Source organism: Manihot esculenta, chromosome 16, assembly GCF_001659605.2.
Source record: "Manihot esculenta cultivar AM560-2 chromosome 16, M.esculenta_v8, whole genome shotgun sequence".
In the NCBI taxonomy this organism is placed as follows: domain Eukaryota; kingdom Viridiplantae; phylum Streptophyta; class Magnoliopsida; order Malpighiales; family Euphorbiaceae; genus Manihot; species Manihot esculenta.
In genome coordinates, this window is record NC_035176.2 from 28,012,623 (window position 1) to 28,084,142 (window position 71,520).

Below are 71,520 nucleotides of genomic sequence, written 5' to 3' on the forward strand. Positions count from 1 at the left end.
AAAAACACTAGGGTTCACAAAAACTTACACATCAGAACATTCAAAAGTGAGCATACCTGGCACCACCATGTTCGATGTGTCTGCCTCTTGCTGAGCTTGGGTGAAGATCCGAGCTGGAGCTGACGGACCTTCTCCACGGGAACCTGAAGAATGAGGGACTGACCCTCTTCCTCTGCCTCGATCACTAACCTGAACTATGGCTGGAGCTACTGGCTGAGCTAATCTACCTGAAACTGCTTGCTGGGACAGAGCCAACCTGGGCGCAGTGGGACACTCACGTGCTATGTGTCCTTCCTGTCCACACCTAAAACAAGCTGTCGTTCCAACCCGACAGGCTCCTTTGTGCGGCCTTCCGCACCTCAAGCACCTTGAACTGCCCGAGCCAGAGCTTGAACCACCAAAACCCAAACTAGCCTTCAGATTCTGCCAAAACTTCTTCTGCGACTTCCTGAGACCTCTCTTCCATTTCTTACCTCTCGTGGCAGCTGTACTCAGAGTGGAGGGATCAATCCCTCCTGAACCTGAAATCCTAGAATCCTGAGTCTGAGCATCCTCCTGAGAATCTCCCATACCTTCTTCAGGTACTCTGACTCCCATACTGACATCCCTCCTCTGAACATCTGACTCTACTTCCCTCATACTAGCTGACATCCTTCTTGGAGCCATCGCTTCTCTGCTTGCATCAAAAGACCTTCCAGGGTCCCTTGATGTTTCCCATCTGCTAACTCCCCAAGACTGCGCTCTTGGCAGAGCAGGGGGAAAGGTGTCCATACCTTCCCTCTCAGATGGAACTCCAGTCGATTCCACAGATCGACGAGCACCTCGCATTCTGGCTCCTCTGAAGAACAACACACAAGCATACAATCCATCATTAGCATCATACGGTCCATGTGGAAACACATGAACCTACATCATACATACATAGCATTTATGCACATGCATGAAATCATGGCATATCACATCATCATAGCAAGACAGGACTCAACATCCTATCCTAGTGGACATGATTGTACTCTTGATCTTTCTTATTGTGCTTGCCCTTCTATGACCTCTAAGCCAACCTCTTTCCGATGTGCAAGACACCGTACTCTCGAGGCCCAAAGCTTTGATACCATTCTGTAACAGCCCGGAAACCGATACCCCTCTGTAACGGCCCGAACCGCCACCGGCGCTAGGATCCAGATCGGCTTAAGGCCGCCGGGACCCGTAGCAAGCCAAACATACATACTATTACCTGGTCAAATCCCATACATGATTAAAAACTTTAACATGAAACCTGAAATCTGAACATACACCAAGCTTGATTCGTAAGTTGCAACATAACTGTGAACATAAACTTTCCCATGCTAGAGTCATCATCAAATGCTCTAGCTGGGTCATCATTACATACATCAAGCCTGGTTCTCAACTCAACATAAAAACATTTCATAATCATGCGTCAACAGGGATTAACCAGTCTATAGGGCCAAGCACACTCTAATCCATAAACATTAACTCTACTATCAGCTACATACATTATCTCAAATTACATTACATCATCTTATATTACATGTCCACTTCTAAAACTACTAAACTACTACAAAACATAAACTATTACATACATAACTTAACTTAGCCTTGACTTTACCCTGCTGCCTCTGAACTCTGACTCAACCTGCAACACTGGGGTTAGGGGAAAGGGATGAGCTAAAAAGCCCAGTGAGTAGAAACAGAGAAAACAGTTCATTAATTACATGCTTTCATGAAATGCGTCATAACACAAGTAAATCACATAACTTGTCCGTCTCGGGGCTCATGCAATATTTATTCCCCACGGACCCTGGTTTCTGAGAGTCTGTCTTTTTGCATGCATCTTTCCTCTCAGAGGATGGACATGACATCAAAAATCCCTCTGTCGGTGCCCGGCTCCCCCATAGGAGCTCACAAAGGCCTGTAACATACATGACATGGTGTCTGATCCACAGAGAGCTCACATGGACTTTCCTACATGTACTTGTCCGGCTCTCAAAGGACTAAGACAAGACTCGTGACAGATATGGGCTATTGAAGTCGCCTCGGTCCACCCTTCCTCTATCAACATCAAATAATGCAATGCGTCATATTCGTGAAACTAGTGCAATCAACCTACTACATATAATCATGATGCATGAACATGCTTTAGGCATTAGATTTTGTGCATAAAAGATTAAGTTTAGTTCTACTCACATCCTGGCAGACGCTGACTGACTCTGCAACTGCTAGCATTACTGGCCTCCTCGGTCCCTCGGGTCCGATCCTACACAGGTGGACTCGAATGAGGTGCCAAACACATTCTAACAACTCATAAACAACTCCCCAAAAACCCCTCTAAACATCACTTAATCATGCATGGAAAACACCCAAGAAACGGCTGGACAGGGCACTTTCGGCGGCACCTTCGGCGGCCGAAAGTCCCTTCCAGAGACGAAACTCGGGTAGGTTCGGCGGCAGGTTCGGCGGCCGAAACCCTAGGACAGAAACGAAAGTCCCTCCTTCGGGGGCACATTCGGCAGCCTAAAGACTGCCTCCCATGCAGGTTCGGCGGCCGAAACTCCTTTCGGCGGCCGAACCTGGTCCCCTCTGGACGACAGGTCCGATTCTGCCAAGCCAAAAAACCAAACTCAACATACCCAAATCCTTACATACTCTCTCCCAACATGCATACTCACTCCCACAAGCATAAAGGAGCATAAACTAACATAAACTCCTCAACACAAACATCACATAACATACACTGGGTATAAAACCCACATAAACCTAAACATGCCATTCTACCCATTCAAAACTCCAATAAACTTACTTAAAACTCATTAAAACATAAAAGGAAGCATAGATCTACACTTACCTCTTGAAGATCGAGGGTTGCGTGATCTCTAACTCGGAGGTATGGAGAATCCAAGCTCCAAAAGCTCCAAGCTCCCAAAACTCCTTTTAAGCTTTAAATCTTCAAACACAAAGGTAGAAATCATGAAAAACTTGAGAGATGGGTAGAGAAAACACGAAAACGACCAAAGGAAGGCATAAACTCACCTGAGCTCGAGAATGGGGAGAAAACTCACCCATTTCCGATCTGAGGGCCTTTTATAGGTGGCCTGGTCGAAGACCTTCGGCAGCCTAACGTGCCCCCTAAACTCATGCATGTTCGGCGGCCGAACTTGACTTTCGGCGGCCGAACCTTGGCTCGTTTAAACAAGACTTTCGGAGGCCAAAGGCGCTCCCGAAGCCTTCCCATGTTCGGCGGCCGAACTCCACTTTCGGCGGCCGAACCTGGCAATTGCCTCCTTGGTCTTTTCCCTTCAAAACTCAATTCTCTTTCCTTTTAAAACCATGAAATCATGTGAAAACATTTTAGAAAACACATTTTACCCCTTCTAGAGAGATCCAACACCTTAGATTCCGCCGGAAGGCAGGAATCCCGATGCCGGATTCTAGCCGGGTATTACAGAGGTCTGCCACCAAGATCTCTAAGAGTATTCTGAGGCACAGGAATATTTGTCTCTGGAAGAGATACGTCTTTACCGAAAACAAAACCTTCTTTAACATCAGCATTGCAAAGAGCTCTTATGCAATTAGACATGAGCATTTTTGTTTCAGCTGGGGCCTGAGAAAGGGGGGTTTATTAGAATAATTATCACAGTAATCATAAAGCTATAACAGAAAATTTAAGAACAAAACGAAAAGAAAAAGAATACTGTTTATTCATTTCTTCACATGAGTACATGGATTTTTCAACTCACATGTCCATCTTTTAGAATAAATTATAACCAGGAGAAAACAGTAACTATTATTTCAAACAGAAGGGGGGAGGAGGAGGGGGAGGTGTAGTGGCAATTATAGTTAAAGAAATTGCATAATTTGGCAGTAACACCCAACAGCAAGAAACAGGATCTCAATGAGAAAACAATAGGTGGATTATTATGGATGCTGTGTCGAATGAGATGGCAAACTAGAGATGCATGCAAATGCCAATATCTCCAACTGATTATGGATGGGAAAAAGAATCTAATTGATCATTAGGAACATACCCAGTCATGACAAGCAACAAGAAAATGATCCACACCTCCAGTTCTGTTCCAGAAAGGATATTTTCCCACGATAATGTCCAAGTAATTCTTTAAATATTGCATGAGATTCTTATGATTATGTGAATTGGGCACATATAATTGCATCTCTAAGTTTCGAGAACTAAATGGTAAGTAGAACAGGTGGGCTTTTCTTGGTTTTTTTGTGACGAACTTTTTGCTAGCTTCCATCAACTTCATGAACCATCCCTCTGAAGCATATATACCCTTGAGTACAGGCTGGTGCACTATGGGCCTTTCTCCTTCCTTGTAAATATATACTTTCAGCATATCTTCCATTAATTCATAGCTCCTGAAAATAATGGTATGCAAATGAAATATGTAACCCTTTTTCACTTCAATGACTTGCTTAAGCTACACCAAGTATTGTGTTTGTGTAGAAGATGCAACTTGCAAGCCTCCTAATGATTGTTGAGTATAAAAGATACAAGACACTTCTACATTGTGCACCATAAAGAGTAAATTCACACCAAGCTTACCTTTTGAACATAGAGATATTCCAATAAAGTGGAGCATAAAGTATTGGATCATTTTTTACAATGGGTGCATTCTCAATCTGTGATTTTGCACGTAGTAGCTCTTGGTCAACTGCTGAAACCCATCGTGGTCTCTACAAATAAATTGGAAAAGAGAGAAAATTTTAAGCAACTATGGTATAGAAGTTTATCCTCAGAAACAACTCAGAGCAGAAGTTTTGTTAAACTTACCACACCAGGAGAAGACCAACTCCGAAGCAGTAAGCTATTCATCTCAGAAACTGAAATCACCCCTGAGGTTGGCAATTCAGGCTTTTTCTTCACCTTAGGAATGGTGGCCGTGGAAGATTTGTCATCCGATATTGTAATATTATTTTTCAGTTTGCTTGATTTTCCATGATTGTCCATATTGGGTGCTGCATCTTTATCGACAGCAGATGTGTTAGGATTAGACTCCACATTCCTTGGGAATGCTATATTGGGTGTTGAATCTACTGGTGGTGAGAGTGGTACAATGGATAATAGATACATTACCAGAATTTGAGGTTCCAGTATTTTCTAATGAGGAACTGGAATTTTCTTCAGAAAAACTCTGTTCGATTACTCCTGGTCTTGGCGAATCGTTGATTGTATCCGTTATAGAATGTACATTTGGCTGTTCAAATGAAGACTCTCTATTATGCTTGTCTACCCCAGAAGAGCTGTTGAAGTCTGTACTAGCTTCTGATAAATGGTCATTTATGTCTGAAATTGAGGAGTTTTCCAGTGAGTAACTGATACTTTCTCTGGAAAATGTTTGTTGAGTTTCTTCTGGCACATATATATTTACTGAATTGTTAACAGGATCGACAGCAGGGTGTACATTTGGTTGAAACACCTGTTGAAGTGAGGAGTCTCTATCACGGCTGTCTGTTCTGGATTTATTGTTTGAGACTGCACTAGTTTCTGATACAAGGCCATTATTTACATCAGCATCTTTTTCTTGGTCATAATTTTCAGATCTCCCATAAGCATGATCAGCATCAGTATAGTTCAAACCATTTAATCGACTCATGTTACTGACTGTCTCAGATTTTGATAAGGCACTATCAGTTGAGAAGTTACCATTTTCTTCTATTTGATCTGTATGAACTGAAGATATGAGTGAAAAAATATTGCCAGATGGTAGCTCAAAATGTTGGAATGTTATTATAACAAGAAACATCATTCCCACAAGCCATAGCAATCTCTGTGTTTCCATTGGACACCAAAGCCGAAATTTTTGACCCATTGGAAAACTGCTCTAGTTTAAGCTGTTCCACTTCTATCGTAATTATCATCCCTGCACATTTAGAAAGTTCTACAAGGTTAACGTTTCATTATTCAACAGACAACATAGCATAAACTCTTCTATTTAGCAAGTGAAAGTAGCATGAAGTTCCCTCAGGTTCACCAAAAGCAGAGGCTCAATACGAAAGTCCATGAAAATTATGACAAGAAAAGATATCATGAATAAAGGATGTGGATACCAATGTTTAGAAAACATGGCAATTTTTCACAGAAGAAGCCCTTCCCCCAATTGCCTGCAACTAAACATAATTTATAGTGATGAAATCAAAACCAAAGAAAAACAACAGAGTCCAGTGGGACAATAAGGGTGGGGGGGAAAGAGGGGATTTTAGCTTACAACTTTTAGCAATTAATGAACAATCATGAAGTTATCCCCACAATAGCTAAAACCTTCAATCACAATCATTATTACTAGTAAAAGTTGCATCGCAATCAACATAACAAAACAAAATCTTCTAAGTTAAACCATCAACTACTAAAAAGACCCCATCATGCAACAAATTAACAAGCAGCAAACCCTACACAAATTTTACTACCCAAACAAGGAAATTCAAGCAAACAACGCTGCAAAAGAAAACATTCTTTCCTTCCAAAAGGGGCAAAAACACAAATCACAAAAACAAGACAAGACCAGAAACATACACTCAATCAAAACACTCTTAATTGGCAAAATTGAAAAAGAAAATTCTAGGAGAGTAAATTACCAAATCAGAGAGAAGGAGGACGGTCGTTGATGCTGTGATTGAGCGGTAAGAGAGTGATAATGGAGGACAATACAGAAAAACTAGTTGGCTTGGATCAGAAGTCAGATTAATGAACAAGCATTAGGTAAAAAACAGCCAGTTGTAGATTCAGATTCCATGCTTTCATCAGCCACCAAAACAGAGTGGTATTTGGTTTCTTTCATTTTTTTCCCCTCAAAAGAAAACAACGGCAGAAACAGTAGACAGTAATAAAAATAGATAAACTGAAAAAGAAGTTTACGTGCGTCTGTTACAGTTCAAATGGTCAAAGCCTGTCGCTTTTATTTTTCTTCATCTCTAGCTGTAAGGCTTCTTTCTCTCTTTTTCTTTCTTTCTTCTTCTTTTGTGTTTTTTTTTGAAGTTGTTGGTAAAAATAGAAAAGTAGCCATTCGATTTTGGACAAGCTTGGGCGCCTCTCCGGTCTTCTCCCAATTTTATCATTACACCACACTGTTGACTTTCTGCACTGCTCCACGCGCAGCCAGCCAGCGTCTTGCAACGAGTCATAGATAATTTACGATATAGTCTTTAAACTTTTATAAAGTCTATAATTTAATCCCTATAGATAATAAAGTCTATAACAACATATATAATTTACTATAATTTAGTATAAAATAAATTTTTATTTTTAAAGAAAAAATATTCTTAATTTTTAAAAGCTAAACATTAAATTTCAATAATGAATTTATTGTGCTTATTTAATTTAGCATATTTTAAAGTTGTTATCCCAATATTATAAATTTCAATTTAAGATAAATTCAGCTCAAAAGTTAAAATTATTTGAGATAAAATTTTTAATTTATTGATTTAAATAACAATTAAGAAGTTCACTTCTTAATTTTATACTAAATTTCTTGATATTAGTTTTCATTTAAAATTTTAAAAATTGAATTTCTTCACTTTTAACTTAAATTAAAGTTTTCAAAATAATTTAAATAAAAAGTTTCATCTTCAAAATCTTGCATAACTTGCCTGAAATTTGATGACGATTGTGTTTTTTACACACGAAGTGGATTCGATCTTGGATATGATTAAAGAAGATTAGACTGACCCATACGCGGATTCACTAGAAGATAGTTTAGCCCGATGATGTGATGGGAAGTAGGAGAGTAGGCCCAACCACCTTGCAATCCTATCAGCATGCGTGTCGGAGAAAATTAAATAGCCATCTGACAAAGAGAAATATGCTGGTACATTCGTACGTACAAATCTGAGTGATAGAGATAGATGACAATGTAATAAACGGTGACTATGCATTACTAAAAAATAAAAAATAAAAAATAAAAAGAAAGAGGCGTGATTTTTTCAGACTAAATTAATTTTCATACTGTAAAACTCTATCTTCCTGATCTCAGAATATTAAATTTATTTAAACTATTTTTTTAAAATAAATCCTAAGCAAACAGATAGTTAAAGTTTACCTAATACATATCTATATCAATTTTGTGACTTATTAAATACTCATATTCACAAATTTACCACACTTATATATTTATCTACAAAATATTTTAATTAAACGTTTAATATTTTAACTACAATTAATTAAACTATTATATAAATAAATAAATATTATAAATGTAAGAAAAAAAAAATAACGTGAATTTTTATTGAGATTAAATTAAAAATGAGGAACAAATATGAAATAAGCTCAAAAGTTGAAGGACTAATAATATAATTTACTCAATTTTAATCTGTCGGTTTGAAGATGATGTCCCAACAACGCGCCAAGACTGAGCGTCAGCTGAGCTCGCAAAGTATTAACCAAATGAATGCAAGGAATAAAATAGGTGGGCCGAGGGCGGCGGGGGGAATGCTTGGCGGTAGTAAAGCGGTGGGAGTCATTTAGTTTGATAATGCGATTAAAGCCATCATTTCACACGCTCTTTTTTTTTTCTCTCTCCAAATGCTCACGAGTTTTAATTAGGGCACAGTGGTATTAAAAAGCTGTAGAGAGATTAGTGAAATTCACCGGTTAATTTTTTTAATTTTAAAAAAATATATTAAAATTTTTTAATGTTTTAAAAAATTTATTAATTAATTTTTTTATTAATTTTATTATTAAATATTTTATTATTTAATTTTTATAATTTTAAAAAAATTATTAATTAATCACTTAAATTTTTAAAAAATTTACTAATTATTTTTCTTATATCATAAATATTTTAAATCTTTTTATAATATTTAATATCTAAATTAATAAAGAAATTAATTAGTAAATTTTTTAAAATATTAAATATATTTTTAATGTATTATTTAAAATTAAAAATTTAATTAATGAATATTTACATATTATAAAAATTAAATAATATATTTTTTTTAATTTTATTGTTGCTGAAAATGGATTTTATTTCTCTTTATTTTTTTTATCAAAAATTGCCTTTTCTTTTGAAAAAGATACGAAAATACTCATCACTCAAACAATGCTGCCCTTTGTTGATCATGCAGGGCTACATCAAGACAATTAGGAGGGACATCTGCCACAATATATATTTTGAGGGTTTTTGCTTTTTCAAATTTAAAAAAAAAAAAAATTTCTCAAGTTAGGGTCCATTAAAATTTTTTTTTCAAACCAGAATGAAAAGTGATTTTACCACGTTTTATAAGTGCCGTAGAAAAATTTTTCAATTATAAACGTTATCACATTTTGCAAGTGTGGTAACACACTTCATTAATTTTAATTATTAATTTAATTTTTATTTATTTAATTATTATATTTTATTTTATTAATTTTATATAATTATTCAATTATATATTAAATTTATATAAATATAATTATAAAAATTATATTAATATTATTATAAATATTAATTATTTTAATTTATTTACAATATAATATTATATCTTTTATATTCATCATTTTATATTCAAATATTATAATTGATTTATAAATATTTAATATAAATATTTATAAATCATAGAAATTATAAAAAATAAAATAAAAAATACATCTAAATACTTAAAAATTGTGAAATGTAATAAAAATAAGATAATATATTTATAAATGATAAAATTAAAAAATAATGTTAAAAATGATGCAAATATTCTCTCGTGTCTTTTTATGTGGATATTGAGTATTATATGGCTGGCGGTCGCCAGTTGCACTTTCACCTTCAACAGCAGCATAATCAATATTTGTGAAAGCTATGAGAACATTAAAATTAGGGATCATCACCTTGAATGTTGTATTGCAGTATATTGTGATAGTAAAAAGATATCATCAGATGCAACAGTAGAGTAGTGTTAGCCTAATGTGAACTATACAAAATGGCCAAAGAATGGTTGTACTCCTAAAATTTTCAGGTTCTAACACAATCTGATTGTATTTTCCAGTTACATTCACAATAACATGTCATTTCTCATATTCTACCTTTAAGAAAAAGCACCAAAATACATAATAAACTGTCTTGGATACAATATTTTGTTGTGAATCATTTATCCACTTGCTTCTAATTTTGATTTGTCCGTCTACTTTACACCTTCACATCACACATATCTTAACACAATTTCTCACATTCATAAACCTTGCACTTACACTCAAGTTTCAAATGACCCTAATTGGGTTGCAGCCATGCATCAATGATCTTTTAGCTCTTGAAAAGAATGGAACTTGGAGATTTATTGATCTTCCAAAAGGCAAAAAGGCCATTGGTTCTAAATGGACATACAAGGTTAAGACCAAGCCCAATGGGGAGGTTGACACATATAAAGCTCATTTAGTGACTATGGGGTATAATCAAGTGGAGGGATTAGATTTTAAAAATCGTTTTTTTTTCATGTGGCCAAAATTGTTATAATTTGAATTTTTATTGTCTTAGCCGCTTCTAAAAACTGGCTTATCTTTCAATTTGACATTAATAATGCTTTTTTACATGGTTTTTTAGAAGAATAAATGTATATGTAGCCTTTGCATGTTATTCCAAAGCTAGTCCAAGACAAGTTTGCTTATTAAAACGATCACTTGTGTAACAGCCCGGAAACCGAACTGCCACCGGCACTAGGATCCAGATCGACTTAAGGTCGCCGGGACCCGTAGTAAGCCTGCTAGGAACTCTGTGTACCTGTGAAATCCCATACATGATCAAACATTTTCTGTAAAAATGAACATTTTTCTCATACCAAGGCTTCACCTGTGCACATACTGCCACTGTACTACAAAACGCCAGCCAGAGCTCTCCTCTATGCTCAAGGCGGCTCAACTCATCTATGTTAAGCCTGGTTCTTTCATACATACAACACATATATGTAAACATAAACAGATCATGTGAAAAGAACAAGGGATTACAACTCTTCTAGTCAAGCACCATTCTATACTCTATACATAAACCTTATCTCTTTACATTTACATGTCCACACTAGCTATTACAATACTCTGTACTTTTCCTGTACCCTGCTGAGTTCTCTCTGACCTCTGAACCTGCACAACTGGAGTTAGGGGAGAGGGATGAGCTACTATAGCCCAGTGAGTAGAATAGTAATAAAATAACAGGTGATAAAACATGCTCTCATGGAATGCAACACATAATCACATCACCTCGGCCGGACGGATCAAAACTCCCTCTATCTCATCTGGGGTACCGGAGTACCATGTGCCTGGTCCCCGTAGGGCTGTTCCAGGTCTTTGTGCCTGGTCCCCGTAGGGCTGTTCCAGGTCTTTCCTCTGAGGGCTAATGAATCCTCACGAAGTCCGTGCCGTCTCACATAAGCAATGTACAAGGAGCTATGCCAAGTACAAGGATAGATGCAATGCCTCATATTCGTGTACACTAATGCACTCACCCTATAGCATATTCATGATGCATGAAGCATGATAAAATATTCAGTTCGCATATTAAAACATTAAGTTCAATTCCACTCACCTTTAGTTATTTCTGAACGGACTCTGCAGGTTCTGACACTGGACTCACTGCTGACTTCCCTGATTCCTCTGGTCCGTACCTACACAGGTGGACTCAAATGAGGGACCAAACTCACTCCAGAACATCTCTAAGAAACTCCTCAAAACCCCTCTAAACAATCCTCAAACCATCACATAAAACATGCTAAAGAAAACTGGACAGGCACTTTCGGCAGCAAGTTCGGCGGCCGAAACTCTTCTCCAGAGACGAAACTCATGCATGTTCGGCGGCACCTTCGGCGGCCGAAGGTCTCGTCCAGAGACGAAACTCACATACTTTCGGCGGCCGAACGCCCTCTTTCGGCGGCCGAAAGTCTCTGTCTAAACCGAAAGCCTAGCTTTCGGGGGCAACCTTTGGCAGCCGAAACTGCCTCCACAAGGGGTTCGGCGGCCGAACCTTCCTTCGGCGGCCGAACCTGGTTTTGCCCGAAGGACAGAACCCTGCTCTGTTTCATGCCACCTTTGCCCAAAAACCTACAAACATGCATAGCAACTACTCCCAACGAGCATATACACATATATATGCACACAAGGGGTCTAAAACGACCCTAAAACCCCAAACAAACATAGCACATAACACGTAAACATGTTTGAACACCACAAATCACCAAAAACCTCACCTAAACCTAAACATGCATACTACCCATACAAACTTCCTAAAACCTTTCAAAATCATCAAAGAAGCTCAGGATCTTCACTTACCTCTTACACAACTTGAGGATGAAGGCTCCTAACGTGGAGATATGAAGAAAAGCTCTTCCAAAGCTCCAAGCTTCAAAACTTGGTTCTTTTGCTCAAAACCTTCATAAGTCACCAAAACTCTTAAAACTCTTGAAAGATTTGATGAAAATCATGGAAAACATGAAAGTCAACGTGGGAGAGGCTGAAACTCACCTCTGGCTGCAAGTGGAGGAGAAATAACCTCCTTCCACCGAACCTTGGCCCTTTTATAGGTGACTGGCCAGACCACCTTCGGCAGCCGAACGTGAAGCCGCAACCATGCAATGTTCGGCGGCCGAAAGTGACCTTCGGCGGCCGAACCTTTGCATTTCTCCCTTGTTGCTTTTCTTTCAAAACTCAAGTCTTTTAACACTTCACAACATGAAAACAAGTGAAAATACCTTAGAAAACATATGTTACCCTTCTCGAGGGTTCCGACACCCAAGATTCCACCGGACTACAGGAATACCGATGCCGGACTCGAGCCGGGTATTACATTGGTTTAAGGCAGGCTTCTTGGCAATGGAATTTGGAATTCACATCCTTCCTCCAATCCTTAGGCTTTGTTCAATCAGTATATGATAATTGCCTTTTCACGCGGAATGCCAATGGTACATTTATTGTTATGCTTATCTATGTAGATGATGTGATCATAACTGGTAATTCTGTTTTTGTCATTGATCATATTAAATGTGCTTTATATTGCAAATTTACTATTAAAGATTTTGGACATTTAAAATATTTTCTTGATTTAGAAATCGCTAGATCTGCTTCTAGTACTCTTATCAGTAAAAAAAAATTTATCTTGGATGTTTTAGGTGATACCGTTATGTTACATGCTAAGAATGCCTCCACTCCTCTTCCCAAAGGTTTGAATCTTGATTCTTTTACTCGTGATTTACTTTCTAAACCTGATAAATATAGGCGGCTAGTTGGCAGATTGCTATACATTAACATTACTAGGCCTAATATTAGCTTTGTGGTCCATTATCTCAGTCAGTTTATGTCAAGTCCTAGAAAGTCCCATTGAGATGCCGCCTGCCATGTCTTAAGATATCTTAAGGCCTATCTAGCTAGGGAATTATATTTTTTTGCCACATCCAACTTGTCTAATCTTTAAGCTTATTGCGATGCAGATTAGGCCACTTGTTCCTTTTTTAGGCAAATTTTTACTGGATTTTATACTTTTTTAGGAGATTCTCTTATTAGCCGGAAGACCAAGAAATAGAAGACAGTCTTTAAATCCTCTACTGAGCTAAATATCGAAGCATGGGGGCTGTTATGTGCGACCTTTTATGAATTTCATATATATTAAAAGACTTACGAATTAATGTGCAATTTCCTATTTCTTTGCAGTGTGATAACCAAGTAGCTATTCATAAAGCTAACAACTCCATTTTTCATGAAAAAATTAAACATCTTGACATTGATTGTCATCTGGTCACAGAACAGCTCCAAAAAAGTTTTATGCTCCTATTCACGTATCATCAGCTTCTCAACTTGCGGATATCATCACCAAGCCGTTGGTCACTCCACAACACGAATTTTTTATTTTCAAGTTGCATCTAGTTGTTTTGTTCCATGAATCAACTTGAAGGAGATGTTAGTATATAATATTCTAGTGTATTAAAGAAGGTTCTAGTGTATTTCAGTATGTAGTATTCCAGTGTATTAAAGAAAGTTTTAGTATATTTCTGATTAGTAGTTTTTAGATTCTAAATATCCTATAAATAAGTACTTGTATATACTGTATAGCTACTTTTTCTCACAATACTATATACAATACAATTCAAACATTTTCAAGAAAGGCTATTCTCTTTATTTTTTCTAAAATTTTCCTTCACATTTATTCTAGCATTTTACTAATTGCACGCTGTTGTTTTTTTCCTTTTTTTCTTTTTTAAAGAAAAACATAGTTGTCAAGTTCATAGTGTTCTACCTATTTGTAATTTTTATTGCATATATATATATTTTTTCAAGACCACTTTTTTTGGAAAATAATTATTTAGTTTCGTAAATTTAAAGAAATTTATTAATTGATTTCTGCATTTTCAAAATCACATTAAATCGTTGTTCACTTTTTAAGTAATTAACTAAACGGTCCCTCCATCAAATTTAAACCTCATTTGCCCTTAGTTAAGGCAATCATAAGAGAGAGAAATTTCTTTTCGGCTATAAACACTTTTGGTCTTTTATTTTCTCTTATATTAAACTCGTCCCTTCTATCTCGTCCGTCTCTTCTTCATTGTAAGGGTTTCTACTCTCTTTGATTAATCTCCATTTTTTTCAATTTTTGAAAATATCATATTTTTTTGATAGTATAACGAGTGGGTGTGGTGTAAAAAATACCGTAAATTGCTGTTTGTAAAAATAGAAAGAGTTGAAGGCTTGTTGGGTTAATTGAAAACAATTATTGTAATTCTTATTATAGCCTTGGTGTTTAGTAGGACGAAGATGAAGTAAATTTAGTGGTAGTTAGAAATGTAAAATATTATGGTTGAAATTGTAATGAAATTGTGTTTGTTGAAAAAGCCTCTTTGTGTACTTTTTTGGATTTTTTTTAAAAAAATTTTATAATTAATTATTATTATTTGGTGGGAAGGATTTGTGCAACAGAAGATGGACAATAAACTTTAAAAAACAAAAATAATGCAACAACAATAATAACCGAAAAATCAGAGGCGGGGGATGGGTTGTTAAGAGCCGTCTTAGAGACTAGCAAGCAAACAATATGGAATTTCGTATAGCAGCGGGATAAGCAGAAGCACCTCAGAATCAGATGCATGAAGGTCCAGGTGAAGGACAACTCCAGCGCCCCAACGATTGAACCATTATTCACGTCCCTGCAAGATTGTGAGAATCCACAAAAATAAGCACCATGAAAAAAAAGCAATGGATATTTCAATCTCCGACGTCGTTCCACTCCACCTCCACAGTCACTGCAGTGTTTTCTCAATTCCGCATTTCTCATCTTATTTATCTGTATCCCATTCATCGTGTATTCAAAATATAAATATTTATATATTTTAAATTTTAAATATAATTTTATTATTAATTATAATATTTTGCATTTACATGTGGGCAACTTAAAAAGATAATATTAATATATTTGTAAAATATAAAAAATTATAATGTATTGCATTTAAAATGTGTATAATTGGAAAGTTAATGAAAAAATATTTTTTTTAATTTATATAAAAAATAAAACAAATAAAATTTTAGAACATGGAGAGTAATAAAAAAGAGTGCTTTGACATATTTGGTCTCATGAAAATATCTATTTTGAGTGAAAAAGTTCAAAATGATAGAATTAAATTGTTAAAAATATTAATTAAAATGATTAAAATGGTATAAAAGGTGAAATTTCAAGAATTAAATTGTTATAATTTAATAATAAATTTTAATAGAATTATAATTTTGTTAATAAAATGAAATTTTAGGAATTAAATTATTTATTATTAAGATAATAAAAATTTAACTATGAATTTATTATATTTCAGAAATTATATCATAACTTATTAATGAGTTTTAATTTACAAATTAAACAGAACATAGATAATTTTATCCAATAAAGGGCTCATTTATTAAAAGAAGAAGAGAACATTTCAAAAAAAAAAAAAGAAAACTGCCAAATTAGCATCTAAAGTGATGAGATGAAATTGAACATAAAAATATGCTGCAAAATTATGAATTTAATAAAACAAGCAACAACTGCAGTGACCTCAGTGCAGGTAAGCCATCCGCATTCTTACATCATGATCTTCATAATTTTTTTTTTCAATCAGAATTGAACGTAAAATCTGAGATCTCTCATATTTATTCAGATACACTTATTATAAGATTAAATTTATAAATTCTAATCAATTGATTTATATATTATTAAAATTAAATACTTAATATTTTTTAATTCATATTTAAATTAAAAAAATCAATCCGTCTTATTATATGAATTCAAATATTTTTATCATCGTTAGCCAAAATTACAATTTTTATTAACATTTTAATTCTTCGCTATTATTTTAGAATACATTTAAGTTTAATTAATAAATTTAATAAATATTAAATATTTTAATCCTTCAATTATCATTATATAATATACTTTAATTCATGATAATATCAACAAAGCAATTTAAATTATCAAATTCAATTAATTTTATAACTCTTGTCCTCTAGTTGTGATAATTTAAATTGATGGAATAAAGATATTTTGAGAATTTTTTTTTCATATATTTGACTATCCATGGACCTAACATTTTAAATAGATAATAAGATTAATTTTTAAATGAATAAAAAATATAAAACTTTAAGTATTTAATTTTAAAAATATAAAATTAATTTATTAATTATATTAAAATTCAATATTAAAGTGAAATTTATCTGAAAAATGAATTAATGGTTTGTCAATTTTTAAATAAGCATATTTCAAAGGCTTTTCGAGTGCCCTTGAATGGATTAATTAATACAAAATACAAAGCATGATGAAAATAAATAAATAAATAATCCCATTTTAATAGTTTAAGATATCACACAAAAGTCAAAAGATGCTTCTCACCCAATTGAATTGATGCTTGTTTTGACATTTGAGTTTGAGGACAAAAATGATTTTTTTTGAAAAAAAAACATTATTTACAATATTATATAAATAAATAATTTAAAATAATTATTTAATTATTAATACTGCATTAATTTTTTTAAAATTAAGATGCGCAAAATAAATAAAGTACCAAATAGTTTAATGGGTAAATTTTTTTTAAAATTCATTCAAAATAAATAGTAAGTTGTCATTATAAAATATGATTACGTAGTAAAAATTTAATAAACTAATACATGATTTCATCTGTATAAAGGAAAATTTGGACGACTATAATACCTAAAATTAAAATAAAAAATTTTAACCGCTTCAAGACAAGTCGGTTTTAGATCGGACAGATTCATCCTCTTAACTTTAACGCGAGGTTCCGTGAAGAAATTATCGTTAATCGCTATAATTCAACAAATCTCCCAACGCCTGCGATCATGAAATTTTCGACTAATTAGCCATGAAAATTTTTTATCAAGAAATTAGCTATATATTACCGAATTATCAGAAAATATTATATTTTATCTCTATTTTCTTACAATATAAAAAGGAAATGAGTACATAAATAAAGAGATAATATTCTCTCACACCAATACTCTGCATTTTAAAGATATACTCATCATTCTCTTCAATTTAACGGTCATATATATCTAAATATACTCACTCTTCTCTCTAATTTAACTGTAATAGATACCCATCACCTCACATTTTTAAGTTATTTTCATGCACTCAGTGGTAAGTGTATCTAAGTAAATATGAGAGATCTCAAGTTCTACTCTTTCAATTTTCAATTTTCATTTAAAAAAACAGCACATTTCCATTTCGCCCCAATAATACACTAATTTCAGCAACATCGTGAAATTATGACCTTACATGAAACAATCCCAATTGAAGTTATTATTTTAAACTCTACATAATGCTCAAACTATTCATATCTAATATGCAGTAGGGTTATTAAATAAAAAAATTATAATATTTACAATCATTTATATTTATATCAAATATTTTAAATTTTAAATAATAAAATTAAATTTTTTCAATTTATCACAATTATGACTAAAAAAAATTACTAAAAAAGATTAGATAAACCTTATACAAATTAATGGTAAATTATAATATAATTTTTAAAATTCTATTTAAATAATAAAATAATTCTTAAATATATATTATTATTACAATAACATTATTTTTTATTAATTTCATTATTTACTCTATATGACTGACGTTATTTTATTAGTTTCATTACTCACTCTATATTTTTACTTTTATATAATATTATATATATTAATAAAAAATTAAAATATAAAAAATTATAATTTAAAATATATAATATTTTATTTTATTTATAATATTATTAATAGGAAGTAAATTTTTTTAAATATAAAAAATAGATACATAATTTATAATATTAAGTATAAATATTTAATAAAATATTTTAAGATACATATTTTATATAATAGAAATTTATTTGTAATAAATATTTACTAATATAATATATTTAATATTATAAAGAGTTGTTACACGTAGATTATTAATAAAAGATAATAGATAACACTTCATTTATTTAAAATTCAATATAAAATAGCTTTAATATTTATTCAATATAATATATTTAATATTAAATACCAAATTGCATAATTTCAGTTTTTTTTACCTAATTATAATTATATTAAATTACTTGATCATGGGCACAATTATATCAAATTAGAACTAGCTTGCATCATTGCATCACTTTTTATCTAATTTTATGTAACTATGGTTACATGAAATTACTTGACTATGAGCTGTTACTTAATTCAGGCTTCATATTAATAATGTAAAGATAAAAAATTAAACAGTAAAATATATATACAATATTCCGACTACATAATTTTACTATATCCGTCTCATAATTGATAATTATTGTTTAAATTATATTTATTAGAATAATTAATAATAGCACGAAGATTCAATTTTTCTAAAACAGAGTAAGTTTTTGATAAAAAGCTGAGAACTGAAGTGTTTTTTTTTCTTGCTAAAATCGAATATGATCACTTAACCTTATCACGTGACTTTAACAGAGATAAAATCCGATTGATTATCTAAATGCCTTTTTGGATATTCTTCAATCTTTCATTTATTTAAGAAAGATAAAAAACAGATAAATAATCGTCAGTTTTTAAAAAAATTAAAGAATTTCTTAAAAATTCTATAATATCTATTCGTTTATTTTTTTTTTACAGATTGTCAAAACTTTATATGGGTTTGAATTCTACTAAGAACTCCATTAAAAATCAGAAATTATTGAAAATTGTTGAAGAAAGAACAAGTGGGACATGACATTTTTTTGTTATTATTATGTAATATTAGGAATAGTGTTAGTTTCATCCTCAAACAGTCATATTCATAGTCGATAGTTTTTAAATTTTAGCATACATTAATAATATATGTATAAATAAAACAAACACTTTATTTCTTGTCCTTTGTGTGTATATAGACGTGCTTCTGCTTCGTCACAATCCAAGGCAACAGGTATGGCTTCTTCATTACATTCTGCATTTCAACTGAATTGCTGTCTGCAAAAGTCTTCCTTGTCAGACAGATTCTATCATTTCAAAACCACTCATCTCTCCTCTTTTGTCAAGGTATAGTAATTTTCACTTCTTTCTCCATAACCCTGTCGGGATATCGATCCTCGTTCAATTATTAATGCTTGTAGTAATTTTGTTTTCGGTAGCAGCCGCCATTTCCCAGAGAGTTGCAGCTGCTTCGTCTGCAAATTGATCATGTCTCCAAAACCTTCAATAACACTTCTCTAAAACTATTAGATGCTTTCGTTGATTCCTTTTTCGAGTTCGTCGATCAGCCACTACTTCCATCGCAGGTACAATCAGTTAATTTTCCAACATTTGCGTTGTAGATTTTGTTTCTCAGGCTTATATGTTCAATCACTTGCAGAGCAACTTCGCTCCGGTGGATGAATTGAAGGAAGCCATTGTGGTTGACAGCATTGAAGGGAAGATTCCATATGATTTCTCGGAAGGCGTCTATGTAAGAAACGGTATGTCTCCAACACAGCCACTTCGATAATATTTAATATAATTTGACTATTAGCTTAAAGAAAGTATTACAGAGGACGTAAGTGTCAGACATGGGTGCATTGGCTCAATGGATGACTTTTTTGGTAATTTTGATTGTTAAGGACTGGTGTAAGCGACAAATTCTTGCTTAGATTCATTTCATTATGGATATAAAATATAACTATCTGAATTATTTTATATAAAAATTATATGATTAGATAATTTTTTTCTCCGCTTTAACGTAGTAAATATGAACCAGTCATTAATTGAGATGGTGAGAAGCCCGATGCATTGAGAAGTCCAATGCATTTCGTTCTGTGCGTCGGAAAACTCTAAGATTCGCCAATTTTGGCAAGTGGGTTGTCCTAATTTAGAAGCTCAATCTGTAGATATGTAATTACAGGACCAAATCCTCTATTCGGAGGGCTGAAATCAGCCACCTCCATGTTTGGGAAGTCGAGCCACATCTGGGTAGAAGGAGAAGGAATGCTTCATGCTTTATATTTTGACAGAGCTACTGATGGAAGCTGGACTGTTCTCTACAACAACAGACATGTCGAAACTGAAACTTTCCAGCAAGAAAAACAAAGAAACAAACCATCTTTTCTTCCTGCAATTGAAGGCAATTCAGCAGCAATATTATCAGCTTACTTGCTAAATCTGGTGGGCACGTACTGATCCCAAATTCAACGTTTCACCGCATCCCAAATTGCGTTATTATGACAAGATAATCTAACTAATTAATATCTTTTTGCCTGGAAATTTAGCTTCGGTTTGGGAAAGTTAACAAGTACATTAGCAACACAAATGTTTTTGAGCATGCTGGGAAGTTCTACTCTGTTGCTGAAAATCATATTCCTCAAGAAATTGACATCTTCACCCTTGAAACTTTAGACAATTGGGATGTCAATGGATCCTGGAATCGACCTTTTACTAGCCACGCTAAGGTTCTTGTCTTCAGACAATTGAAAAATATTACCAATTTGATCTGAAGTTGTTCTAACGTTGTCACTTGGGTTTGCAGAGAGCTCCAGGTTCAGGGGAGCTGGTTGTGATGGGGGTGGATGCTAAGAAACCTTTCATGGAATTGGGTGTAATTTCTGGTAAAAATTGCTACTTTAGAACAAATTTTGCACTACCATGTAATTGTGTGATCCTCTTTTTAATGCATCAGCTTCCAATATTTTCAGCTGATGGAAAGAGAATGGTTCATAAAGTGGATATCAAATTGGAAAGATGCACCCTCTGCCACGACATTGGAGTTACAGAGAGGTGAGTTAAAACATTGTCTACTTCTTTAGTTGTTTTCTCTGTAGCCTTAGTTTGCTAAAGAGATTCTGTGTTTCCAGGTACAATCTGATCTTGGATTTTCCATTAACCTTGGACATACACAGACTCCTTACAGGAGGCCCGTGAGTACATATCCTTGGACTTCATCTGTGTAATAAGGGGAAAAAAAGATTATTATTTCTTTTAATATTCAAGGTTGATATGCATGCATGCAGGTTAATAAAGTATAACAAGGAAGATTATGCAAGGATTGGGATAATGCCTCGATACGGTGAAGCAGACTCGATGCGGTGGTTTGAGGTTGAACCAAATTGCACGTTTCATATCCTCAACTGTTTCGAGGATGGTAATGAGGTAACCCTTATAGAGAAATATTTTTAGAATATCAAATTAAAGGGTATAACAAAATATCCAGATTTGTAGGTTAGCAAATGCCTTTTTTGATAAATAAAATATAATTATTAATTAAAAAATATTAAAAAGTGTTATAAAAATAAAAATATAATTTTTAAAAATAGTGCAACGCACCACTTAAAATTATATTTTTTTACACTGTTTTCTAATAAAAAGTACCATATAATCATATTCATTTTCATTTTCATTTTAGAGTGAGTGATTTAATTTATGTTTGTTATAGAAAATAGATATGTTGATATTAAAAGTGAATATGAATAAATTTGTTAGTTGATTCATCTCAATAATTGTATAATTATAGACTTAATAAAAAGATTTTCTATAAATATGTTGTGATTTCTATTGTAATATATATAAAAATATTATTTTTATAAATGGTATGAGAGTCTTTTGAACAAAATTTAAATTTCTTTTCCCTTTATTCTGTTTGGAGACTTAGTACTCCATGTGTTCTGTTCTTTTAGGTCACCCTGATAGGATGATATTTGTTTTTCATAGCCTGCCCAAAAAGAATGTCAGCGACGCTGTCCTGAAGAGCCGACAACTGTCTGACTAGCGAGTGACCTTCACATGCTGCAACTAATTTCTGACGCTATCTCACTCGTTGATGTGTAGAGGCGCGTCACTTGTCTACCTGTGTTTCGATCACTAGAGATGGATGTGCCGTGCCCCTTAACTTTTTAAGATTATCTAGGGATATTTAGATAATTTTTTCTTAATTTTAAATAAATAAAAGAAAATTTATTATTAAGTTTTTAAATTTTCAAATAAATTTTTAATTTATTTCTATTTGAAAATTATATAATTAAAATACCTTTATATTTTATAAAATTAAATTCTTTTACCCTTTTATAAAAAAAAATCAATTAATCTATATTAAATACTTATATTATTTACTTCATATAATTTTAACTATACATATTATTTAATATATATAAATTTAAATGTATATACTATTTAGTTTTATTGAATGAAGCTAAAACAAAGTGATTAACAATTATTTTAACAAACTATTAAATAATTTAATTTTATAGAGACATCCTACTGGAGTGATTTTGATACATGAAACAAACTAATGAATTTTCAAGTTATACTGATACAAACTAATAAATTTTTTAAAAATAACTTTGAGAATAATTATTTTATAAATAAAACTACAACCCAAACACTATTTTGATATCGACAATTTTGCGTTTTTTATTCTTTTCCAATCCATAAAATTTACTTCTAATATAAGGTTTCAATTTAAGTGTACTATTTTTTTTTTCAAACTACTTATAAAATTAGTGTTCACTCATTGTCTAATTTATTTTTATACACTTATCTTTTATTATTATAAAGTGATAGTTAGTTTTGTTTATTTATATTTATGTGATTGAAATTATATATTAAACTTTTAATTTATGAAAATAAAATTTAAATTAAAAAAAAGAGTAACATAGTAATGGTTAGATTATTTAATGAGTTTAATAGGTTTTATTCATATGAATTTTTTTTTATTAATTTCATCACAATTTTAGAACTTTGTTTTTAATATATACATTGTAGGATCGAGCACTTACCATAGCGTAGCAAGTCCAAACGCCATGATTCAAAGGGATCTGAGCTCCTGGCCCACTTGATCAATAATCCCCTCTCCCCAGCACCTGCTAGGATTCGGAACCCATGACTTTGGCTCTAATACCAATTGTAGGAACGAGCGCTTACCATCATGCCAAAAGCTTGTAGGATCAAGCGCTTACCACCATGCCAAAAGTTTAAACTGTTAGCAGAGGTGCAATTCCAATTCTTTATAGTTTAGCAAGCCCAAATACTATGATTCAAAGGGATCTGAGCAGGACGCTAGCCCACTTGACAAATATATATATATATATATATATGCATAAATTTTTTTTCTGAAATGAATAAAATTTGACGTTGTACTGACAAAATAAAATTGAGCCCTTTTGATTTAAATTTCTAGATCCATCACTGCCAATCACCATCACCGGTGTTGCTCGAGGTCCTCTCTTCAGTTCTATAGTCAGTTTGCCGCTTGGATGTTTGTGGAGGTGTTTTTGGATTGGATTGCATTTTGGGTACTGTTCACTCCTGGTACTATTCACATCCCTTTTTTTCCCATGCCTTCTGTTGCCTTTGATTTGGGTGGACTAGTTTCATGGTTGAAATTAAAAATACCATAACTAACATGATTCTTGTGATGCTAAAATCACAGAACATAAATTAAATGGATCTAATTTTCTGGATTGGAGTAAGACTATCCGTATTTATTTACAAAATATCAGAATAAATGATCACCTTATCAAGGATCCTCCAATTGATAACACTAGGAAAGATTAGATGAGGAATGATGCTCGATTATTTTTGCAGATCCAAAATTTCATTCTTAGTGAGATAATCAGTCTTATTAATCACTGTGAATTTATTAAAAAATTAATGGATTATTTGAAATTTTTATACTCAGGCAAAGACAATATTTCTCGTATTTATGAGGTGTGTAAGACGTTTTATCGGGTTGAGAAACATGATAGAACTCTGACCTCGTATTTTATATTCTTTCTGACTCTAAAATGTCATCGTTATATGATGCTTTTACTCGGATGTTGCGTACAAAATCTTCCTCTCTAGTTATTCCACATACCACTAGTGCCCTTGATAGCCACAATGACAGTGGCAGACAGAATAACAGAGGTGGGAACAAGGGAGGTTTTAATGGTAGTAAAAGATCTCAATGTGGTGGCGAAGCAGTTCCTACTTCTGACTTCGGTGGAATCATTTGTTATTACTTCTGTGAACCTGGACACACTAAGAAGACATGTCTAAAACTTCAGAATAAGAATTAACACTCACAAATGGCGCACATGACAATTGAGACTTCTCCTGATTAGCGTATTTTAATATCTACAGATGAATATGCACAATTCACTCAATACCAGACATCTCTAAAATCCTCTAATTCTCCTATCACTACAATTGCTGAGTCAGGTAACTCTACTGCATGCCTTATGTCTTCATCCTCAAAATGGATTATTGATTCTAGTGTTATTGATCATATGTTCAGGTAATTCTACCATTTTATCCAATCTTAAGTCTCATACATCGTCTTCTTATGTTACTCTTGTTGATGGCTCTAAATCTTCTGTCATGGGTTCTGAACATGTCAACTTAACACCTTCACTTTTTGTATCCTTTGTGTTATGCCTTTCTAAGTTCTTCTTTAATTTGCTTTTCGTTAGTAAACTCACTCATGCACTAAATTGTTGTGTCTCATTCTTTCCTGATCATTGTGTGTTTCAGGATCTTTCGATGAAGCAGATTATTGGTAGAGGACGTGAGTCAGAGGGTCTTTACATCCTGGATTAAAAAATACCTAGATCTTTTGCATGTTCAATGAGTTTTACTCTTTTTGATGTTCATTGTCGGTTGGGGCATTCTTCCCTCTATACTTTAAAAAAATTATGTCCACAGTTTCAATCTTTATCTGTTTTAGATTGTGAGTGGAGTTAATTTGCCAAACATTATCGTTTACCTCCAATGTCTCGAGTCAATAAATAGGCTTCGTTCCCTTTTGAGTTAGTACATTCAGATGATTGGAGTCCTTGTCCTATTGTATCTAAGTCTAGCTTTAAGTACTTTGTTACTTTTATTGATGATTTCTCTCGCACTACTTGGTTATTTTTAATGAAGATTCATTCAGAATTATTCTCTATTTTTTATGCTTTCTATGTTGAAATCTAAACTCAATTTAATATTTCTATTTGAATATTGCAAAGTGATAATGCTAAAAAAATATCTTTCTAGGGAATTGTAATCTTATTTATCACAAAAATGGATTCTTCAACAATCTTCCTAAGTTGACGCTCCTTCATAGAATCGGATTGTCGAACGAAAAAAATTGATATTTTTTTGAAGTAGCCAGACCTCTCTTATTCCATATGAAAGTCCCTAGATATTTTTGGACTGATGCTGTATCCATTGCTTATTTTTTGACCAATTGCATGTCTTCCTCCGTTCTTCATAGCGATATCTCTTATAACATTTTATTTTCCACTAAATCTTTGTTTTCTATTGAACCATGTATCTTTGAGTGTATTTATTTTATTCGTGATGTTCGTCCACAAGTTACTAAATTGGAGTCCAAATCACTCTAATGTGTTTTTTCTGGCTACTCTTGGCTTAAAAAAGGGTATCGTTATTTTTCTCCTAATCTTAATCGATATATTGTGTCTACTGATGTAACATTTTTTGAGTCCACTTCATTCTTTTTACCATCATCTGTTTATGGCACACAGGGGGAGGAAGACAACCTTTTAGTATATATTGTTTGCTCTTTGTCTCACCCTTAGAATCTTCCTGCACCTTCCGCTCATGTGCCAGGTCGCCCTCCTATTTTTCATGTTTGTTCCATATGCATAGAGGCTTCTTCATCGATAGATCTCGTCTCGATGGATCTCGTCCCCACCGATCCGTCACTGTTTGACTTGGATCTGCCCATTGCCCTTCACAAAAGTAGACGTACTTGTACTCATCCTATTTCATCTTTTGTTTCTTATGATAAATTATTCTCTTCTTCTCGTTGTTTTGCCACTGCTTTAGATTCTATTTTAATCTCCAAAACTATTATCGAGACTTTATCTTGTCATGGTTGGCATGCTGCGATGAAAGAGGAAATAATACCCCTAGAAACTAATGGTACTTGGGAATTTGTGTCCTTGCCTCCAGGAAAATGAGCTATTGGGTGTAAGTGGGTGTTTGCGATGAAAGTAAACATTGATAGATCTGTTGCTCGCCTCAAGGCCTATTTAGTAGCTAAAGATTATGCTCAAACTTATGGAGTTGACTATTATGATAACTTCTTTCCAGTTGCCAAGCTCGCATCTGTTCGATTGTTTATTTCCTTGGCAACTATACATGATTAGCTTTTGCATCAACTGGATATTAAAAATACTTTTCTCTATGGTGACCTTAAGAAAAAAGTTTATATTAAGAAACTACCTGATTTTGTTGCTTAAGGGGAATTAGGCAAGGTTTGTAGACTTTAAAAATCTCTCTATGGCTTGAAACAGAGTCCTCGGGCATGGTTTGGCAGGTTTAGTAAGGTGGTCTAACAATTTGGTATGCAGATGAGTAAGTATAATTACTCAATATTTTTATAGAAATTCTGATAGTGGAGTAATTCTGCTTGTAGTATATGCGGATGATATTATTCTCACAGAAAGTGATGTTGCTGGCATTATATCTCTAAAAGAATTTCTCAAAACACAGTTTCATATAAAGGATTTGGGTATCTTGAAATATTTTTTAGACATTAAAGTTATGCGGTGTAAGAAATACATTTTCTTATATCAAAGAAAATATATTCTTGATCCTGAAATGTATAGAAAATTAGTTGGCAAGCTGAATTATTTGACGATGACTCGTTTTGTATTGCATATTCACTGAGTGTGGTGATTTAGTTTATGTTTTCTCCTACTGTTAATTAGTGGAATGCTTTGGGACAGATTTTTTGCTACTTAAAAGGGGCTCCAAGACGTAGCCTCTTCTATGGTAACCATGGGTACTCAAACATTGAATTTTTTCTGATGCTGATCGGGTAAGTTCAAAAGTTGATAGGAAATCAACCATTAGATATTGTGTTTTTGTGGAAGATAACATGGTCTCATGGAGAAATAAAAAATAAAATGTGGTCTCTCGTTCTACTGCTAAATTTGAATATTGTGTTATGGCACAAGCCATATGTGAAGTCTTTTGGGTGCGTCAACTGTTAGAAAAGGTTGGATTCATAAATTCGGTGCCTACTAAGTTGTGGTGTGTTAATCAAATAATTATCTACATTGTCTCTAATCCAGTATTTTATGAGAGACCAAACATATCGAGATTGACTGCCATTTTATTCGTGAAAAGGTTCAACAAAAAATAATTTCAACAGAGCATATCAGAATTGGAGAACAATTAGGGGTTATATTCACTAAAGCTCTAAATGGGACTAGAGTTGACTATATATGTAACAAGTTGAGCATGATTAACATCTATACTCTAACTTGAGGGGAGTGTTATAGGAAGTATGTATGTTGATATATGAAGTAAATATGGATAGATTTGGTAGTTGTTTGATCTTAGGAATTGTATGATTATAACTTGATAAAAGGATTCATTTCCTTTCGTTTCTAGATAAGTATTTTATGTATAAATATATTGTAATCTCTATTGTAATATATACAAGAAATATTACTTTTCTACGGTGTTAAAATAGTATCTCATGATATGACTTAATTCTACATCAAATTTTCTGATGACGTTTGTAAATTGTCGTTGTTTACTATTATGATAATAATTGAATCATAAATTTTGAAATGAAAACTTGATGAAAACATATAGTAATTTTTTATACTTTTCATTAAATTAAAATTCTCACAAATATATATTGATGGGTTTGCATGCTATTTGAATATGAACAGGTGGTAGTGTGGGGATGTAAAGCTCTTGATTCAATCATTCCAGGACCTCATCTGGGCTTGAATAAGTCCGAGTGGTTTTCAAGAAGGTTTAGGCATAGAGAATCAGATTCTAACACAGGTGAAGATGGATCATTGTTTTCTCGCTGCCATGAATGGCGATTAAACATGGAAACTGGAAATGTCAGAGAAAGATATCTTTCTGGAACCGAATTCTCCATAGATTTTCCAATGATCAATGGAGACTTCACTGGACTTAAGAACAAATATGGCTACACACAAGTTGTTGACTCTGAGGCCAGCTCTACTTCAGGTGATAATTATTTATCAGTTGTGTTCTAACCCTGACGATTTATTTATGTTGTTGCTTAAAGTAGTTGATTATTTCAGGCATGGCAAAATTTGGAGGTCTAGCGAAAATATACTTTGAAGAAACAGAAAGAGATAACAAATTTGGTGAACTGATAAAGGTGGAATATCATATGTTGGAGAAGAACACCTTCTGCACCGGAGCTGCTTTTGTTCCTAAAAGACCAAGTCTTGAAGAAGATGATGGTTGGCTCATCACTTTTGTTCATAATGAAGATTCTAATGTTTCTAAAGTAAGTTCATAGTTTGTAGCTGCAGGAAACTAATCATATCTTTATACTATTCCTGATGCATTTGCTTTTATTTTGTGTGTGTGTGTGTGTCTCCATGCAGGCTTATATAATTGACACAAAGAAGTTTACCAGTGAACCAGTTGCCAGAATCACACTGCCTTGCAGAGTTCCATATGGTTTTCATGGAGCTTTCATGCCAATCCCATTCTCAAACGTGAAAAACCCATGAGAGATTTACAAGTTTTCACGGAAAGCTGTGAATACCCCCATCCCTGATCAAACAGAATCACTGTAAATTTCATTTCTCATGCACCTCTTCGTAATGTTAAAGAAATGCAAATAATAAAGCTCTGTTTATTTACTGAGATATAACTTGTGTGGAAGGGCAACTCTTGCTAAATAAATTTGAACTTCAAAGAATCTGCTCATGAATTGCATGGTCCAAGGCAGTCTCCTTATTCCCAAAACTCTTCCTGCTTGATTTTTGATAAAAACCTATAGCAGAGGCATAGTCAAGGATGTGGCAAATTGTTGGACTGGTGATATTTTCTGGATTTAGTTGCATTCCTGTTCATAATTTTCAGAATCAAGTGGCAGGTCTAATCGCCAACCTACATTTCCATAGCTTGGATTTCTATTTTGGTTGCTCTTGCACTTCCACGCGCAGGACACAGGCTGAAATTGAATTTTAGGGTAAATGTTTGTCGATTTTCAATGCTAAATTGCTACGCAACACTTCACTGATGCTGATTTTTGTACGAAGATGGATTGCGTTTCATGGAACAAAGTAGGAAGAGGGAGTTTTTGTCAGCGTTCTATTAATCAAATCCAAATTTTAATTAACCAAAATTTTAAAAAGTGAAATTAAAGAAAATTAAATAAAAGTATATTTTAGAATATTCATTAATTAAAATATAGGTTTTATTTGCGGAACTAATAAATATAATTAATTATTATAAATGTAATGTTATTAATGAACCTGTAAAAATAATAGTTATAAATTGTATTTTATTATAGAATTATAAATAATGTATTAATTAATAAAAATCTGGTTATTTTGGTTAGCTTGCGAAATTATAAGTAATTAAATTGAAAATTGAAAAATTAAATGAATTGATTTTGATTTAATTTTTTTAATTTAAAATTTAAAAATACCAGTTTAATTTGGATTTTTATGTAAAAGATTTCGATTATTTTTGTTTGATTATGTAGTATTAATACAAATTAACTGAAACCAAATTGATTTTCATCTCTTATAAAAACTACATTGTTCCAAACCCCAAAAGATTTTAACTCTTTGTTTGAAATTATAATTTTTTAGAGAATTTAAATGAATTATATATTTTTTTAATTTTTATATTTGATAAAACTAAAAATATTTTTTTTTCAATTTTTGTGATAATTAATTTTGAATTAAAAATAAATTTTATCAAAATTATTAAGATTTTATAAAAAATGATTTCACTTAAAATTATTTTGTATCAAAATTACTTAATTAGGAATTGAGAACTCTTTTTTTCTTCTTCTCTTTTATTCTTTATATTTTGTTTATTTTAACTTTAAATTAATTTGTGTTTTCTTAATTAATAACTGTTTTATTTAGAATTTAATTTACTATTAAGTACTAATATTTAATGCATTTATAATTGATATTAAGAAATTTATTATATTATTTTATTAATTTTTTAAAAAAAGTGTTTATCTTAATTTAATTTTTTTAATGGTAAAAAAAATTATGTAAAGTTTAGATTTTAAATATTGTGAAAATATTAATGTTGGTATGAAAAATTATTTTTAATGTGAAAAATATTATTATTTATAAAATAAATATTTATATTTAATTTAAAAATAATAAGAATAATGAAAGAAATAAATCAATTTAAATTTATTATTAATTTATTTATTTAAATAAATTATAAAAATCTACTTTAAAATGTTGATGCTAATGTCTATAGTGATTGTTTCAACTTATCGAAATATCTTTTTTATGACTACGAGCGCTTTTTATAGTTTTTTATTAAAATCGAATTGAATTAAAATAATTAAAATTTTTAAAATTAAAAATTAAATTGAATTAAATTAAATAAAAAATTAAATTAAATTTTAAAATTAATTTAATTCGATTAAAATTTTCTATTTAAATAGAATATTGCTGAAATCTAGGGCAGGGTGTCCACATGTGAGCTAAGCTAAGCCCGCAGCAAACTAGCACGCAGGATAGGGAGACAGTATACGGCAAAGCTATAGTTTATGAATAAAATATGTCATTACAATTTCGCGAACCATTTGAAAATTTTTTATTATATATATATTAAATCTAAAATAAAGAGAAAGTGGTATTCTCTTTATTTAGCATTTTATTTTCTGTTTTTTTTATTACTTTTTTTCTATTTTTATTGGATCAATTGAGAAGTTGAAAAATTAATAATTAATTAATTTATTATTGATTATAACTTTGAAAATCTAAATTCATTAATTATATCTATATCCATACACAAAATAATAAGCTATATTATATTTCTCTATAAAAATACCAATATTTATTTATTTTTTATTAAAATATTTTTAATTTTATAATCATTAAATAAATAATTTTTTAGAAAAAAAAAATTCTTATGCTTATTAATATTCAATTGCATAAAAAAATTTAAGTATTTTTCTTTAAAAAAACATACAAAAGCTAAAACCATCCGAAGCTTCCAATGGGCAAAAACGCTAAATCCACGCCACCTCCTTTATTCCTCTGCGAAATCCTGGGATAGCACTAGAATCGACTAACCTTAACGACGTCGCTTTCCTATTTCTCATCCCAGTACTCCACAGCCACGTGCTAAATCTTCCCCCCAAACTTGGCCTTGCCCTTGTAAATAAATATACGCTCACGCTCAAAGCTAATTTTTCTGCTTTTCATTTCTTTTCTAGCTGGCTCTCTGTTCGAGAATCCAACTTAAACGTGACTCGCCTGAGGTGTTTCCGAGATGGCGGATTCCGGTGAATCTCAGATGAAGATAGTAAATGGTGAAGCTGGTTATGTGCTCGAAGATGTGCCTCACTTGACTGATCATATTCCTGATCTCCCTGTAAATGCTCCTCTATCTCTTTCTTCACCTGCAACTCTTTACTCGTATTGGATTCGTATATCTCAATGCATTCGAGCAGTGTGTGTGTCTATGTTCCTGCTTTCTAATAGATCAAGAACGAAACGGAAGCTTTTGCTGTTCTTGTTAAACTATCGTTCGAAAGGGTGGTGGGCGTTGTTTTCATTTTTTTTTCTCTGTTGTTTTTTGTTTGGCAGACTTATCCAAATCCATTACAAGACAATCCTGCATATTCAGCGGTCAGGTAAGCCAAAGTTTTGCTCTGTCTTCTGCTTTTTATTGGCCTCTTTAGTTTTTGCTTCACAGACTCATGGTGAATCCTTTTGGGGGATTTTGATTTCAGGCAGTACTTTGTTAATGTGGATGATACTGTTGCCCAAAAGGTTCGTTTTGTTGTTTATGTTGCATTGTTCAAAGTCCTTTGTATTGGTTACAGTGGAAGAATATTTTTTGGGTTAATTGTCTTTTTAATGGACGTGCAATGAATCTCTTGAAGCGAATACTTGAATACGGAAGGACTTGACGTTGAAAGAATGGTTAACACAACAATAACTTTCTAACAAATTGATTGATGTATTTTTGTAGCCATACTTTTTCTTCTCAAAATTTAACCTTCTTTTAATCAAGGTATTTGAGTAACATTTTATGTACTATTGTGATTCACAGATTGTTGTTCACAAGGATGGTCCGAGAGGGACACACTTTCGGCGTGCTGGACCTCGCCAGAAGGTACCTATAATTTTGTGGTGTCTGAATAATTGAATATGTTCAATTGATTGTGTAAATAATTTGTTAAGGGCATTATTCTCAGTATAACTACTTAGCTGCTTGCTGTTTTGTGTTTGTTGTGCTGCTCAGGTGTATTTTGAGTCCGATGAAGTACACGCATGTATTGTAACATGTGGTGGTCTATGTCCTGGGCTGAATACAGTGATCAGGGAGATTGTTTGTGGCCTTTATCATATGTACGGTGTTACCAAAGTTCTTGGGATTGACGTGAGTCAGTGAGTTAATGCTTTTTGATGTGCTTCTAGTTCAATATACTAATTATGGCTTTTGAAGTTGATACATGAACATACTTGAGTACACTAAAGCTAGTACTCTCTTTTTTTTTTTTCTCAGTTCAAATCGTTTGCTTATCATGTATTAAGAATTTGATTACTCTGGATATGGCATGCAGACAACTTCCTTTATCAATCTCTTTGTTGCCTCAACATTCTGGCAATTTGAGTTCTCATGATAATTTGTTGCACTTATGAAGCATAACGTCTTTTGAAGATTAATATTTGTGCTTGAAGATCTGGAAGTCTCACAAGTATATTCTGTTTGATACAATGGTAGGGAGGATACAGGGGTTTCTATTCCAAAAATACAATTTCTTTGACTCCTAAATTTGTCAATGACATTCATAAACGTGGTGGTACTATCTTGGGGACATCACGAGGTGGCCATGATACGTCAAAGATAGTTGACAGCATTCAGGATCGTGGGATTAATCAGGTCTGCATGTGTTAAGGTTTTTCAATAAATTTTGATTGAAATGGATATCTTGTGAATTTAAATTGCAAATTTTTGCTTTAGCAGCAAACCCTTTGTATAGGTCTTGACTCCTAATCCTTGTTTCCCCTGTCCAGGTCTACATAATTGGAGGTGATGGAACTCAGAAAGGAGCAGCAGTCATTTATGAGGTACAATTTATATAACACTGGATGAAAGTATTGTGTTCTCGGAGATGATGTTAACATGATATGGTATTAGCTATCCATTACTATGAAAATGTTGCAGTCATTTAGTTGAAGAATTAAGGTTTTACCTTGTCAAGGAAATATGGAATTATGCATGTGAAAAACTTGAAGCTTTCATATATTTATTTATTTTCTCCCCTTAACACCTTCACCAGGTTCAATCATTTTTGCCTGGAAGTATATGTATGGATGTGCTTTCACTTTGGTTCAGTAGAATTTGTCTACCCATTTTTTCAATAGCCTCAGTATTTCAGTACTTGCACACTTTACGGCTACTAATTCAGATACCTTGTTATAAACTTCTCCATATTTGACCAAACATAACTTGACGCGGAACCCTATGGCACTTAGTCCTCAAACCCCGTCGCACCTCTGATATAGATTCCAAGAACGTGGATAAACCACCCTCTATAGCACCCTAAGCTTAGCGAAGCTAGAACACTAATAACGGAAGGATTTTTGTAGAACGGATCAGAAGAACGCCACAATCGAAATTGATAAGTTGGTCTGATTCGTGATGCAATCAATGAAAGAAGCAAACTCTCACTCTCTCAAAGAAGGCCGAAATTTGCATAAAGCAAATCTGAATTAAATTTGTCAAAAAAAGAAAAAGTGTCTGATATAAGAATTTAAGGCCTTATTTATAGTGTAAGGCAAAAACCTAAACCTAGTTGGAAAAGGAAAACAAATACTAAGTCAGAATTCCCATCCCAACAGGGAAACAAGCTAAAATAACAAAAATAACTGCCAAGTCTTTAAAAACCAACCACATTCTCGTATGCCTCAATAGTTCCAGCAGAAACCACAACCTCAGGGACGAAACCACAACCTGCTTATGGTTTGGGCTGATTCTCCACTATCTTCCTCCATGATGTGCTCCAAAATTAACTTCCACAAAACACAAAAGTATCTTCGGCTAACTGAATGTCGCGAGCGCGACTTTGATAATGGTAGCGAGCGCTACAAATCTTCAATTTGCTTCTGCTTCATCCATGCATACACCCAGCAACGTAATCAGCTTCGAATGACCTTCAAGTTCCTTCTCGCACTTATCCCTAGCAATTTCAGTCATCTCTCTTGTAATAAATTCTTGAATATGCAATCCAAGAGTAACGCCGTACTTCCTTGCTTTATTCCTTGTCAATGGTCCTTGTTGTAGCTCCAAGGGATCCTTGCCTTGCTTCCCATGCTGGTTCACATCATTCTCCCCTTCTTTAAAAAGATTTGTCCTCAAATCTGCATCGTCATAAGGAGACAAATCAGAAACATTAAAAGTGGCACTAACACCATACTCACCAGGCAAGTCAATCTTATAAGCATTGTCATTGATCTTCTCCAAGACTTGAAATGGACCATCACCACGCGCATCCAGCTTATTCTTCCTTTGATTTGGAAACCTCTCCTTGCGAAAATGCACCCAAACCCACTCTCCAGGAGCAAACACCATCTTCTTGCGACCCCTATTCGCAATATCAGCATACGTCTTGGTCTTTTTCTCCATGTTAGCTCGTGCTTTCTCATGCAAAGCTTTCACCAAGTCAGCTTTCTTCTCTCCATCTAAACTTACAAGTTCATTAGAAGGTAATGGCAAAAGATCAAGAACAGTTAGTGGATTAAAGCCATAAACTAGCTCAAATGGCGAATAACCTGTAGAAGAATGAATAGAACGATTATAAGCAAATTCAATAAAAGGTAAACAATCTTCCCAAGTAGCCAAATTCTTACCCACTATAGATCGCAATAACGTACCAAGAGTACGATTCACAACTTCAGTTTGCCCATCTGTTTGTGGATGACAAGTAGTAGAGAATAAAAGCTTAGTTCCTAGTCTACTCCACAAAACACGCCAAAAATGGGACAAAAACTTTGTATCCCTATCAGAAACAATAGTTCGAGGCACTCCATGTAAGCGCACAACATTGCGAAAGAACAAATCAGCAACAACTTTCGCATCATCAGCTTTATGACATGCAATGAAATGTGCCATCTTACTAAACCTATCAACCACCACAAAAATACTATCTCTACCTTTCTTAGTTCTAGGCAAACCAAGCACAAAATCCATGCTAATATCAATCCATGGAGAACTAGGTACAGGCAATGGCATATAAAGACCATGAGGCATAGACTTAGATTTCGCCTGTCTACATGCAATACAAGCAGAACATAACTTCCCAACATCCTTACGCATAGATGGCCAATAAAAATGCTCAAGCAGAATATCATAAGTCTTAGACACACCAAAATGCCCCATTAAACCACCACAATGAGATTCCAAAACAAGCAATTCACGCATGGAACATCTGGGCACACATAATTTATTTCCCTTAAATAAATATCCCTCATGCCTATAAAATGAATTAAAAGCTCCTTGTTCACATGCAACATAAACATTGCCAAAATCAACATCACCAACATACAAGTTCTTAATATACTCAAATCCAAGCAACTTAGAACTCAAAACAGAAAGTAATGTATATCTCCTAGACAACGCATCAGCAACAACGTTATCTTTACCTTGCTTGTACTTAATCACATATGGAAATCTCTCAATTCGTTCGATCCACTTACCATGCCGTTTGTTCAACTTACCTTGGCCCTTCAAATGCTTGAGGGATTCATGGTCAGTATAAATCACGAACTCCTTTGGCAGCAAGTAATGCTCCCACACGTCCAACGCCCTCACCAAAGCATGTAACTCCTTGTCATATGTAGAATAACTCAGTTGTGCACCATTGAGTTTTTCACTAAAATATGCTATTGGCTTCTTCTCTTGCATCAGCACAGCCCCAATACCTACACCAGAAGCATCACATTCAATCTCAAAAATTGAATCAAAATTAGGCAAAGCTAAGACAGGTGCAGATGTCAACTTCCCTTTCAAATTCTCAAACGCCTTTTGCTGCTCTTCTCCCCACTGAAATCCAACCTCCTTTTTGATAATGCTAGTGAGTGGTGCTGCAATGGTAGAAAAATCCTTCACGAATCTTCTATAGAAACTTGCTAGCCCATGGAAGCTCCTCACTTCAGTCACGTTCTTAGGAACAGGCCATTCCTTTATAGCTTTCACTTTCTCTTCATCAACTTCTAATCCCTGTGCACTCACAACAAAGCCAAGAAAAACAAGCCTATCCATGCAAAATGTGCATTTCTTAAGCTTGGCATATAAGTTTTCTGTTCTCAAAGCTTCCAACACTATCCTAACATGCTCTAAATGCTCATCTAATGTCTTACTATAGATCAGAATGTCATCAAAATAAACAACAACAAATCTGCCCAAATAAGCTCTCAAAACATGGTTCATTAATCTCATAAATGTACTCGGTGCATTAGACAACCCAAAAGGCATTACTAACCACTCATATAGGCCATATTTTGTTTTAAAAGCTGTTTTCCACTCATCCCCAGGTTTCATACGAATTTGATGATATCCACTCATAAGATCAATTTTAGTAAAATACCTTGCACCATGTAACTCGTCCAACATGTCGTCAAGTCGTGGAATGGGATGTCGATACTTCACCGTGATCTTATTTACAGCCCTACAATCGACACACATCCTCCACGTGCCATCTTTCTTTGGTACCAGCAAAACAGGAACGGCACAAGGGCTTAAGCTCTCTCTAATCAAGCCTTTCTCCAACAGCTCCTCCACTTGTCGTTGCATCTCCTTGGTCTCCATTGGGTTACTTCGATATGCTGGTCTATTTGGAATCGTCGAACCAGGTATGAAGTCGATTTGGTGTTCAACTCCCCTTAATGGCGGTAAACCACTAGGCAGCTCCTCTGGAAACACATCTTGAAAATCCTGCAACATAGACACAAAACTAGAAGGCAAATGGTCAAGTGAAACATCAACATTAGTAAACAAAGTTTCTTTATATCTAATGAGCAATAACGGCTGCTCGTTAGATATTGCAAATTTAAGCTCTCTTGGTTTCGCATAAAAAGTTTGTTTCACCTTTCTTTGGTTTTCTCTCACCAATGGGCCATTTATTTGATTATTTTCTTTTCTGGCCTCCTTTCCCAATTTCTTCTCACCTTCACTCTCCTTATCATGTTCTCTCGCACTTCCCTTAATTTTAAAAGTAGCACCCCTTTTGGTCGAATCTTGCTTTGCTTTTTCATGCATCTTCCGATGATCTTCATACACCTCCAACGGTGATAATGGTACAAGAGTAACCAGCTTTCCTTCATAGGTAAATGTGTACCTATTTGAATACCCATCATGCTGCGCCTTCCTATCAAATTGCCATGGTCTTCCTAACAACATATGGCCAGCTTGCATAGGAACTACATCACACAACACTCCATCTTTATACCAGCCTATAGAGAATGGTATCTTCACTTGTTTAGTAACCTTCACCTCTCCACTATCATTAAACCATTGTAGTCTATATGGATGTGGATGTTTTAAACAAGTCAATTTCAGCTTCTCCACCATTGTCTCACTTGCAGCATTGGTGCAACTACCACTGTCAATGATGAGCATACAAACTTTACCCTCAACTAAACATCTAGTATAAAATATGTTATCTCGTTGCTCTAGACCTTCTTCTTTCACTTGCATATTCAAAGCACGCCTAGCAACTAACATATCACCACGTTCAGCAACCAACGCATTCTCAACTTCTTCTTCACACTCATCAACATCATCAAGCATATCATTCATATCATTATTATCACCATCACTATGGTCAGAATCAGAAACTAAACCCCCATCATCAGTAGCAATCATAACTCTCCTATTTGGACATTGAGATGCAATATGCCCATTTCCTAAACATTTGAAACACTTAATATTTCTACTAGGAGTAGTATTAGGAATACCTGACTGCTGCTTATTTGAACCTCCATTCATCCCTTTTCCACTTGTAGGTGGAGGATTGCTCCTTTGGAAGGAATTCTTGAAATCTCCACCTTTTGAGGGCAAATCATTTGAAGACCCCTTAAAGGTTGAACTACTTCCTCCCACATTCTGGAACTTCCCATATTTGGTGGAGCTCTTGTTCTTGATTTTCCTTTCAATCTTCATGGCCTTCTCAACTAACTCTTCCATGGAATTGTAATCATACATTTCCAGCTCACTTGCAATGTTGGAATTTAGACCTCCCAGAAATCTGGACATTAGCCTGTGTTCATCCTCCTCAATGTCAGCCCTGGCCATGGTCATCTCCATCTCCTTGTGGTATTCTTCAACACTCTTACCACCTTGGACCAGTCTTGCCAACCTATTATACAAATCCCTATAGTAATGAGAAGGAACAAACCTTATTCTCATTAAGTCTTTCAAGGCCTCCCACTCCGGCACGGGTCGCAATCCTTTTCCTCTTCTACTAGACTTGAGTTGATCCCACCAGAATGTAGCATATCCCCTAAATTCCACGGCTGCGATATGGGACTTCTTTTCTTCTGAGTAATTATGACACTCAAAAATTTGTTCCACCTTTCGCTCCCATTCAATGTATTCTTCCGCATTGTTATTCCCTTTAAATTCGGGTACCTTCATCTTGATGGAACTAAGGTCATTGTCAGTCACAATTTGGTAGTTTTCAGCCACCTCTTCCTGATCACCTCGACCTCCTCTTGCTGCTCTCCTAATGACCTCCTCTTCGCCTCCCCTTGGTAAGATTCGTTGTGGTAATCTCACTGGAGGTGCGGGCTGTTGTACCCTCTCCCTCATCATTAGATTCATGTTCTCTTGTAGGGTGGCCATCATTCTTGCCATCTCTTCCATCTTCTCATTACTTTGCTGCATATATGTCTCAAAATTGCTAGAAATTGAAGCAACATCTTTACCATTCCCACTAGTCATGACCACAACAGAGAAACTCACAAGAAACAATTAGTAACTGAAAGAAAGAATTCACAAGTGTTTCGCTCTTACCTCACTATTGCCGATTCTTCGATTGCACTTCAGAACCAAGGTTCACTCACCAATCTGCCAAGTACGTTCAAAAAGGTAGGATCCTAATCCCTAGACACCTAGAAGACAACTTGACAAGTATCCGGAGGCAGCACAAGAACGTTTGCACTACACGATTGAAAACTAAGTATCGAAACAAACAAATGATACTCAGCAATGTAATGGAATTTCAACGCTAGCTCAAAAACAAAATAGAAACAAGAGGGCAATAAAATAGACAATTCTGGTCAGAATGTATCAAAACCAACTCGCTCTTGGTAAGCTGATTTATGGACCTAAATCTTCTACCCCAAACGCTGGTTTGAAGACACCCCAAGAATGCTACTATACTATGCAATTTGAAATAAAAGAACAGCAGCCCCTCAATGGTGGAAAAAAAATCTGAAGCAAAATTTTCACTTAATTGTAACCCACCTAGAACTGATCCTTAATACTTAAATAGCAAGACTAAAAAGAAAATTTTTTTGTTGGAGCAATTTTTTTTTTTTTTTTTTTTTTTTTTTTTTATCCCCTTGCTTGGGTCTCAAACAACACCACACGAAATTCTTGAGTGTGTATCAAAAGAAATTCACTAACAGATTCAGTTCGAAGGGAAATAATGGCTGCTAAAAGAAACCGAATTGCCAAATAACAAAATAGCAAGCAACACAATGATTTTGGATGGACAATCCAGGACCTAACAATTGGAATCGAATTGAACAGAAACGAATTGAAGACAATGAACCCTAACGAAATTCGAAACTAAGATACCAAAAAAACGAAAATATAACACAGCCCTAGAAAGACAGATAGATAAAGATTTACCTGTTGTTGGCTCTGATACCAAATGACGCGGAACCCTATGGCACTTAGTCCTCAAACCCCGTCGCACCTCTGATATAGATTCCAAGAACGTGGATAAACCACCCTCTATAGCACCCTAAGCTTAGCGAAGCTAGAACACTAATAACGGAAGGATTTTTGTAGAACGGATCAGAAGAACGCCACAATCGAAATTGATAAGTTGGTCTGATTCGTGATGCAATCAATGAAAGAAGCAAACTCTCACTCTCTCAAAGAAGGCCGAAATTTGCATAAAGCAAATCTGAATTAAATTTGTCAAAAAAAGAAAAAGTGTCTGATATAAGAATTTAAGGCCTTATTTATAGTGTAAGGCAAAAACCTAAACCTAGTTGGAAAAGGAAAACAAATACTAAGTCAGAATTCCCATCCCAACAGGGAAACAAGCTAAAATAACAAAAATAACTGCCAAGTCTTTAAAAACCAACCACATTCTCGTATGCCTCAATAGTTCCAGCAGAAACCACAACCTCAGGGACGAAACCACAACCTGCTTATGGTTTGGGCTGATTCTCCACTATCTTCCTCCATGATGTGCTCCAAAATTAACTTCCACAAAACACAAAAGTATCTTCGGCTAACTGAATGTCGCGAGCGCGACTTTGATAATGGTAGCGAGCGCTACAAATCTTCAATTTGCTTCTGCTTCATCCATGCATACACCCAGCAACGTAATCAGCTTCGAATGACCTTCAAGTTCCTTCTCGCACTTATCCCTAGCAATTTCAGTCATCTCTCTTGTAATAAATTCTTGAATATGCAATCCAAGAGTAACGCCGTACTTCCTTGCTTTATTCCTTGTCAATGGTCCTTGTTGTAGCTCCAAGGGATCCTTGCCTTGCTTCCCATGCTGGTTCACATCATAACTACTTTACGATAAGTGAATTTCTGAAGATTTGACAGTTAATAGTCTGCTATCCTATGCCTACTGAGACATTCACTATGTTCATTTATATTTAAATATTGCATAAAAGATTTTGCTTGTTGATTTCATATTTTCCACGTCAGTTTTGTTGATTACCTTATTCATTTCAGTGATTTATCAACTATATAAATTTAAAACAGCATGGTTCTTTCTGCCTAGGAAATCCAAAGACGTGAGCTAAAAGTTGCAGTTGCTGGAATCCCAAAGACTATTGACAATGACATTCCCGTACTTCCCACCACACATTATACTTCCTGTGACTATTTAATTGTTTTCCTATCATTTCTCTGTATTAACCATTTATGAGTTCTTGAAATAACTTTAAATTCCCTAATTTGGTTCAGGTTATTGACAAGTCCTTTGGTTTTGACACTGCGGTTGAGGAGGCTCAACGTGCAATTAACGCAGCACATGTCGAGGCTGAAAGTACGGAGAATGGTATTGGTGTTGTGAAGCTAATGGGACGATATAGCGGTAAGTTATGGGCAGATTGCAGCCTAAAAACCATTTTCACGTGGTAAACTGCTGTCTAATGGGAATTAGCTGTGCAGGCTTCATTGCAATGTATGCTACACTTGCCAGCCGGGATGTGGATTGTTGTTTGATTCCAGAGTCACCCTTCTATCTTGAAGGACAAGGTGGCCTTTTTGAGTTCATTGAAAAACGACTTAAAGAAAATGGGCACATGGTCATCGTTATTGCTGAGGGAGCAGGACAGGATCTTCTTTCAAAAAGCCTGGAATCCATGGACCAGCAAGATGCTTCAGGAAATAAGCTGCTTCAAGATGTTGGTTTATGGATGTCCCAGAGGATCAAGGTATTGATATGGTATAATTTACAGATTTCTTATATTATTGCCATTATTTTGTAGCATGCCGAGCATTTTATCTAGGGACAGTATCGAGTAATTTTAACTATGGTTATTATTTGGCTTGAGAATTAGTACTAAAGTTGTCAGTTTTTTAATGTTATGCTTTGTAGATTGACTTTCCCATCTATAACATATTAAGCATTGCACATCAGTTTTCTTTTTCTTTTCCCTCTTTTTTTGGGAACTTCTATTTGTGAGAATTAGCCTCATTGGCATGATTGAGTGGGATGACCCAATTTTGTCGTCAGGATAGTGCATCATAATTTGATATTTAAAAAAGATAGATAATGTTACACCCTTGGAGGAAAAGTGATAATGCAAAAACCTCCCTCTAAATTATAAATCGAGTATCAGGAATTTTCAGTCATCTAATTTACAGCCTTTTTTATTTTCCTTTTCTTCTTTTGTTATAGGACCATTTTTCAAAAGAGCAAAAGATGAACATCACTCTTAAATATATTGGTATGTGTGCCTTGGATTTGTCTTATTTCTTTGTTGTCTTTCCATGTGATCTCAATCATGTACACATGTAAATGACTGACCCAATCATCTGGCAGATCCGACATATATGATCCGTGCAATTCCTAGCAATGCATCTGATAATGTATACTGCACTCTCCTTGCTCATAGTGCAGTCCATGGGGCAATGGCTGGATACACAGGCTTCACAGTTGGACCTGTCAATGGTCGGCATGCTTACATTCCTTTCAATGTTTGTTCCTTTATCTCCAAAATATATCTTTTACTTCTTATGGAATTAGCTTGTGGGAAAGCGTAAGGTCTTGTGTGCTTTTAGGAACCGCATAACTCAATATTGTCCGAGTATTACATGCCTCCTCATTCACTGGATTTGTATATAAATTTTCTGCCCAACAAATTACAAATGTATCGCAAGTGAAGTTGAGTCTTTCCAAGTTCGAAGTAGCCTAGTTTGGTCATTTTTTAAATATTGATCTGTGCACTGAATGAGTTTGAAATCTAAATTTGTGTTTGCTTGTAAACATTAATAAATGCCCACCGACAAGCTTTACACGCTAAAATTTGAGTTTTTCGTGAATGGAAGAGTTCATTTATTGGATGTTCATCATGGTTTGTTCACCAATGCTTATTGCGTAACATTGGTATCCTTTATGTGGAATTTTCTTTTCCAGCGGATCACAGAGAAGCAGAACAAGGTAGTAATTACTGACAGGATGTGGGCAAGACTTTTATCTTCAACTGACCAGCCAAGTTTCCTGAGCGCCAGAGTTGCAAGTAAAGCCAAGGCACAGAAGGAACCTTCAACGTTGTCGGACGGAAATAATTTGAAAGAGACGAAGCAGTAATTAGAGGCGTTACTACTTGTAAGAAGTTCGGTGTGGTGTTAGTGTGTTTCTAAGCAGTGGTTGCTTTTCTAACTGGATTACATTTTTGTCATAATCGAAAGTATCTAGTCGATGAATAGTGATCAATATTTTGACTAAGCTATGTACTTGTTGCGTAAGCCGACCTTTCTTCAGGTTAAATTCTTTGAGAATTCTATCATCTATTATAATTGACAATTTGGCCAACAAAAGAACTAACAGAACTTCAACAAAGCTTTAGACATAGTTGTACAAATGCAAAGAAGAGCGATCTTTCACCGAGGAAGGCTTGAACCAATTTTTCTAGAAATAGGGCATTCGCCCGGTTTTGATTTAAAATTAAATCAAATTAAATAAATTGAAAATTAAAATTTTAGTATTTATAAAAATAAAATCGAATTGATTTTGATCAAAAATCAAATTGAATTGAATCGGTCTGTTTCAATTTAATTTAATCGATTTGAATTTTTAATAAATTTTTTATTTTTTATATTTTATTTTTAGTATTTTAAAATTTAATTAAAATATTTTAATCTTAATATAATTTAATATCTATATTATTGAAAATAATATACTATTATCGGTGTGATTAGGTTTAGTTTGATTTTTTTAATTTTTTTCTAATCAAAATCAAATTGAATCGAAATAATTAAAATTTTTAAAATTAAAAATCGAATCGAGTCAAAATAAATAAAAAATTGAATTAAATTTAAAAATTAATTCAGTTCGATCTATTTTTTCAATAAATCGAATACTATTCGCTTCTATCTAGATGGATAGAATGGAGTGTATAACATATCATTTAAATATGAAAATTTATTCTCTAGAAAAAGGAATTATTGAATGAGTTATAATAATTTATGAGATTTTATTATTTTTTACCATTCTAAAAAATATACTATCGTAGGAAAAATGCAACTTCATGTGTAGAAGTGTTCAAACCTAGGTTAGGTAAATGGAAAGAAAGAAAGAAACCGCTTCATGGACTAAATCTTAAGGATAGGTTTAGGTAATATATAATCAGGTTTAAAATGTGTTTTGCTTTGCAAATTAATATACGCAGCGGTTTTGATCAAGGTCAGATTTTGTATGCAGGGTAACTATTATCTGACCTATTTATATAATATAAATATATATTTTATAATAATATTTATATATTTTCATATGTTTTCAATTAAACATTAAAATTTAAACATTTTTTTAAAATAAAAATTATTAATAAATAATATTTTTATATAAATTTAAATAAATTCAAATAATAATTTAAGATAAATTATAAAATAAAAAATATAATTCGTATGTGATTTACTTTAAATTTTATATTCAATTTATATCAAAATAGTATTTTTTGATATTTTATAATTAATAAAATTTTAAATATTTTTGACATAAATTCATATCACAAAATATTAATTTTGATACAATTTAAATTAGAGATTCTAAATTAAAAAGAAAATAAAATTATAAGATATTTTTTATATATTTTTTTAAATTTTAATTTAAAATTTGAAACAAATTTGAGCATTGGTAATATATTAATTCAATCCGGACTCAGATAGGATGATTTTCCTTGGACCCTAACCATTTGTATCTCTAGTTAAAATGGCAAGAGAAAATTACAATCAAGGTCCCTAGATTTTTAAAATATTAACTAATTGCACACTATTTCAAAATCACTAAATTAAATCCTATATTTTATAAAATTAAATTCTTTAGTTCTTCGTCCTAAATAATTTTTAATCAATTTATTCTAATCTTTGTATACATATAATAAATAATATATTTTAAGCGGTATAAATATTTCAAAATAACTTATTATTTGCTTAACAGAAAGATCAAAGAATTTTTTTTTACCGAATAAAAAATTAAATTTTATAAAATACAAAGATAATTTTAAAATATGAACGAATTACGTAATTTCATGAAAACTAAGAAATTTTATAGTAATTTACCCTTAATTTAGTCATTCAAAATTCATAAATTTAGTCATTCAAAATGGCTTAAAAATCTATTGAATGGGAATCAACTTGGTGCTGACAGAAGGGAGCTATAAAAGCATATGCTTTTTGCTTTTGGAATTAACTCAACATACAAATGAATTGACATTATCATTCAACAACAAATAGTTTCTTGTTCTACAAAGCTTGGAGGCACCATAAATGAACTCATGAAATGGCATATATACTATGAAATCCCAACTGCAAAGTCCTTGTGAGGTTTCCACTTAAAATCTTATACCAGGATTAATCAAAGAGACAACAAGGCAAGTTAAGCCCTATATGTGCCAGAGGGATCAGCATTCTGAACAATCCAAGAATGCTCAAGTAGCTTGTGCAGTGGCAGGCGCTGTGCAGAGTCCTTGACAAGCATCTATCAATAAAAGGAAAAAGGATCTCAAATTAGGCATCATTCCTCGTGAAAACTTAGAACAAAATGTAACAAACGTGGATTTTAAATCTTTAAAACAGATTTTCACCTGACTAATAAGGTCCTTGGCAGCAGAAGAAACAGCGGGTTTAGGAGGGAACTTTAGATCCACTTGCACAATCCTGTTCACAATAAATACACATCAGCTATACAAGAAAGCATACAAGGATATTTTCAAGCAAATCTATAATCTATCCTCGACATGGTTTTAAATCAAGGTTAGGGAAGCTTTCGCAGTCACGAAACAAGCCTGTAACGACTATAACAGCAATAGTAACAGTTTGATACTACGCAAATTTTTTAAAATTTGCCGGATCATAAATAAAATGATATTGATTAAAATTGAATTTAGAACAATGAAAATATAGATTATTTAATTAAAGTTAAATATCATATAGTTTTAAGAAAAATCAACATAGTCTTTATATAAATCGAGTAAACTAATAACTAAAAAATATAATTTTAACTCAAAACTAACACTTTAATCCACAATTAAAAAAAAAGAGAGAAAAACAACTAAAAACTAAAATACATAAAATTTAATTAACTTTTTAGAAAAAATAAGTTTAGAAATACAATAATTTATGATGGATCTATACTTATAGGAGAAATATGTAGGGAAGATTGAAATTTGAAAGAGAAAGAAAAGATAAAACTTAAAAATTATATTTTGAAACTGCTGAAAAATGTAGAAACTAATGAAAATAAGTATAGAAGGTAGAAGAGGAAGGATATAAAAGAATTTTAATCACAGAAAATGTAGTTATGCCGTTATGCTTGCAAATCAGTGAGACCATTGAATAATGGAGTAATGGGTAACGGCCTCCAAAACCCATAAGGCCGTTATTTAAAACTATGATTCTCCAATATTCATTCATTCATATAGAACTTGTAGTCATTAACAAATCAAGCCTCTACATGAAAATTTTTTGTGCCTTTGCCTCTGTAAAAGAAAGAATATGAACTGTTGCATGCTATATTCACCCTTTTCCATTTCATAGTTCATGATTTACCTTCTGTATGTGTCTGAGTGTTCCTTGGCCTCAAAAGGAGGTACTCCATACAAAAACTCATAACACAAAACTCCCAGGCTCCAGATATCTACACTAGCATCATGCTCTACGCTTTCCACTGCACCATCAATAAAGTATCAAATGAATATGAACCCATAATGATGTGTTGGAAACAGATCGAAGCAATTGTCTAGCCAATGCTTTTTATCTACATACCCATCTCAGGTGGCAGGTAATCCAATGTTCCACACATTGTCCGTCTACGGTTAAATGTATGCACTGACCAACCGAAATCTGCAATCTTCAGCTCACCCTGATAAAATAAGAGAAGATTCACATTATAAGCACATGACAAGTCTAACAGTTAAGCTACACGTGAAATATTGTTAAGGATGTCTGTCAGCACCTGTGCACCAATCAAAAGGTTCTCCGGTTTGATGTCTCTGTGAATTACATGTTTGCCATGGCAATAAATCAGTGCCCGAGCTAAAGATGCAACATACTGCCACATTGATAACATTCATGAACATCAGAACTTGTAATCAGTTTTAAGCAGAAAAATGAAGAGCCATGTCGTCCAATGGAACATGTAGCTCCTCTATTATACATGAGGTAAAGGAAATTGTTCAATTGCAAATGAAATGAAAAGAGGGACCAAAGGCACGTATTAAACTATTAATCATATGAAAAGTAATTAAACTCAAGTCAAATGAAAGTTGTATCATAAAAATAACTCACTGTAGCAGCTCGTCTTTCACTGAAGTATTTACACTTCTGCAATTCTTTGTATAGTTCGCCCTTCGCTGCATATTCTAGTATCAGGTAAACTCGTTTCTGCAATTATAGACAAACACATTAATATACTTTTCAAGCATTTCCAAAACACTTTTGAAAGTCAATAAACACCACAATCCTACAAATTACCTGATCGTAGAAATAACCATAAAGGCGCAAGATATTGGGATGACGCAGATGACTTTGAATCTCAACTTCTCTACGGAGCTGATGTTCAACTTGTGATTGCTGCAACTGGCTCTTAAATAGCACCTTTAGAGCCACAATATGATTGCTCTGTTTCAGGAGACATACACATTCCGTTAGTTAGACAACTGCCAGTAAAAAATCCAAAAAGACAATAGAAAAGATTGTACAGTTAGATCTGGTAGCAACTCATCTAAGAATAAGAAACTACTGGGATATAAAATATTAAAAAAAAAAAACTCTTCTCTCTTCTCTATTTCCCTAGAGTTTCTTCATGTGCGAACAAGAACAACACCCAAAAACTAAATCATTTAATTACAACTGAATACAGGAGAGGATCATTTGCATTCAACAAGCAAACATTCAGTCGATTAATGATTTAACTGCATCCATTATCATAAAAATTAGTACGACTAATGGTAACTACTGAATGCTAATGATCCATGAAAACTGACCCTCTTCTCTCGGGCTAAGTACACATGACCAAACTTTCCTCGTCCAAGAGGTTTTCCTATATCGAAATCATTCAGTGTCCATCTTTTTTTCTCTACGGCCGCCGCTTCTGGAGTAGCCTGCAACAACATACATAGAATATAGAGCATTATTAAATGGCGCTTGGAAAAACTAAAACCATATGTTTTTCAAATTAACATTTTAAGCTCGGATTCAGTCAAAATATTTCCAGATTTATAAAATCTGCTAACCCTAAAAAACAGTAAAGAGTAAAATTTCCTATGAACATAAATATTTAGAATTAGTGACGAACTTAAAAATTTCTATTCTACATTATGGAATAGAGAGAAAGAGAAACATCAATTGTTTCTTTCATCCCTGCATTGTTTCCCAAGAACCGAACGCGAGAAAAAGAAAATCCACGGGCCAATTCAAAGAACTAAACAAGAACAGCATTTCCAAAAGAAAAAATTAGACATTAAATTGAGATCTCGTACAGAAATCGAAGATTAAAAATGCGGAAGCTGAACAACCAACATCATAACGGCAATTACAACACAATTATTTTAATCAATTACCTTCTCTTGCGGTTGGGTCTCTGCAGCAATAGCCATGAGAGAGGGAGAGAGAAAGATTCGGGAGAATTGAGCAATTAATCGAAGGAAGAGAGGTTGGAGGAGATGGAAGAGACGGAGGAGGAAATGAAGGGGAGATGGAGATCCTTCAATAAAACGCTTTGCAACGGTCGAATTAGTAAGATCTGCCACGTGGTCCAATCCCGCTCGAGATCCTTTTCAAAAAATTTGTCTTTTACAGCTTTGCAAGAGGAGCGTCTACCGATTCACAGTGTCTTAATATAATGAGAAGAAAGAAGTTCAGTCTATCGTCACAGCACCTATGACATTGGTGGGTCACTGAGTTGTGTTGGTGGGCCTGTAGGGCTCATTGGGCTTCTCATATCACCACCCACTAAGCAATTTGAAATATAGAGAAAATTACAAAAAGAAAAAACTACTTTTTGCGATAATTCGACTTTTCACGAACATGTAATACGCATGCCCACCAAATGTTGACGCGACTGCATATTTTTATTTATCGATATTAGTCCCTTTTATATGTGTAAAATATTTTAGAGGTTTCTGTTTGGAGCTAATTTACTACGGTGGTCTGGTATTTTGTTCGGAAACTTAGATTTCGGCTTGGCTTGGTCGAGTTCTTGTTTCTCGGCTTGGTCTGGTTGTCTTGAATTCCTCTTGACTCGGCTTCAGTTGTTTCTGTCACCATTTCTTGTGGGTTGTGCCAGGCGTAAATAGGTTGCTTTCTCTAAAGGTGATCGTGTTGTGTGCTTCGATGGTGGGAATGGCAGTGTGCAGTTGCGGATCCAGGAGCTTCTCTTTGGTAGGACACCCGCTGCGTCGCTGCGGCACCACCGGCTGCGCCGCTGTAGCACCTTCATCCCCTTCAAAGCATTTTTCATCCCTTTCAAAGCATTTTTCGGTTACCGGTATGACACGTACCTTGCAGTGTATTAGGGAGAGATGATGGTGGGTTGTAGAGGTGGTTGTCTCAGGTTGGGACGTGTTTTTGGATTTGGGCTACACCTTCTATGGTTGGGCTTCTCTATTCATTGAGGTATAAGCTTAGTCTCTTATTCATAAGTTGCAATGGCCCTTTTAAGCAATTTTAATGCAAGTTAATTTGCATGGTAAAAAAAATATTTTTATAATTTAATAATAAATTAAAAATAATAAATTTTATAAATTTACATTAAAAATTTTAATAGTGTTAATAAAAATTTTAAAATAAGAAAAATTTAATAGTATTAAATGGAGAGTATTTTTTAAAAAAAATTACTTAATTTTCTTTTAAATTAAAAAAATATTTTTATTAACTAATTTTTTAATACCTAAAAAATAGTAATTTTTTTTATAAAAATCTAAATGGTAAAAATTTTAGTATAATTAGTGAATTTATTCTATATTTTTAAAATCGAACACTTAAATCTATTTATAATTAGATTGTCTAATCTTTAATTTTTTTTATCCATTTCATATAAATCTTTTTATATTAATAATATAATTTTTTTTAATGTGATATAATAATCATTCAAAATAAGTTATGAGTTGATATAATAAAATAAAGTCACATGACAAAAGTTTGATAAGTTGGCACTTAGCCACAAACATTTTATTCAAAAAAAGGAAGATTAGGACACCATGATACTCGTGTACCATCAAGACTCAATCTCTCCTAAATATGTTGAGTTTTCATGAAAAATCACCTTTAGCAGATACAATTTAACATATCTCATTATATCTATAATTACAATTTTTTTTATCTATTAGTTGATACCCATCAAATTTTTAGTAGATGCGATAATTGACTATATTTTCTTATATTATAAAAGTTAATGATTATAGAGATTAAAATATGTATTCTTACACACTGATTTTAAATTCTAAACAACTCATTGCATTCGTTTATTTTATCAATTTATTAATTTTAGTATCGGAGTAACTAATATAAACGCAAACCACATCACATTTTCCTTTTAAAAATTGACCAACTGCAATTTAACGCTATTTTCGGCCACTACTTCGATAAATTTATCTGGTATTATACAAATTTCTTGTCTACTAATCATGATAGTTCAAAAGGTTTGCATGGTAAAAAAAATTATATTATTGACTTAAAACTAATATAATAAAATATGTAAAAATAAATCATAATACAAAATAAATTACTAATGAATTGATTGAATTATTAAAAGTTTTTAAATAGTATTTTAAATTCAATAAAATTCTAGTGAGGTAAGTGTTTCATAATTTTTCATATAAAATATGTTCATTTTTAGCTGTATTTAAATTATTGAATTGTATTTATGCCATTTTTAGTCAATTTTATGTTCCGTGGCAAAGCAAAAGGTTCGTAAAAATATAATCAAAGATGGCTAAATATTGATTTATTAGAGGAAAAAGGTTCATAAAAAAAAAATTAATTGATGTCCTACTTTTTTAACGATAGGTAAAGGTTCAAAATATTACTATTAGGTAGACTTGGTCATGTACCGGTTTTGGTTTGAAACCTTCAGTTGTTTTTTTTTTTAAATCAAATTAAATTGATTTAATTTTAAAATATTTTAAAATAAATTTAATTTTTTAACTATTATAATTTGATTTCAATATGATTTTAAAGCGTGTACAGTTTCAGTTTCTTCATATTCTATTAAATCCAAATAAACGTGAATTTGATTTTAATTAAAAAAAAAGTAAAAGTAAAAAATTTAAATAAAATATAAAAAAATAAAATAAAATTTAAATATTATTAAATATATATTTTATTAAATAAATAAATTATACAAAATGTATCCATTTTACATTCTATAAAAATAAAATAATATTACATTTAAATGTAAATAACTTTTTTATAAGTTAAAAATAAATTTAAATTTAATTATTTAATAATTTAAGTTATATTTTAATTTTAAGTGATATAATTTTATAAAATAATTTTATAAATTATAAATTATAAATCAAATTGAAATCAAATGCAACTGCCATTCATACGGATCTAAATTGATTTGTTTCTGTTTAATTTTAAATTTTAATATATGAAGGAGAGTCTCCAATTTAATATTTTAATTCGATTTAAGAATTAATTGACTGATATGATTTTAAATTTTACCAATCTTATTCGTTCGGTATATATTTCGAACCCGATCATACTCATGTCTGTTATTAAGGAAGGATAAAAAGGAAAAGTAAAGGGAAAAGGGCAAGCAAACTCAAGCAAATAAGGAAAGCAAAAGCGTCTATGGGTTCCGACTGTCTTCTTTGTCATACTAATTTAGTTATGTTTGTTGGGTTTTCTTTGCTTAGTAACTTCTCATCTTTGTTTACTGTTGTTCACTGTGTGGACAGGGGAAGACTTACATGTCTCTTTGATTTGTCTTTGTTTGCTTCGCACCAGTAGTTTCCCTTGCTTTTAGCGGTGAGTTTGCTTTTATTTTTTTGTTATCGTGTTGTATTTTCTTTTTTTCTTTGGTACAATTTTCCAGATCGAGGCTTTTTAGCTGACGATTTTTAGATTTGACTGCACTTGAATTTATAGAGAAATTGGTAGTAGAAAAATATTAGGACGCTTTTATATATTTCTTAAATTTAATTTGATTGGTTAGATTTACTTAGATCGGATTTTATTAATTTGGACTTGTATTTTTTATCTGCTTGTACTCTTCGTCTAATAAAGGTTCGACGAAATTATAAATTTAACCTTTGAAATTTTATTATTTTTTGTTTTTCATGAATAAATTATCAACCATGCGAATCCATCCTTGAAAAAAAGAAACCATGCGAATCCGGCCAGCCAAATAAGCGCCACGCACCACACCATAACCTTTATCTTCCAGACGCCCTTCACCCTTTTCCTTTTGTACACATCACGAGGCGATGATATTATCCCAACACACCTCCATTCCTTCTTATTATTATATATCATTCTCATCCCCCTCTCTCCTCTCCCCGACAATCTCTCTTCACCAACCATGTCTGATCAATCAAAGCCCCTTCCCCAGATCATAGTCCCTGATCAACAGCAACCGTTCCGCCCGACCGTCAAATTCCTCACCGCTTCCATACTGGGTGCAGCTTTCTTGCTCTTGTCTGGCTTGACCCTAACGGGGACAGTCATAGCTCTGATCGTGGCCACCCCAATTCTGGTGCTTTTGAGTCCCATTTTAGTCCCGGCGGGGATAATGGTGTTCCTGGTCACTGCTGGGCTCTTTTTTTCAGGTGGGTGTGGGTTGATGGCGATACTGGCATTGACTTGGATGTATAATTACTTGACAGGGAAGCACCCACCTGGCGCTGATAAGCTAGAATATGCGAGAGGGCAATTAGCAAGAAAGGCCCACGACATGAAAGAGAGAGCTAAGGAATACGGGCAATATGTCCAGCAAAAAGCTCAGGAGGCTGCTCATCAAACTCATTCATCTTGATCGATCATCTTCAACCATCTGTATGAACTCTGTGTGTGTGTGTTTTGTTCGTAGTAGTATAATTGTACTGTTTTAACTTTGATGTCAGCTTGAAGATGGTCTCTTTTTTTTTTTTTTTTTTTTTGTCAGAAGATGGTCTTCTGTTAATAAATCCAGCAATAAAGTTGCATTCTTGATCCTGGATGCGTTTTTTTTTTCTATGAATTTTGGGTTGTTTAAGGATATTTTCTATCTGCGCATTGTTGCACCTGAAATCTGTAAAGCTGCTTGCAGCTGCTGAGAGAGAGAGAAAGAGTTATATATATATTTCATATTAATTCAATTTTTTAAAAATAAATTTAATATATGATTTTAATTTAATGAAAATTTCAACTCAATAAAATAATTATGCTTGCCCTTGAAAAATTATGTGAAATAAAAATTTTAGAAATTGAAATATATATTATTAAATTTAAAATAATTTAAATAAAATAATTATTAAAATTTAAAATTAAACTATGCTATTTTCAGTTTATTTCGCTTTTTTAAAATTTTTAATAATATTTTAAAGTAAATTTAGTTCAAAAAATTAAATTTAATACTTTTTATCCTACTATATAGCTCAAGTAAATTTAGTATTTTTACGATAAAATTAATTTAATTTTTAATTTTAAAATTAAAAAATAAAATAACTTTTAATAATATGTAATTTCACATGTTTCCTTAAAAAATTCAGTTTTCTTCGCATGAAGAAAAAACATGAAATTATTATATCCACTTTTGCTGTTGTTTTCTTGTTTTTTTTATTTGTTCCAGTATATTCCTTTTTTTTACTTAAATACATCTCCTTAATAATCAATTAAAATTTTTTTATTTTTCTTTTAAATAAAAATTGAAGATTATGGTAGAACTTGATATCTCTCAAATTTATTACGATACATTTACCACCGGACTAATCCCGTGAGTATAAATTTCATTTAATTATCATAATATATAAAATTATCATCCATATTTTCATACTTTTCATTTTTTTTCATATTTTCACAATATTAAAATGGAGAAATAAACCAAGATTTGGATAGAGAGAAAATGAATAAATTTCTCAATACATGATACGAAAGCTTTTGGCTAAGTCTAACTCGTTTGGCGGAAACATTTGAAAAATTAATCAATAAAAAATATGTTTTAAAAATTTATATTCTTCGAATAATAAAAAAAATATCTTATTAATTAAAAAAATTAAGAATTTTAAGAAAATTACTTTTTATTTTCAGAAGTAAAAATTATTTCTTAGATTTTGAAAATTTTTTAATAATATAAGTTAAAACTTTTTATACATAAATTTATTAATATTTATTATTTTTTTTGACATCGCAAATAAATACTAAAAATGAATTTAAAAAAAAAAGAAAAACTTTTTTCTTTTGAAAAAAAATTTCACATATAATTTATTTTATGTAAATAAAGGGAGTTTAAATTTCCATACAAAATATTTTTTTATATTTAGAATATTCAAAAAATTGAATCAATAAAAAATATTTTTTAAATTAAAAAAATTAAGTCATTTTAAAAAAATAATAAAAAATCATATTATATGCTTATTTATTAATATATTTAATTTTTAAATTAAATTAAATAATAAAAAAATAAATTATTTTATTAAAAAATATTTTTCATGAAGAAAATTTTTTATGAAAAATATATTTTAAATACAAATTATTTTTTGTTTACACAAGATCAAAGGAGAAGCAACTCACAAAAAAATTAAAAGACCAAAGGCATATTTTAACCTTTGACCTTTATATAAAAAATAGTTAACATCTTAATTTTTTTATCATTAATTTTTGACATCTAAATTTTAGAGATATAATTATTAAATTTATAAAATATAATTATTCAATCCTTAAATTTTAAAAAATCTAATTATTTAATTCCGAAAATTCAAAGTGTGTATAAGCTGCATAAAGTTAAATAGTTACACTTTCATGAATACTAAGGATTAACAACAAAAAAATTTAGGGCATTAACTAACTTTTTAAATAAAATTCAAAAAGTAAATTATATATTATATCAAATAGTAACGGATCCAGAAATTAAAATCAAGGATTTAATTTTATCTTTTCAACAAAATTTTCAATTTCACTCATTTCCTATGTAAATGTTAAAGACAAAGTTCTCATGTTAAATTCAAAATAACCGATAAATGTTGTAAATTAAATCAATTTGCACACTTTAAAATTTTTTTTAAATTTGAATAGCTTAACTTATTAACCATATCAAAACTTTGACTTTACCTATATTTGAGATCTTTTAAAAAAAAATAAAAAATTTAGCACATAATCTATTAAACTCATTTTTTTTAGATTTAAGAAATTTAAAATTTATTTCTATTTATTTAAATAGTCTAACATAAAATAAATATAACTATAACTTCTTAATAAAAAAATAATTATATAAAATTAAATTAAATAATAAATAAATAACTTATCTTGTAAATACTTTTAAAAAAATAAATAGGATATTGAAATTGAAATTTTGAAGATTAAAAATAATTTTTTTAAATTGAAAAAAAAAATACAGAAATAAGGTGATTACTGCAAAAATGATATTTGAAATTGCAATTTTCTTTACAAGAGAATTATTATTAAGTTCTTGAATTTTAAAAAAATTTACTAGGTCATCTTTATATCAAAATCGCTCAAGTAAAATGTCTTTTTATTTTATAAAATTAAATTGTTTAGTGATGAAGCGAGATTCACGAAGTGTCTTGGACACTGGACAGCGGCTCAATTCAATGGACTGATCATTTATCCATTATTGATTCTCTTAGGTTTTTCCACAGATTCTATTAGGTCCTTCCATATTTGATCTTGAGAAAAGGGACCTGTAAGATAGAAAAAGACGGTTAGGAGTCAATCGGTGATGCTCCCGGTGGAGACCCTCTGACGTTCAAATTAAATCCTGAGTTATCCGAGATTCATCAACATAAAGAGAAAATAAAAAAAAAATAAATAATTAAGCATTCAAAAGGGATCTCCAGAGGGCATCTATTTTAAGGATTCTTCTGTGTGTATATGAAAGTGAGATTAACTTTTTTAGGCCTTAGTTCCTGGAAAAAAGAGAAAGTCTTTACTTTCGGAGAGCTAGTCCCCGAGAGAGTGAGAACCTATGACGAGGAGTTGGTTCAGGTATACTTATATCCTGATTCTTTGCCTTATGTACCATCAGATTGGATGGTGGTGTGTTGTGGCTAGTTTGCTAGGCGGCTGACAGTCAATTAATCAATGCAGAGCCGTCTTGCCCATATCTTGTGGCAGGTGACTTATAATTGCGGAGCAAGCTTAGCCCACACCCTTTGGCAGGTGTGTCAGGTGGCTAGACAGCCTTTCTACACACACATTTAATACCTCGGAGAGGGCCAGTGGGGCCGACCATCGCTTGGAAGGTCGATATCTTTCCCTAGTTTCATCAAGTTTGTGACCGGCTTATCCAACCTATACAAAGACAGGTTTCTTCCAGTCATTGAGGTCGATTGTTCCTGTACTCAATTACTTCATTTTTTGTGCGAGTCTTGAAGTGGTCGGCCATGTCATATCGAGCATTGGTGACGTCCGGGGAGATGGAAGTCTGATCTTCATATTCTATTAGTCGAGCCTTTCCACTGTCTGGTCAGACTAGGGGTGAGCAGTATTCGGTTCAAACCGAAAAAACCGACCGAACCGAACCGATTTGAAAATTTGATTCAGTTTTTTATATATTTCGGTTCAATTCGGTTTTTAATTTTAGAAATTTCGGTTATTTCGGTTCGGTTCATTTTTTATCAGAAAAAACCGAAAAAATCGAACCGAACCGATTAGTGATAATAATATATTTTTTCAATAATATAGAGAAATTAAATCATATTAAAATTAAAATATTTTAATTAAATTTTAAAATATTAAAAATAAAGTGTAAAAAATAAAAAAATTATTAAAAATCGAAACTGATCAAACCGAACTGAATCAGACCGGTTCGGTTCGATTCAATTTCTGACCAAAATCGGTTCGGTTCGATTTTCATAAACACTAAAATTTCGATTTTTGATTTATTCGGTTCGATTCGGTTTTGAACCGAACCGACCGAATGCTCACCCCTAGGTCAGACTGGGTGGTCCAGTTTTTGGGTCCTTTCCTTATCCCTTATACACATATCACGATCTAACGGACCTTATTTTTTATGTGTTATCATATCGTTTTCACTTTTTCGAGGGTTATTTATGACGATTGGAGAAGCGGACTGTGTTCTGCACTTTATTGCCAAGTATGCATCTCATTAATTTCTTTTGAGTTACGAGGAGTTGCCATAAGTACATATGACACATGCGCACGTCCTCCCAAGCATGCCTTGATAGTTGTCATCATTTGGGTCACCAAAATACAGCACTTTAAGTGCTCATTAATGCCTGATTTTAAGTATAAAAATAGGGCTTTGCCTTTACTTTTCTACTTTTGCTGCTCTATTGCAATTGTCCACTATTTTTAGAGTCATTCTCGTTTCTTTCCTCTTCTTTCAAGCTTCTCGAGTTATAGGTACGCATCTTTCTTTCAATGGCTCCTCTACCATACCTTCAGGTTGAGAAGATAGTTTTTAGGGTTATTCCGACCTTTCTTTGAAAAACTTTCCCCCGATCCTTTTTTCTGTGGAGAGCCATTACGTTCGGGCTTCGAATCCTAATGAACAAATTGACTTATTCTCTTTCCCTCCTCTCCTGACCTAGTGAATGCCCAGTCCAAGAGGAGGTTGGTCTTCTATTTATAACAGATAGACTTTGGCCTTTCTTTCCCCTTTTTTGGATTTGTTCACTTTGTCTTTAGGTTCCCTCAGGTCACACTTCGAATGTTGACTCCAAATTCAATTTTATTCATGAGTACTTTTGAGGCGGTGCGCCAAGGTTGTGGCTTTGCCTCCTCCTTAAGCTTACTCAAGGCCTTTTTCAAGATTTTGAAGGCTAATAGTGGGTTCCTGAGCTTCTATGATCGGAATGGCTTGGCTATTTTCACTAGCCATAAAGACTCCATCAAGCATTGGGTGGAAAGTTTTGCTATAGTCGGAGCTAAAGGGAGCTTCGACTGGAGCTAAAGGGAGCTTTGACTGAGAGCTCACTTTAAAGTTTTGCTCACTTTTTGTAATGCTTTCCCCTTCCTTTCTGAGTGGGAGCAGTTATAATTTACTTGAATATCTTTCTTTCTTTTCAAATATGATGTTTTTAAGTGTTTAGATATCCGCCCAGAGGACGATTGTTATGCTGCTAGTATAGACCATACTTTTTTGTTGCTTCTTTTGTTGGCTTTACTGTTTTGTGCTTTTATTTATTTTTGGTGCTTTTTGCAGCTTCCATAGTCCCCATGGAGAATATTTCAACCCCTTAGAATTTCTCTCTCAATTGGGATGCTATTCGAGCTGCAGTTGAAGCCTTCAAGACTCGGAGAACTATGGATGTGGTGGATGAGATGATGTGGTGGATGAGATGCTGGGGGCTGAGCCCGTCCCAGCTCAAGCCACGCCTCCCCCATCTTCTACTGGGGTTAGCATGGGACTGGCCTTAGTTAGCTCAGATCACATTGCGGTCATGCCTATTGTGGCTGATGGTGCTCCTGCTCTAGGGAGTAGCTCGAAAGTTGCTATAATGAGGGCGGTGTTCAACCCTAATAGATCTTCTCCTACTGAGGAGGTTGGTGGAGGTTTGAAGCAGAAGAATTCTCGCTTGCCTTAGGAGTCAACCAGTGTTGTTGCAGTCGATAGGAAAGAAGAGGAGGCTAGTGAAGGAGTCCGAGCTTGTATTTTCTCAAAAGGAGACTTTGTCTTCCTTGCCTCCAAGGAATCCCTCCTCGTACAAAGTGAGCAAAGGCAAGAGTAAGGGGAGCTCGTCTTAGGGGGTCGTTGGTGATCTTCCGACCGCTTTAATTTATAATGGGTCAGGGGTTTATTTTCAACTAAGCCTTGACTTCTCACCTACTTCAATTGCTGAGTTACTAAACAACCATGTCTTCAGGGTGTCCCCGAATCTTGTTGATCCTTGGTTGGTGGGCACAATTTATCGAATAGTTGGGTCTACTGAGCAATTAGCTCCATTTTCTGGCCAAGCTTAAGAGGATCTTTTTGATGCCTCTAAAAGACAAATTCTTCTCGTGAGTGTTCTTACTTTTTTTACTTGCTTTTGGGTTTTTGGTCATTTCTAACTTGTCTTCTTGCTTTGTAGCTTCTTGGTACTCTATTGGAGCTGAAGGATAAAAAGGCCAAGTCTCGTGAGATTGTCCTCTGCGATATTGAGAAGGCTAAAGAGGAAGAGGTTGCCCGAGTAACTGCTACACTAAGGAGCCATTATGAAAAGGAGATGAGTCGGCTGGAAGGGCTTTTTTGAGACAACCAGGCTCAAGGTGAGAAAATTGTCCTCCTAAAAGTGCAAATTGCTGAGGAGAGGTCTGCCACAGAAGCCAAGCTGGCTCAGGATAAGGCTTCTACGGATTAGAGGGAAAAAGGCCTTTCAGGCCAGTCTGCCCACTTGAAGAGGAGATGCAAAGGTTGTCTGGGGAGTTGGGAAAGGTTAAGTTGGAGTTGAGCAAGGTTCAAAGGGACCTGAGTGCTTCTGTGGCCATGAAAAGGCAGCTCGAGAGTGAGGTCCATGATTTGACTGTAAGATGTAAAGACTATGAGAAGAAGATCGTGGATGCTCGGGAGAACGTTGATTTGGTCGTCCGGAGCTAGGTTAATAATTATCTGAAGTCATATGAGTTTAAAGGCAAGGTTTTTTTAACAATCCACTCGCTTCTATGCAACAGGTTTCAATAATGGCCTCCTCAAGGTTCATGAGTCTCCGGTTGTTCCTCTCAGCACTCTTTGTGCCATAAAGTATGATTACGATGGTGAAGAAGTGCAGTACAACCGTGACGATCGTGCTCTTTCTAAAGTTCATCCCCCTGCTCCTAAAAGGGTATTGGCCCGTTTAGCGGCTGAGTTTGATCAAGGTACCAATTAGGTTGGTGACGGTCCATCTGTGCTTGAGGCTGTAAATGCCCATGTGGATCCTCCTTTGGAAGGGAATATTGTAGTAGATCCGACTGTCGTGACTACTGATGTTTCGAGGATCACCTCTAAAGTTGAGCCCGACCTGGCTATTGACCTTACTTCTTCTAGGGAGACTTGAAGACCTTCTCCTATTTTGAGAGTTTCTCTTTGTAGATATGCAACAAACTTGTGTTTACTTTTATATTTTTTATTTCCTGTAATGTACATTTTTATTTTCAATGAAATGTTTCCTTTGGTTGTAACTTGATGCTTAATATGCTTGCTTTTTCTATTTGAATTTTTCTTATGGGCCATACTTAGCCCTGTTTTTTTTTTATAAAAAATCTTAATGTATCGTTAGGTGGGCAGGCCATTGCCGACTTATCTTAGGCAGGCCTTGAGTAGGCTTCTGGGCTTCTTTGCCCTTTGTGCGCTTCCGAGCGTTTTTGTTCTGCATTACTGTCTGAGCACTTATACCTAGGTTTGCCTCCAGGCTTTTCTAACCTTTATGTGCTTCCGAGAATTTTTGCTTATACGCGTTGTCCGAGCATTTTTGCTCGCATGTTTTCTTTCAAAATTTTATCCTTGAGTCCATTTTCGATCGTTTTTGTTGTTACGCATCTTCCAATCCTTTTTGCTCTCACTCGTCTTCTAGGCACTTAGCCTTGAGTCTGCTTCCTAGCGTTTTTCCTTTTATCCGTCTTCTGAGCATTTTTTCTCTTATGCGTTTGCTGAACCTTTTTGCTTTTGAGTGTTTTCCGAGCATTTTTTGCTCTTGTCGCGTTTCGGGCTCTTCTGCCCTTATTTTACTTCTGAACATTATGGTTCATGTGCCTTTACTGGGCTCTTACTTCTTCCTAGCTCTTTAGCCCTGACTCATTATCCGAGCTCTTTTGCTCTGTGATCTTCTGGGCTCCTCTTTCTAATTTTTGTCTGGGCGTTTTGCTTAGGTGTATTCTATGTTTTTTTGCTCTGGATCTTAGTCTGAGCATTTTGCTTTTAAGTTTGGATTTTTTCTTGTGTTCTCTGTGGGGTATACTCAATCCTATCGTTTATATGATATCTTAATGTCTCATTAGGTCGGCAAGCCATTTACGACTAGTCTTAACCTTAATGTCCTGGCGATATGACGAACTTAAGATTCATAGAAACGAATAGAACGACAAACAAACTTGTTTGATAAAGGTTATAGCAGAATTATTGTAAGTTGCTTTTGAGCGTCCTCCAGGCATTTTTGCCTTCGTGTATATTCCGGACCCTTAGCCCTGATTTTTCGCTTTTGGGCTCTTCTACCCCTGGGCTTCTTCCGAGCATTTTTGCTCTTCCTTGCCTTCTAAGCACCTTGGCACTAATTATTTTTATTGATGGGTATGTTTTATTCTGGTTGGCCTCTGGACTCTTTAGCCCTGATTTTTTTTAGCGTTTTGTTCTTGCGCAACTTCCAGGCTCTTTGCCCTTAAGCATCTTCTAAGCACTTTTGCTTTTGTATGTCTTTTGGGGTTTTTTGCTCTTAGGTGTCTTCCGAGCATTTTTGCTCTTGCACGTCTTCCGAGTTTTTTTGCTCTTAGGCGTCTTCCAAGTATTTTTGCTCTTATACGTCTTCTAGGGTTTTTTGCCCCTAGGTGTCTTCCGAGTATTTTTGCTCTTACACGTCTTCCAGGCACCTCTCCCTTAGACTACTTCCGGGCATTTTTTCGCACTTTCTGGATAATTAGCTCTGAGTTCACTTCCCGACTCTTCTGCCCTTAGACTGCTTCTGGAAATTTTTTTGCGTTTTCTTGGCACTTAGTCCTGAGTTCATTTATGAGCATTGTTGCTCATTCGTGCCTTTTGGGCACTTAGTCCTAAGTTAGCTTCCAAACTTCTTTAGCGCTGATTCTTTCTCTGAGATTTTTGGCTATCGGGTTAACTCCCAGGCTTCTTTAGCCCTGATTCTTTCTCTGAGCTCTTTGGCTCTCTAGTTAGCTTCCAAATCTTTTTTCGATGATTCAGTCTCATGACTTTACTGGCAATTTTATGACTCAGGCTTGTGGCCTTTCTTTTATTTGTAAAATTTGTCTGCAAAATAAAAACCTGCACAAAGTATATATAACGAGAATGCTTGTAATCAATTAAATAACATTTACTAATGAACATTGTATCATACAGGATACTTAGCTTTATAATTTAGGCTCTTGGCCTTTCTTGGTGTTTCCGAGATTCAAGATCATGGCCTTATTGGCGATTTTTGGGATTCAGACTCGTGGCCTTACTGACGATTTCTGGGATTCAGGTTCATGGCCTTATTGGCAATTTCGTGATCCAGGCTCATGGCCTTATTAGCGATTTCGAGAATTTAAGCTCGTGGCCTTACTGGCAATTTCAAGATTCAGGCTTGTGGCCTTAGTAACAATTTTTGAGATTTAGGCTCGTGACCTTACTAGCAATTTTTGAGATCCAAGCTCATAGCCTTACTGATATTTTTAGAGATTCAGGCTTGTGGTCTTACTAGCGATTTCAGAGATTTAGGCTCATGACCTTACAAGCGATTTTGGACTTATTAGCCTTTCTCTTTTATTTAAAATTTATTTTCAAAATAAAAACTTGCACTACATATATATTTTTAGTGAGAACACTTGCCGTTAATTGGGTAATATTTGTCAAAGAATACTGGAGCATGTAATATACTTAGCTTTATGTTGTCCTCTGGGCTCTCAACTCTGGTCCTCCGGTCCAAAGCATTTTTGCCTTCCATTTTCTTCCAGGCTTTTTAGTTTTGGCTAGCTTTGTAGTTTGCTAGTTGACTTCCGGGCTCTTCAGCCCTATTTCTCTTTCCGAGCATGCTTGCTTTTGCATTTCTTTCGGGCTTTTTGCCCTTCTGCATCTTCTGGGCTTTTAGCTTTGATTCTTCCGAGCATTTTTCTCTTTGGTGATTTTCAAGATCTTAGCCTTAACTCTATAACCTTTCTCTTGCTTGTGAATTTTCTCTAAAAAATAAAGGCTTGTATAAAGTATACATAATGAGGATACTCGTTGTTAATTTGAATAGTAAGATACTTAGTCTCATATTTCAACTGAGTACAAATATTAATTTTGTGCAACCATATCATGCATCTCATATAATTCAAAAGAATCTAATAAATAAAGTTTCTTTATGCATGAATCACTTCCTAGCTTTTAAATTATAAAGCAACATGCTTTAAACAGATATTCCTTTTCTAAGTGGATTTATGCTAATATTGATCACAGATAAGAGCTTTCTAAGCTACTTCAGTATACTATCATATTTCAGATTCATATACATAAGGCTTTTCGTCTAAGATTTTAAATTTTTAAATAGCAAAAATACTTTGAGTTAAAGAAAGTAACTGTATAATTTGGATAATTTGTGCACATCACTCCTTTTCCATGGTTGATAGATCGCCCTTTGTGTTGCTCTTTCATCTCACTTTAGCATCTTCCTCTATCTGATTTTTGAAGTGCGGATCTTAGATGCAATTGGTGATTTCTGGGTCTTTTCACAATCTCTCTTTCTTTCAGTTTTTCTTGTTGTTTGGCTGTAAGCTTTTCTGGATTTACCATGTGGATCTCAATGGACTTTGTTTGGAAACTCCGGTGACAGGATAGTCTTCTTCGTTTCCCATAGACGGCGCCATGTGATGAAGCGAGATCCAATGGAGTGTCTACTTGGACAATGACTCGATTCAATAGGTTGATCATTGATCCATGATTGATTATATTAGGTCCTTCTATATTTGATCTTGAGGAAGGGAACTTATAACATAGAAAAAGACGGTCAGGGTCCACCAATACCCTCGGTGGAGACCCTTTGATCAACTTAGATCCTGGGTTATCCAAGATTCATCAATATAAGAGAAAATAAATAATGAAGCATTCAAAAGGTATCTCCAAAGAGCCTCTATTTTGAGGGTTCTTCTGTGGGTATATGAGAGAGAGATTAGCCTTTTAGACCTTAGTTCTTGAAACAGAGGGATAGTCTTCACTTTCAGAGAGATAGTCCCTAGGAGAGTGAGAACCTGTGACAAGGAGTTGGTTCAAGGATACTTATACCCCGATTCCTTACCTTATATCCCATCAAATTGGATGGTGGCGTGTTGTGGCTGGTTTGTCAAGCAACTGACAGTCAACTAATTAATGCAGAGTTGTCTTGGCCATACCCTATGGTAAGTGTGTCAAATTGCGGAGATAGCTTAGCCCACACCCTTTAGCAAGTGTACCAGGTGGCTGGGCAACCTTTCTACACGTGCAATTAGTACCTCGGAGAGGGTCAGTGGGGCCAACCATCGCGTGGAAGATCAGTGTCTTGCCCTGATTTCATTAGGTCTGTGCTCAGCTTATCCGACCTATATAAAGACAGGTTCCTTCCGATAATTGAAATTGGCTGTTCCTATACTCAATTGCACCGTTTGTTGTGCGAACTTTGAAATGGTCGATCAGGTCGTTCTAAGCATTGGTGAAGTCCGGAGAACTAGAGGTCTGATCTTTATGTTCTATTGGTTGGGCCTTTCCACTGCTTGGTCAGATCGGGTGGCCCAAGCTCCTTTCTATATCCCTTGTATACGTGCCAAGATCTAATGAGTCCTATATTTTATATATTATCATTTAATAATTTATAAAAAAAATTATTATTCAATTTATTTTGTTATTGGTCATAAAAACTAAATAGTATGAATACATAAATTTATATATACTTAGATAATATGTATAGTTAAAATTATAGAATTAAATAATATAAATATTTAAAATAGATTGATAGAATTTTTTACAAAATAATTAAAGTTTGATTTTATAAGATTAAAAAAAAAACATTTTAACTGTGTGAATTTCAAATAAAAATGAAGTAATGAATTTTTTTAAAATTTAGAGATTTAATAATAATTTTTCTTACAAAATTTACCGAAATGCTCTAGATAATTTAAAATTTTTGGGTGGCTCTAACGTAGGTCCGTCAATGATACTAAACTATAATATGATACATTCTATTTCTCGAGAGAATAATATATTTAAGCGTTCGAATAAATTATTATAATTTATTTATGTACATCCCTTGAAAGGGTGGGAGGAATCCATGGTTTTAGTTAGTGAGAGTCGTCCCACACCTGAAACAAAGCAGGAGGTGACCAGGTGGAGCGGCAGCAAAAAGAGGTCCTGAACCTCAGATGAAGGAATGAGAGTTGAGAGAAAACTCTCTGGACTGAACTAGAGAGAGTTGGGAACTCCTGAATCTCGCACATTCTATTGATGTTGATGTCTCTCAACCTGCTAAGACTTTAGTTGATGGGAGTCCAAACCCGCTTACGATCAATTAGTCCTCGGATGGTTTTCTGCTCTATGTCTGAAATCTTATTGCAATAGATTATAATCAGTCTCCACACTGCCCCTAAAGCTTGGCAGAAATTGTCTTCCACCTTTTGCTTTGGGTTCTAGAACTCAAATGTAACAGTTGAGAAAGCAATTGAAGCATCGTTGATCAGTTAGCTGCTCTTGCAGTGTCCCATTATTGAAGAAGTGCTTGTCAGTTTACTTTAGAAGGCCTTGGTTCCATGTACGTCCTTGCTATTTATTGCTTAGTGAGGAATCTCCGTCAAAGTTTGAATCTCAGACGGTGGATATCTGTTCCACCCGCTGCCCAGTTGGCTACCACGTCTCCATCTACTCGCGGTTCTCGATCAAACAGATGCGTGAGGTCGTGGCAAATGCTTCGCCTTTGACCACTACTGTTTGCTGTAATTGTGAAGGATTTACGCATCTTGCTAGGCAGTGTCCCGCTCCTCAATCTGTTGTCCAGCACTCAAATTAGAACAATAATCCAAAACCTTATTCCAACTTTGCCTCTAAATCTACCACGCAAATGCAGCCATGGGCCATTGATTCGGGTATAAGATTTTTACCAACTGCTCACAATGGCAACACCAATCCCACCACCTATCGTGGTCTCATGGATCCCCCAGTTATTAATAATAATGCTTTTCACAATGGATAATAAAAGAATGGATAATATTCTTAATAACCCCGTATAATCTACTTTCTCTTTTTTGCTCCAATTTATTTTAATTCAATTTTTTTCTATTAATTTTTTTTTTATATTTTATCAAAATTCATTTAAAATCTTTTCTTACAAAATAAAATAAATCATGTTAAATTTTTAACACCTGAATATGAATTTTAAATTTGCCCAGCGATTTTACACAATACGAACCGATACTCAAATTACCATCTCCATGTGGAACTGTGGATGGGATTATTATCCCTTGATATTTACAATATCGGTATTATAAGTTAAAAAGGAATACAGGGAAAAAAAATCCTGACTACACTTTAATGAATGCCCTCGCTATTTATACATCATATATATTTTTTAACCCTATTTCCTATTTCTAGTGTGTCGACCACTTTCCTAAAACTCTTAGAATTCTAAGGATACAAAACAAGAACAAAAAGGCAACTCCTAAGTGTAGAATGTTTTTTGACATATATAAAATCATGACTGCCAGAAGAGCTCAAAATCGTTACTGTACAGTGATCGGTCTTGAATCTCCAAATTTGCAACATGCCAATTAATGAGTTGCGATTGTAAAATTTTACAAACCACCAGTCCAACTGGAAATATCCACCATTCGCTTTCATCCCTGCACCACCAACCACCAGTGAAATAAATAGGTTGCTTATCTACACTAATGTTGGTTTTCCAAAATTCACAACTTTCTTGAAAGCAGCTAAAGAATAAACTCACATGCTGATATTCCACGGCTGAAACGGAAACTTTTTACTTGACGACGATTGGTTGCGATAGTGAACAAATCCACAAAGAAAAGCAACGACCTAGCAGAAGGACAAGGGAAAATGGTTCAATTCAAAAGGCAAAAAAATAAATCACAATTTTTTGACATATAACTACATGAACAATAATTTGATAACTTGTTTGACGCAATACATGGATAGAGCATGTCTAAACTGTAAAACAGCAACTTACAACATTAATCATGGACGTAATATTCCACAAAGCATAGATACGTGCAAGACCAGCAGAACGCCTCGGCCCATGACTGAATAAAGCATTGATTCCAGCAGGAAATGGCAGAAGAATACCAAGGGGTAAAATAAACAAAACAAGAAAGACGTCTACCAATGAAATTGAATACAACTGGAGCAAAGTAAGCAGTACTAAACTAAAATCTCCTAGAAGTAGCATTGAGATGACCAAACCAACAAGATCCTACAAGAACGAAATAAAAAATGCATGAGAGAGATTAAATTGCTAGTATACTTCCAACTACAAAATTAGTAATAAACTAATAAGCTCATAATGCTTTGAGAGATACCTGGTGGCCAACAGGTTTAGTATTATGAAGTATGAAAGAGAGAAGACAAAATATATCTCTCTTCTCTACAAGCATTTGTAAAGTGTTAGAATCCATACTCCCCCCATAACTCTTTTTCCGCCTCATAATACTTCCACTGTTTCTGGGGCCTTCGCTTGATAGTGTATCTACTCTTAAATGACCAGATGGATTTCCTCTCTGGGCACCCTTCATACTGATAAACAAGGGGTAGAAGAAAATCAGGCCAAATTCCAACGAACATCAAATATATGTGCACATGCATATGCATAAATGTCTATAAATATAGGTACCATACTTGATGGACATACAAGACTGGTGGTGACTATTTACGAGGCCAAAAACAAAAAGCGTAACAGACTAAATGGCAACTATACTTGAGTACACATGAAAAACCATTACCGTGACTCTTGTTCAGTTTGCTTACTGCCATCAATGCGTTCCACAGCTTCTCCTTCTGCAGCATGAACCAAGAGTCCATACTGGCAATAACCACAAGCTGTAGCCTGAAACCATGCAAGATCAACATGTATTCCATGGATTCTCAAAGCAGGATTAGCATGAGTTTCAAGCCATCTAATGACAGATTGAAACGTTACTCTTAGCCGCCCACGACGAACTAGGCGCAGTTGTGCATTCAAACCAGCCACCATTCGGTACCAAGTGGTAGGAGGGACCATCTGTATGCCAGAAGAAAAATTAAATTAATATTATTTAGCAACATATGACGTTGGTAAAGTTGAATATTTTGCTGTTATAAGTCCTAAAAAATAGGGCAGGCCTAAGTCACACCCAAAAGTCAGCTCAAGGGGGGAGAGCACGCAAGGCTCTATAAGGGACACATTACCTCTTTAAGTCCAAATCAATATTGGAATTTAACAGTAAGAAAATAGACCTCAGCCTAACTCATCTCTAAAACCTAGCTCAAGAGAAAAAGGATTGCCCGAATTTTTATAAAGGGTAAATTACATGCAACACCTAGCTGAAGTGGGATAATATACCCACCTCACACTAGGATAACACATGGTGTGTGAAACACTCATGCAAGACTACACACTCCAATACCATGATAAGCAAGCCTAGTTCACAATCAAAAGCTAGTTCAAGGGAGAGGCACATCACCCATGTGCCTAAAGGATATGGGATACTTAACATCCCTAAACTTTAAGCTGGAATATAAAACAAACTTGAGTGAAATCAGATAACAAACCTGGCTCATAAGGCTAGTAAGAATATTATCACTTTGAATTGAGAAAGGAGCCATGTAACTTCCATCACCTCCAAAAATTATAGACATTGGAAATCGTTGATGCAAGCGAGGAGGAAGATTTGTTCTCTTCTCATCTCCGCCAAGGAAGAAGTCCAAATATCCAAGCATCAAGTCAGGAGTTGCAGCTACCTACAGTAATAAAAAGACAAGAATTTCAAGCTCGTCATACATGTCTAAATATCATAGTCCTTTGCCACATCACAAGGTTTTAGTTTTTGTAGAGATGCATACAGAATCATCACCATCTTAATCTCTAATAAAATTTCATATGTACAGCAATTAAAATTACCATCCACAAATTACTATTATTTTATTTACAGGAAAGACAACAGTCAAAACACGATGGCTGGGACATCATGCAATAAAATTTAAAGTGGTACTAAACATGGAAAAAGATAAAAATAAAATAACATGGCTCAATACAGGCAAGCAACCATAAAAGCTCACTAAAAAAAATTAGCTTTTGAAACTTACCCAAACACAGAAAAAGAAGAAAGAAATAAAAGATGAATATGTTCTAGGAAACAGAGATAGATTCACATAGCTAATCCAATTCAATCCACTTAGAATAAAAACAATTTACTTGTGATCAGATAAGTGATGAAATATGAGATACCAATCATTTTCTCGTATACAAGCATTTAATATTCTTGTGTTTATCATCAAAACAAAGGATCTTGCTTATACTAATACGAATCAACAACAAAGACACTTGACATATCATGCACATAAAAATATTTAAAGACACCTACAAGGGGAAAAAGGAAGAGCAAAGGAGGCAGAAAATTCTACAACCTGGACGCGAACAACAATTAATTTATTATGAACAACATAAATGTTGGGACTGAGAAGAAAAAGGACAACCATGCCACAAGCATTCAGTTAAACACAACCTAAAAAACCAGACCAAATGCTTAAAGAATACAAACCTTAAGCCCTTCATAAAGAGCTCGTGAACGACAAGAACGTAAACAAGCATGATCATACTCTGATCGAACAAACTCACGCAATCTTTGCAATTTGATTCTCCGGCGCCATTGTTGCCATGACCATGCAAGGGGATACAACAGAACAGAAAGAATACTGTATATTGCACCTTCCCACCATTGATAAGCAGTTATAGAATTAATCTCATCCACAAATGTATTGTATGCACTCTCATATCTGCATGTTAAAATAAATAACAAAAACATTAGCTTGACAATAATGGAATATTATCAAAATCCAAAAGTGGAACAAAAGATGATCACAGATAGCTATGATAGAACCAGTCCAACCAACAACGAAAGGTACAACTTACACAATTTCATTTATTTCCTGGGGAGGAGTATGTGGAAGATGCCAAGGTTCACTAAAAGTATTAGGGCCCATAAAATACATCCTGTGAACGTGGCTCTGAGACTCCTCAGCTCTATTTGTTTCCAAAACCTGAAAAGTGAAGGGTAACCACTAACCATTGAACATAACAAAGAGACAAATAATTCTCCCCTCTGAAAAATACAAAAAGCACAAGGAGAAACAAAATCTTCAAAAGATTGGTATTTAATAGAATTCTCAAATTTTAGAAATTAGTATGCCAAAAAAACATGGATGGAACCTCATTCAATGACTCCAAGAAAGGGAATGAGTGATCAATTTGAGAGCCATGTTGAGTGGGTGTTGGGCCTGGTAGTTCATCAACACCAACAAACTTCATCCGTGCAACACTAAGTACCAGGGCTAAGAGGATTAGAAGACCCACGAGAAGAAGACAAAATAACCATGGACCGCCAAAAGTGTAAATCAACTCTTCCAGGGCTGTATAACAATGTGGCATATGAAATCTGTCTGAGATGCATTTGTAGGGACAAGGTGTTTCAGCAATACCACCTGTTTAAAAAGGACAGAAATGATTAGTAATTAATTCATAGGACTCACATTTTTCAACATTATATTACAAAACAAACAAATATGCTTGTGCTTAACTGCCTATTCATATTGTGCATTTAACATCAACATATCATTGGCTCGAGTATCCACCTATCTTAAGATTATTTGTCCATTTCAGAAAAATCAACTTTTTGACAAGACATTTTATATTGCATTCACAGTTAAATTCAGATTGTGGTAGCCGTCATGACTATATAGCATATACACCATATAAATGCTAGTTTGAGATATCAATATACTCTTTATACACAAAAATGTACTTAATAGTTACTACTTAGTAGGCTGTTAACTTCTATAGATAACTGATTTCAGAGAGGCATTAGTCAAAGTGTGTTTGGCTCTCAAACAAGCACCTCAGTTTAGTATTAACATGATTTACAACCAGCAAGTTCACAATACCTCGGACAGGAATATAAATAGCACGATGGGGAAGGTCATTGAGAGGACAGGGACGGCAAAGAGCTCTATCAGACCCAGTAACATTTTTGTAAGTGCCAGCTGGACATTCCTGAAGATGCCAATAAATAAACAATATGAATGAATTATATAAACTTTAATAAGGCTAAACAGACACTAAAGAGTTAATGCACTTAGTATTAGCAAAATGTCAGCAACTATCACCAAAATAATCATGACACCAGCTTCCCTACCTAGCCACTGTCTTCACCATTCACTGCCT

General features: G+C 33.9%; 6 protein-coding genes across 10 annotated transcripts in view; 3 read left to right on the plus strand and 3 right to left on the minus strand.

The window, feature by feature from the left end:
* LOC110603779 (probable glycosyltransferase At5g03795) overlaps positions 1–7,043 on the minus strand; it is an 11,096-nt gene extending 4,053 nt beyond the window's left edge. The window contains exons 1-6 of one of the 2 annotated variants that reach the window (XM_021741685.2): positions 6,610–7,043; positions 5,111–5,897; positions 4,808–4,992; positions 4,580–4,710; positions 4,044–4,392; positions 3,468–3,619 (exon numbers count right to left, since the gene is read on the minus strand). In XM_021741685.2, the coding sequence (XP_021597377.1) occupies positions 3,468–3,619; positions 4,044–4,392; positions 4,580–4,710; positions 4,808–4,992; positions 5,111–5,846 (1,553 nt within the window). In that variant the 5' untranslated portion in view covers positions 5,847–5,897; positions 6,610–7,043. Of the gene's footprint in view, positions 1–3,467; positions 3,620–4,043; positions 4,393–4,579; positions 4,711–4,807; positions 4,999–5,110; positions 5,898–6,609 lie in introns of both variants that reach the window. The other variant, XM_021741684.2, reaches the window with a different exon arrangement.
* A 12,294-nt stretch (positions 7,044–19,337) lies between these two features.
* Positions 19,338–29,068, plus strand: LOC110602902 (carotenoid 9,10(9',10')-cleavage dioxygenase 1). The gene is made up of 12 exons (XM_043952147.1): positions 19,338–19,465; positions 19,561–19,704; positions 19,779–19,881; positions 20,304–20,563; positions 20,668–20,847; positions 20,925–21,003; positions 21,091–21,172; positions 21,250–21,312; positions 21,406–21,544; positions 28,063–28,372; positions 28,450–28,661; positions 28,762–29,068. The coding sequence occupies exons 1-12, from the start codon at positions 19,355–19,357 to the stop codon at positions 28,888–28,890; spliced, it is 1,812 nt and encodes a 603-aa protein (XP_043808082.1). The 5' UTR covers positions 19,338–19,354; the 3' UTR covers positions 28,891–29,068.
* Positions 29,069–31,547: 2,479 nt separating this feature from the next.
* LOC110603179 (ATP-dependent 6-phosphofructokinase 3) lies at positions 31,548–43,546 on the plus strand. 2 transcript variants are annotated; one of them, XM_021740878.2, is made up of 13 exons: positions 31,548–31,741; positions 31,957–32,003; positions 32,103–32,142; positions 32,426–32,488; positions 32,618–32,755; positions 33,101–33,259; positions 33,394–33,447; positions 41,355–41,423; positions 41,540–41,669; positions 41,747–42,012; positions 42,480–42,528; positions 42,624–42,752; positions 43,218–43,321. In XM_021740878.2, exons 1-13 carry the CDS (start codon positions 31,640–31,642, stop codon positions 43,253–43,255), a joined length of 1,284 nt encoding a protein of 427 aa, XP_021596570.1. In that variant the 5' UTR covers positions 31,548–31,639; the 3' UTR covers positions 43,256–43,321. The 2 variants fall into 2 exon arrangements, with proteins under 2 accessions (XP_021596570.1, XP_021596568.1); XM_021740876.2 differs by having other exon boundaries at positions 31,552–31,741; positions 42,624–42,778; positions 43,218–43,546.
* A 1,911-nt stretch (positions 43,547–45,457) lies between these two features.
* On the minus strand, positions 45,458–49,104 carry LOC110603411 (serine/threonine-protein kinase Aurora-1). The gene is made up of 9 exons (XM_021741136.2): positions 48,862–49,104; positions 48,286–48,402; positions 47,774–47,920; positions 47,588–47,683; positions 47,256–47,351; positions 47,066–47,162; positions 46,850–46,967; positions 45,886–45,958; positions 45,458–45,779 (listed from the first exon to the last, which is right to left on the minus strand). The coding sequence occupies exons 1-9, from the start codon at positions 48,895–48,897 to the stop codon at positions 45,678–45,680; spliced, it is 882 nt and encodes a 293-aa protein (XP_021596828.1). The 5' UTR covers positions 48,898–49,104; the 3' UTR covers positions 45,458–45,677.
* A 3,563-nt stretch (positions 49,105–52,667) lies between these two features.
* On the plus strand, positions 52,668–53,550 carry LOC110604199 (oleosin Ara h 15.0101). Its single transcript, XM_021742333.2, has one exon. The coding sequence runs from the start codon at positions 52,827–52,829 to the stop codon at positions 53,277–53,279; it is 453 nt and encodes a 150-aa protein (XP_021598025.1). The 5' UTR covers positions 52,668–52,826; the 3' UTR covers positions 53,280–53,550.
* Positions 53,551–66,461: 12,911 nt separating this feature from the next.
* Positions 66,462–71,520, minus strand: part of LOC110603588 — a 17,676-nt gene continuing 12,617 nt past the window's right edge. For 2 of the 3 annotated variants that reach the window (XM_043951781.1, XM_021741357.2), the window contains 10 exons: positions 71,241–71,349; positions 70,510–70,781; positions 70,213–70,340; positions 69,842–70,076; positions 68,853–69,041; positions 68,045–68,322; positions 67,625–67,838; positions 67,276–67,518; positions 67,036–67,124; positions 66,462–66,931 (listed from right to left, as the gene is read on the minus strand). In XM_043951781.1, the coding sequence (XP_043807716.1) occupies positions 66,784–66,931; positions 67,036–67,124; positions 67,276–67,518; positions 67,625–67,838; positions 68,045–68,322; positions 68,853–69,041; positions 69,842–70,076; positions 70,213–70,340; positions 70,510–70,781; positions 71,241–71,349 (1,905 nt within the window). In that variant the 3' untranslated portion in view covers positions 66,462–66,783. The remainder of the gene's footprint in view (positions 66,932–67,035; positions 67,125–67,275; positions 67,519–67,624; positions 67,839–68,044; positions 68,323–68,852; positions 69,042–69,841; positions 70,077–70,212; positions 70,341–70,509; positions 70,782–71,240; positions 71,350–71,520) is intronic. The other variant, XM_043951782.1, reaches the window with a different exon arrangement.

Excerpts from the sequence above, each read along its gene's own strand:
- LOC110604199 (XM_021742333.2), top strand. The coding sequence starts at position 52,827 with ATGTCTGATCAATCAAAGCCCCTTCCCCAGATCATAGTCCCTGATCAA.
- LOC110603179 (XM_021740876.2), top strand. The coding sequence starts at position 31,640 with ATGGCGGATTCCGGTGAATCTCAGATGAAGATAGTAAATGGTGAAGCT. Across the intron at positions 32,756-33,100 it reads CCAAAGTTCTTGGGATTGAC|GGAGGATACAGGGGTTTCTA; the intron begins GTGAGTCAGTGA and ends ATACAATGGTAG. Across the intron at positions 41,670-41,746 it reads GCTAATGGGACGATATAGCG|GCTTCATTGCAATGTATGCT; the intron begins GTAAGTTATGGG and ends TTAGCTGTGCAG.
- LOC110603411 (XM_021741136.2), bottom strand. The coding sequence starts at position 48,897 with ATGGCTATTGCTGCAGAGACCCAACCGCAAGAGAAG. Across the intron at positions 47,921-48,285 it reads ACTTAGCCCGAGAGAAGAGG|AGCAATCATATTGTGGCTCT; the intron begins GTCAGTTTTCAT and ends CTCCTGAAACAG. Across the intron at positions 46,968-47,065 it reads TTACCTGCCACCTGAGATGG|TGGAAAGCGTAGAGCATGAT; the intron begins GTATGTAGATAA and ends TTGATGGTGCAG.
- LOC110602902 (XM_043952147.1), top strand. The coding sequence starts at position 19,355 with ATGGCTTCTTCATTACATTCTGCATTTCAACTGAATTGCTGTCTGCAA. Across the intron at positions 20,848-20,924 it reads CTTTTACTAGCCACGCTAAG|AGAGCTCCAGGTTCAGGGGA; the intron begins GTTCTTGTCTTC and ends TTGGGTTTGCAG. Across the intron at positions 21,004-21,090 it reads GGAATTGGGTGTAATTTCTG|CTGATGGAAAGAGAATGGTT; the intron begins GTAAAAATTGCT and ends CAATATTTTCAG.